Below are 55,000 nucleotides of genomic sequence, written 5' to 3' on the forward strand. Positions count from 1 at the left end.
AGTTCAAATCCTGCCGACGCCAGCTTTACCTTTCACTATTTCGGTGTCGATAAGATAAGTATCAATCAAGAATGGTGGATTGATGAAGAACTCCTTTGATCATTGGTCAGCAAGATAGAAGTTAACTTAGAGCAAAACAACAACAATAACAACATCATCTCCTAATTCTTCTTCCCAGAAATATCCACCCAGAATTCATTTTCTGTTCAGGTTTTTCATACCGTCATCAACCAGCAGAAGTTCAGTTTGAACATAACTGCATCGACACCCACCCTCTGACTAAACAAAAACAGCAATAATTATGATGATTTCTAACATATGTGCAACACTTTCATTGGAATATAACCACGTATGTATATGATACATATATAATACAAAACCATATTAAAAATCAATTGCAGCGTGGAAGGTGTTTATAAGCCATTTAAAAACACACAAAAACCGTTAGATTCACTTCAACATTTAAATTTAATTAGTCAAATTTAAATGAAGTGAATCTAACGGTTTTTGTGTGTCCTTCAATGGCTTTTAGAAGTATAGGTTGTGGAGCCATCTAATGTGACTCTACTCAGAAGATTGTAATCTCATTTGACAGGAACATGGTATAAAGAAATGCATGGAACAAGGCGGAAACTCTAAATGCCTTTAATGTGGCCACACGTATATATACAAGCTGAATGATAAATGAAAATGGTTTGATGCGTGGAAGCCTTGGTCTTCTCCTGCGCGTTACCTTCTATCTGCTAGCTAGCGTGTCGTGTGTGTGTGTGTGTGTGTGTGTCTGTGTGTGTGTGAGAAAGAGAGAGAGATAGGTTATGTCTTCAGTCTCGCGTCTCGGTGCAGAAAGAGGAAATGATGAGTCTCTGAACCTTAATATTGCGTAATACCCTCTATTGTTCAACAAATTAGGCAGCCGCCCTCAGGGGAGGTAACTGTGCCTACAGAGCCCCCACCTTAGATAGGAAGCGGTCGATTAAGAGTAGTGTAGGTGGAGTAAGTGTGCACTCGGAGGTCACAGAAGACCGAGCCATGGCAAAACAGTTGCATGAACAATTGAAATTGAAAAAAAAAAAAACAATGCAAATATGTACAAGCAAAACGTTCAGCAAAGAAAAGGTGTCCAATCAAATAGAACAAAGCACATATGTACAATGATACAGGAAGAGGGAACATGTGAATGCGGTGTCTATAGCAACATAAGTCTATTCTCCGGAACAGTCACTGGCGAGGCAAAGTTAAGAAATGTAAATAGTCTGAGACACAGAACGTTGACATGCAAACGTGATAGCAACTGTCCAAGAAACTGGAAATTACAGAATGCAAAATTCAAAGTGCTTAAGATGCAATGTTGACTGCTGAGACATGAGAAGTGCCAAAACTTTTCCTGAAAGGGCAGTGAGTCGCTTGTAGTGGAAAAAAGTGTTGTTTGTCTGCAAGAGCGGTAGGTCACTTGCAGAGGTTATGGTTAGGGTTAGGCTGCAAGGGCGGTGGGTCGCTTTCAGAGGCTGGAGGTGTTAGCATGTAGGAGCAATGAGAAAGCAACTAAAATCCTAGAATGTGGTGCATGTGTGTATGAACATTGAAACAAGTCAACGTATAGTATATACAATATTCAAAAATATGTACATACATCGGTAAGGTCTCAGTTTTAGACGCAGCAAATGATTTTAGCTCAATAGAGGCGATTGATTGGTTAAAATACGATAGATTAAACTACGTTAAACTTACAAATTACAATTTTCTCAAGAAAGCCAAGAGAAAAAAATGTTTTATTTTGACACATTCTACCAGTATACGAAGTTTAAAAGTGTATAGTTAACTAGAAATTGTGTTGAAAACTGCCGTTCAAAAGGAAAAGATCCAAAAGCCACACTACTGCCTTGCATGAAGCTGCTGACTTACCACTGCACAAATGTGCTTGCTCTCCTCTCTGCCTTTTATACTGCCACTGTAGCGGTTTCCGCGCTACGGAGCTGGTTGAAATTAGGCCGCAACCGCTCAGACATCATCCACCTGACTTGTTTCTCTCCCTCCTGTCATTGATATTATGTTTTCCCTTCCCTCTGAGGCTCATATCCCGTACTAATTACTTCGTCCAATTCTTCCTACATCACTCATCTGGAATTTCTTCCCTGTCGCTATCAACATTAATCGCATAGATTTCCCTGAACTACAAGGGTCGGCGAAGGTCATCAGTACGTCCGTACTTTCAGGCTATCTATCTATCTATCTATCTATCTATCTATCTATCTATCTATCTATCTATCTATCTATCTATCTATCTATCTGTCTGTCTGTCTGTCTGTCTGTCTGCTTGCCTGCCTGCCTGCCTGCCTGCCTGTCTGTCTGCCTGTCTGCTCGTCTGTTTGTCTGTTTGTCTATCTGTCTGTCTGTGCACACGTACGTATGTATGTATCGTCTTGTCTATTTCTTAGTTTATAATCCTTACAGAAATCTCACCTGAAGTCTACCATGAACAATAGCGACATAATCTAACCTTCAGTTAAATTGTGTCAATTGAAATAGGTTGCTTCTATAACGTTCTCCAGAAGAATTCTACCACACCTTAAACAGACTAATGCATGATATTCTGAAATAACAAAACAAGATGTAAGATAATTGTATACTCTTGTAGCGTATTTGATATCTTCATTGTTTGAGAGACACATTAGGAATGATCTCGTTTGAGATTACATCCATCTTTGGCTAGTTTGACCCTGTTGCGTCCACTGCACTGATTGGTTGGCATTTGGCGCGGTTTATCTCTCGACTTATTTCGCGCCAGTGTGTAAGCCAACCAATCACGGCCTTCGGATAAAATGCTTCATTTGAGCCTACCCCAGGCTTTAAAAAGGCCAGCATTCACTATTCCGAGTCTTTGGCTCTAGACCTTCTAAGGTCTAGTCACTGACCACAGAGCTACTCAGCCGTGTTCCAGTTCCAGCGACAGTCGACCAGCTAGCTAGCCATGAAGACGCTATTATACACTAGCGACAGACAGGACTTTCTACATCTCCGTCGCCTTCTTCTGAACGTCATCTCCCTCTGCCGCCGCCACTACCATCTTCGTCCTTCACCTCTGCGTCATCTCCATCTCCGTCGACTTCAGCAATATGTACACATCAACACGACCAGGTTTTAAACTCCCGCTGTTTGTGAATATTTCACCGAGGTAAAACAGTTGCAGTCTACCTGAAAGAACTTTCTGTAACAAGAGACTCGACACGGCATTGAGGCCTCAACCGCGGCTTGACATGTGCCCCAACCGGCCTCTGCCTCGTGCCCCCAACATCTTGTTATAGAACTTGCTATCGTGTGCCTCACTTACGAATTGGTAAACAAATTCCATCTTAACTCTCTATGCTGAGATTCATCTTATGCTCTGTATTCTGTTATATGCATACACCATTATTCGTACTTTCTGTCGCACACACAAACACACAAACACAAAACCCTATGCGCACGCATCCAGACACAACACTTTGCTAGCACTCACACACACTATCTTTGTACACCTTGTAAATAAAGTCTTCTTCTTCTCTCTCAAACGGTAGAACGGTTTTGTCGTCCTTCATTCATTCCTTTGGCACTGTATTTTATAGTATGCATTTGGCTTCTTATTTTGTTAGGGGCGACCGTGCGACGTTCAAAAGGAGACATTTGTCACCAACTCTTTACATACGGTCGGATTCCCTACACTCTTGTCGATTTTTCAAGATAAGTGGGTCAGTACGCTTGATCTTTACTGACCCTCGTGAACAGATAAAAATTGATGCTGTTGTTGTTCAGCTTGAACGTCCGTAGATGAAGGCCTGCAGGATAAACGTAAAGAGAAAAAGAGCATGGGGCTTAGTCCGAATGCTTATAAACAAAGTGAACACAGCTTAAAGGCAACCAAGAATCAAATTAAGCAGGGCGAATGTGTTATGTTGGTACCACATTAGTGCACAGTCTATCTGCTAATTTATATTTTAACGTGCAGTTTAACCCTAACCCTAAACCTAATCACAAACCCTAACCTTAATTCTAACCCAAATCCTAACCCAGATCAGGTAATTTCACAGCATAGGCTACGGATTCTGAAGTAGACCGCATGCTAAAGAAGCACCATTATGTCTGACTCTGATCAATATTCATGCACGCCAGTCATAGTCCAGATCGTTGTTGCTGTTTAGCACAAGATTATTTCGCTTGTACAGAAAGTGATCAAAAGTTGTAGTAGACAACTTAAACGACTCGTCTAATGGTTGGGATTTTATCAATAACGCATGCACTATCACTCTGTTGCGTAGGTATCTGTTTTCGCACCATGTTTCAATGGATGAGAAAACAGCTGTGTATTGTGCAATGCATTGTGGAGCAGAGAGCAAGATGTCTTTGCAGTATCATTCTGTTGCATGGTTATTTGTTTTCGCACCATCACTTACTTAATTGTGTGTTCTCCCCATTCACACAGTATGTTCAAGGCGGCCTTTCGCTCTAATATCGATCAATCGAGTACTGTGATTCGTGTGTGTTCGCGCGTTCTCCCTGTCTTTTGCTTATTAGGTAAGACTTTAAACTACATCCGTTAGTGGGATCCTGGTTTGGGAGTTCCAGGGTATTGTGGAGCTTGGAATCACTTGTTTGTCCCAGGTCTACTCTTGTTCCTAGGTCTATTCTGATAGGGAATAGTAGCACCAGTCAAGGTTCCATTATGAGTTAATTAGTATATTAGAGCCTGTCTGCTGATAGTAAAGATTAGATCTTGCAGACTCTGCGGAAGACATCTTCATGTTTCAACGGATGAGAAGACAGTTGTGCATTGTGGAAGAGAGAGCAAGATGAAGCAAATAAGATGTTTTGATTATCCACTGCATCCGCCACCATTCCCAGTCGTTTTGACCTAGTCTTATCACTGGATTGAAGATGGCCACAGGCACGAGAAAGTGGTTCACGGTGCACAACTTTTCTTTATTTTAAATAGTCACTGCACAAGTCATCAGACATCCTTAAGGTTGGCTAGATGGTCCTCGTCCACCCGACAGATGACCATATGAGTAAAAACGATACGGTTTTTCAAATAAAAATTTCCTTTTGCTTTATTAACCCACATCATTTGATATCATAATTCTCCACATGCACTTGAATGCACATACTCATGACAAACTTGCCACACATACGTAATGTTATATATACATTATCAATATAACGCATTTCCACACACACACATACGTGTTCATCCACACTTATTTTCAGTCCCATAACTGTTGTTACAATGAAACGCACTTTGTGAAAAGTGTTTTTCGCTGACACAATCATGACAAACTATTATTTACAGAAAATTCGGATTGAATATCTGAATTGTAATCATTAACTTTATCATATCTGGAACGTGAATCGTATTTCACACTGTTCTCTAATTTCGTTTTTATAGCTGCTGTTTTCTTTATTATATACTGAATTAGGCATAATTAAATCTCAGAATGAGATTGAAACAGTAATCGCTCGATAATGTAAAGTATAGAAGCCATCTTATCATGGCTAACCACATTGGGGAGGGGGTGATACTGTAGCTTTATAGCCCCAAGAGATCTTCGTCTCAAGCTGGCTTTAGACACAATATCAGTGTCCTTGGAGTATTTGCAAAGGGAGGTCATCCCTTCCTCGCAAGCCTGAGTGATACGCTCGAACTAGTTTCGGGATTGTTGTCCCTCGTCAACGGGCGGTAACCACCAGGTAGCGATGAAAGTGAAGGCTTCTTTGCAAATATATATAAGTTTTTCTAATGGCGTCTGCCACTGATGTCGAAAAACGAACAGTACTCATTCTGAGATTTAATTATGCTTACTGTTCGTTTTCGACATCAGTGGCAGACGCCATTAGAAAAACTTATATATATTTGCAAAGAAGCCTTCACTTTCATCGCTACCTGGTGGTTACCGCCCGTTGACGAGGGACAACAGTTCCGAAACTAGTTCGAACGTATCACTCAGGCTTGCAAGGAAGGGATGGCCTCCCTTTGCAAATACTCCAAGGACACTGATATTGTGTCTAAAGCCAGCTTGAGACGAAGATCTCTTGGAGCTATAAAGCTACAGTAACACCCCCTCCCCAATGTGGTTAGCCATGATAAGATGGCTTCTATACTTTACATACTGAATTAGGTTTTACTGAAAATTTTCATTGCACACGTTCTATTAAGCAAAGGTACAATGAATAACTTTACGTGTGTTTGCTTAGGTAAACTTATTTATATTTGAAAGAATAAATTTACTGTCTTGAACCACGGTAGCATCTTCATGTCGGTCTTTTTCTTGTTCTTGATAACGCAACGTATTTCTGGTCTCTTATATGTCTTTCCTAGTCACGGAGTCAATCCATCTTATCCTTCGTGACCACTTCCTTGTTGTTTAAAGCAGAACTTCTTAAACTTTTTTTAACATCCTTTCTTTTACTAACACTTTTTCAACATCCCCTTGCAAAATTAAATACACAAAAAAATGCTACCGACAGGTTGGTCACTATTAAAAGAATTCTTGGAATCTTAAAATAACTTTTCAATTACATATACGACCAGACGATCTGCACACAGAATAAAAGTTTTAAAAATTGAGGGAATTAACAAAGAAATATCGCCTACAACGCCCCACTCCACCATCCCGGGGCAGTGTCGCTTACTTTGAGAAGCACTGGTTTAAAGCATGAAATCAAAACTACATTATCTGTCTGATTCCCTTTTAAAATGTCAGGGTGTGATTTGATGAAGTTTCAGTAGCGTTAAACACGCACAAACCTTCAGTCGCAGTGCTCAGGCGACAATCTTTGAGAGAAACATCCAACCTCCTCTTGGATGGTATATTTATTAGATGTTAGGTTTCTTTAAAAAATGCGGTCTATAACGAGTTATTGTAACAATACGACTTAATGTCGCACAGTAGTTCACGGATGCTAATTATTTCGGTGTTTACTATTTTTTCTTTCTCCTGTAGCGTGTGGTATGATAAGATATAGTGGCAGTTTATACATATATAAATGTATAGTTTAATTATAACATCTTCATTTATGTTGTAAATTTATTTTATGTTATTAAGACCTGAAGAGTGGCTATGTATCGTTGGATCGAAGGAATATTAATTTTAGAGATTATCGATTTTGATATTGTCGATTTGAATACATCGTCACGAAACGCGCGTCGTCGCTTTAATGTGTATTATTTAGTATAGACATTTTTAGTACAATATTAATAATAATATATTTAAATTTATACTTTATTATAGATAATATCTTTCATTATTAACTGAATTACTTAATATATATATATATATATATATATATATAGAGAGAGAGAGATAGATAGATAGATAGATAGATAGATAGATAGATAGATAGATAGATAGATAGATAGATAGATAGATAGATAGATAGATAGATAGGGACAAAATAATGGAAATACCTTAAAATTTCAAATAAATTTATTTCAGTATGGAGTAGGACTCCCTTTGGCAGTAATTACAGCTTGAATTCTATGAGGTATGGACTCGTACAAAGTTTGAATTGTTTTCAAAGGAAATTTTGTCCATTCTTCAGCTAAAACAGTCTCCAGTTCTTGTGATGATGGTGGAGGATATCGACTCCTTACTTGTTTTTCTAAAATGCACCATAAATATTCAATAATATTAAGATCTGGGGACTGTGGTAGCCAGATAAGCTGTTCAACTTCACTAGAATATTCCTCGTGCCATTCAGTAACAACTTTAGCAGTGTGAATTGGGGCATTATCATCCTGAAAGATTGCGTTTCCCTTCGGAAACAGTTCCGCAACAATAGGCTGAATTTGATCAGATAAAAATGCTTAGTCTTGACTATTAAATCTGCCATGAAAGGAAACTATTGGGCCGGTGGATTTCCAAGATATAGCCCTCCCGCCGATCATCACAGATCCTCCTCCATGTTTAACAGCTGGAAGAAGGCACTCTAGGTCAAATGCTTCTTTTGGCTGTCTCTACACGTATACTAGGCCGGTGGTCGGAAATAAGGTAAAGGATGACTTGTCCAAATAAATAACATTCTTCCACTGTTCTAGGGACCAATTCTGTAGATTTTTACTCCACTCTAAACGTTTTGCAGCATTTGATTTGAAAGTAGTGGTTTTCTGATTGCAGCCCTCCCGTGAAATTCGGTTTTGTGCAGCTGCTGGCGAATAGTTTTTGTGGAAACTGAGTTCTCGAGGTGGTCATTAAGCTCTGCAGTAATTTTGGGATCTGTACTTTTGTGATCCTTTCTAACAATTTGCGTGAGAGTCCGATGGTCCCTACCTGAAAGTTTTGGTTTTCTTCCGAAGTTTTGTTTCGACGAGAAGGTTTTTCCGTCTTTTTCAAAGGCTGTCATTATTTTCGAGACAGTACTTCTTGACACACCAAATATTTCGGCTGTTTTCGTTACACTAGCGCCTGCCATACAAGCACCAACAATTTGACTTCTTTGAACGTCCGATAGATCTGTCATTTTAATGCATTTTAATTACTTTTTCTGATGATATCTGAAAAGAAACAGCAATTTTAGCAAAACATATTAAACACAAGTAATAATAAATAAAAAAAACATTAAAATAAACAAGCTTTTGACGGTTTTATAGATATTTCAAAATTATGATTCTTTGATGCTATGGTGTTTCCATTATTTTGTCCAACATCTATATATATATTTATTGCTACAATTTGTACAAGGCTTCATGAATATATATATATATATATATATATATATTATATATATAATATATATATATATATATATATATATATATATATATATATATATGTATATATATATATATATATATATTATATATATATATACATTTATTTATTTATTGCTACAATTTGTACTAAGCTTCATGAAATATAGACAGTGTCAAATTATCAGAACATCGTATTTACAGGAGTTGAAATCTTCATTATTAAACTGATCTGCATATAGCTGCAAAAATATATGGCGTTGATTCTTCATCATTTCCGAGTTGTTATATAGCTGTGAAAATAGCTATTTGGACAATCGCGCTAGTTTGTGTATGTAGATGTAAAAATAGCTGAAGAGGAGAATTTGTCTAGGGCTGAAACGAAGGAAATCCGAATTCGCACCAAAAGAGGCTGCTTATAACGCCGTTGCTGAAGGAATTTTCTAGAATTACTACGTGAATACTTAACCATCATTGGTTGAAAATGGGATCTGCATATATGATACACGTGAAATCCGTATGCGATCGAGCATGAAAATGAAAATGAAATCAACCGCGATACTCATATAGGTGTAGCGGACGCTTAATGAAATTCTCTCCCTCTCTCTCTCTCTGTTATATATAACATAAATACGGACGTAGCAGATAACAGCTAACCTTCGGCCGCTTGGATCCTGTTGTGTCCACAACTCTGATTGGTTGGTATTGGCACAATTTGTCTCTTGCTCTATTACGCGCCAATAGGGAACCCAACCAATCGCAGCCTTCTGATAAGGTCCCGCGACACAGTCTTCTAAAGCTCAGTTGGAGCCTCCTAGCCCCTATAAAAGGCTAGTTTTCAACACCGTATTTCGTCTTTGGTTCTAGACCTTCTAATGTCTAACCACTGACCACAGAGCACACAGCCAGTTCCAGCGACAGACAACACCAGCAGTTCACATTGGAGACTCAACTTCGTCCAGCAGCATTCAGGACCACCATCTCCATCGTCTTCATCTTAACAACGCCAACGACATCTCCACGTATCCCATTCTGTCAACGTCCTTGTATCCCGCTCTGTCAACTCCAGGTGATGCACTGTAATCTCCTATGGCAAACAAGGTATCCCTGTTGGAGATACTTTCCACGACAGATCACAACTGAGTGTAGAATGTCTCCTTCACAGACCTGTCACTCATGGTAGTCGGAGCATACACTGCAACCAAGGAAAGGACACTCAAACAATATGCAATCCTCTGTCACATAATACACTTGTTGACAGCCGGCACACATAATACCATTGAAACCAGCCAGTCGGTCGCTGCAATTGCTACCTCACCGGTATGCCAACCATCAGAGTTCTCAGATCAGTAGTAGGTATAACCCCCGGTTGAGGCGTCGCTTCTCTCTGGTCAACACACTTCTGATAGGGTCGTCACAGCAACTCGCGCACAGTTGAGCTCCTTAGACATCAAAGGCAGACGGGAATCGTCACTCAGTGAGAAAACATTCCAGATTCCCATCCGAATAGACCTCCCCAGGTTGAACCGAGATTTCCTACACTTGGCGGATGACACCGTTGCACCACTAAAGTGACATCCCTCCAGAATACTGTCGGCGGATGGTCCCGACGGCTTTACCCCAGTCACTTCATGCTTTATAGACAGTTGAGGAGAGAACTTTTTGGGTTTGTACAAGAGGTTGTTGTTGGTAAGGGTTTTATGAGGTTGGAGTGCAGATCCTGCATCAACTTCTTTTAGTCGCTTTTACGACACGCAGAGGAAAAGTTGGGTCTATTTTTTGGCATGCCGGTCTCCACACGGCATAATTTCCGCTAAGAATGTAAATTAATTTTGTGAAATTATCTCCCCTTTTCTTTGAGAGTCGCTAACAATTACTGTTAGGTTTTTGCTTTCTTTCTTCAACTAAAAAGGAAATTTCAATTGGAAATTTTTTCCGCGTTTCATTCAAAACATTAACTAATAACTTATTTATCCAAATGCATGACATAGACCTACTTGAGTCTTTTGCCCGGCGGAGTTTCGGAATAGCTAATAATACCTCAAGAAGAAGGAAAAGGGCAAGCAACTGGGAAAACTTATTTCTTTTTGATTTGTTGTGTTCTTGTATTTCGTACAACGGATATTACAATTACGAAGGAATTTTACCCTCTTAGGTGCCCTTTCCCTTTTCCGTGAGGTACTGATTGCTATTCCGAAAGTCCATCATTTCCATTATCTCATTTTAATGTCTGATTAAAAACAAGTTTCGCAAGAAGGCGCTTTATCTTGAAATTTGGTGCGGATTATCTTAAGTAAACCCCTGTAATGTAAACCGATCCAGTCACCTGACAACTGAGATTAAAGAAAAAATGGAAATGGTATCGTTGCTCATCCCAGGTTCATCAGAGCCATAATTTTCGGTGAATTAAAAAAAAGAAAAACCTTCTTTTTTCGGAAAGTATTTTACTTAGAACTTAGAGTTAAGCTATTGAATTAGATACTTATCCTTCGTCTTAAAGGTTGTTTGTACTAAGGGAATTTAAAAAAAATGTTAAAAGTATAAATAAATGAAAGTAGCAGCTGGTTGAATCAACTGAACGTTGATGATGGCACCAGTTCCCGGCCTTGTGTTGTATGTCAAGCAAAAGGCACTTGTTATAGCACATCGCGATTAGCAACAGAACTTTTTTTTAAAATTGATTAATTTTTTTTCGGTTGTTAGCAATGCTGGAATCACGTTTTTCTTTGTTCAAAACCAACTGAATAACTGTTTCCTAGACGCTTAACGAGTCAAATTTTTCTTTTTCTTTTTTATGTAAGAGCTTTCTCGGTAATACAGTAAATAGAGAGAGCGAAAAAATACTCGCAAAATACGCTAAAATAGAACCTGGAGAATTTATCCCGAAGTATTAGAAACAATGGAATTCATCATCCAATCATTTAAAAAGCGGTAAATTTATCTGAAAACATTATCATGGTTCCTTAAAATTCATAAAGTTTACTTTCAGTAAATAATTCAAATACAAGCATTTTGCTTATTAATTCATGATAAGATTGTATCGTTATAAAATTAATAATCTCTAGAGAAAGAAAGAATTCACAACCGAAAAATTCAAGACAAAAACGAGAACTGCAAATGGAATGAATTTACACTGAGGATATTTTCAGCTTGCACCGGTTAGAACGGAAATAGGCATTGTAGGCTTTTTGGAGGGTTGTAAACATACATACTTCACCTTTTTTAAAAATTAAATATTTTCCTAAAGCTTCTTATTAAAATTTGGTGTATATATTTCCATCATGATTGGTAAGTTTTAATATGATTTTCTTTAAATTTCTAATACGTATCTATTTAAGGAATTCTATAACAAAGATGTGTTACTTACCTAATATATATATAATTTCGGCGATCTCTTTATTGTCTGCCTTTTTTCTTCGTTTCGAGAACCTGTTGTGAACCTTTTATTCATTTCTCTCGTTACAATTAAACCAATTAATTATACTTAGAATATATTTTCATCCAGCATTGCTTTTCATTTCATTCCCAAGAATTTCTATATTCGGCAAATCTTAGATTTGCTTATGTTTCCATATCATTATCTCTTTTTATTTATTTATTTTTTATTTTTGCAATTTAGTCTGAGAAAGAGGATCGATGCCCATTTCCTTTTTAGACCCTTTTCGACTAGACTATAGAGATAGTTCGATTAAGTTTAATACTTTAATCGTATTTTTATTTATCCATATAATTACCCTACAACTTCACTCTAATATTAAACAACAATTTCAAAGAACATACCTGAGTTATGAGTGTATTCCAGTGATGAAGAAATATAATTCTTTCGTCTGTTATCTCCGATTTGAATCCATGTTTAGATCTGTATTTTTTCTTCTTAATTCAATATTTTCATATCTATCAGAATTTCAGGTTTATTATTGAACCAATTCAGTAGAAATTTCAGAGCGATTATAAGCTTTATTCTTGTACAGATTCTAAACTCTGAGTTTGTTTAAATAGAATTAGCTGATAGTTCTAGCTGATTAAGTGACCGAATACAGGTTCCTTTGTTAGCTCATTCGGGCTTGCTGTGATTTATGAAACATAGACGGGGTGCCCAGAGGGTAGCATAATCCATAATAGATCTACTATATTGTTTATCTATTGTTATTGTTTCAAAGTGAGTGCACTTTGAGTGTTTATGCATCATATTGCCCTTTACTCCGTCTTTTGTGTGTGACGAGAACGTTGTAGAGTTGTTGTAAGCAATTTCTAGTCATCATCATCATTGTTTAACGTCCGCTTTCCATGCTAGCATGGGTTGGACGATTTGACTGAGGTCTGGCGAACCAGATGGCTGCACTAGACTCCAATCTGATCTGGCAGAGTTTCTACAGTTGGATGCCCTTCCTAACGACAAACACTCCAAGAGTGTAGTGGGTGCTTTTACGTGCCCCCAGCACGAGGGCCAGTCAGGCGGTACTGGCAACGGCCACGCTCAAATAGTGTTTTTCATGTGCCACCTGCACAGGAGCCAGTCCAGCGGCACTGGCAACGACCTCGCTCAAATGTATTTTCACGTGCCACCATGCAATTATGCATATGTTGTTCACTGTACTTCTTGGTTGCATTTGATATTCTTTGATGTTTCTGGATTGAAGAGAGATGGGAATGTATAACGTCTTAGCTTTACTCTGTTTCGAATTAAGTTTCTAACGGGTTGATGTAGGGTGTGACTTGGTAGATAGAGGTAACTGTGATGCCTGCATTATGGAGCCGTGTTTTTGGAAGTTTGGGCTGGTTGTGGAAGTATAAGTTAAAAAGTATGTTTAATCTGCAGTATTCTTTTTGGAAAAGCACATATTTTAGACCTAAGCGTAAGTTTAATAATCCAAGAGAAAACTTACCAGTTACTATGTGGTGTTTGTTTTTTTGTATGGCTAAGAGGAGGAACTCTAATGGCCATGACTCTTTTCAGGGACTCCAAGACTGGTGGAAGAAGAGGAGGAATTTGTCCTGTGAATGGAGACATAGCCTGAATGTTTGCAAGAGTGAATCTGACAAAAGCATTCAAAGGAGAGGTAGAGGTGCTGAACTGGGCAATAGATTAAGCCTTCAACTAGAAAAGGAATGGTACCTCTGACTGGCTTCCACACAATTTCTGTCTATTCCACTAACAATACTTTGATCAACCCAGTGCTGTGCAGTGGGATTGAACTGTCCTGTATTCTTTATGTGAGGTTTGTGATAGTTGAGTCTAGTGGTTTGAATTTATGTTTTGAGTTAGCAAGGGGAATGTGTATGTTAGTGATATCAAGTAATTTCCTGGATATGCATAGATACCAATTTATTGCCACAAGAAGCCCCATCCCCCACAGTCACTATCACTGCACCTTTAAGCATCCTGATACATTTGTAGCATCATAAAAAACAACTATCTCTCCTAACAGAGATAAAGGGGACATATATGTTGTTATAACAGTGAGATCGTTTACTTTATTGTTTGTTGGTTGCACATTACTAGAGATTTGTACAAAAACACAGCTACTGACTTGTACTGATTGATTCCACCATGCCTGCTTCTGGTTTGGTTACCTCCAAATATACACAGATTAAAAAACAACCTGGAGTAGGAAGTCACAAAACGTACCCAGACTGATATACTGCATTCATACAGTTGACATCTCCATGATAATGTGCACTTTCTGGCCTTGTATTAGAGTTATGGTATATTTGTGGATTGCACCTTGTTATTTTTACTAACTACTTTGTGCTGTAGGTTTGCTTGATCAGGGTTGGGTAGAGATATGCAATAATAACAACTGTAATTTGATTAAGTTGTTAAAGAACTCCACTAATAGCAGCCAAATCTCCCTCAGATTACACACTACTATCTTAAAAGGGAGAGGGACACATTGGATAATGTGGTCCTGGTTACACTACTTGGTAAAAAGACAGGATCAAGGTTTGAGTTCCTTTGATCATAAGTCCACTGGATGAGAGCTGAACTGGAGTTAAACAACAACTACAGGATTTGTATTTTTTTTTAATGGGAGGGTTCTTGTTCAGAAGTGTTTATATCATTACTTGGAATATAGACACATTAATTCTCTTTAATCCTGCTCTGCTATTGATGAGATATGTGTTTATCTGGTCATCATTATCATCATCATCATCATTTAATATCTGTTGTCCTTGCTGGCATGAGTTGGACGGTTTGACCAGGGCTGGCAAGCTGGAAGGGCTGCACCAGATACCAGTCCGATTTGGCATGGTTTCTACAGCTGGATGCCCTTCTTAGTGCCAACCATTTTGAGAGGGTAATGGGTGCTTTCACATGCCACCGGCAGAGGTGCCATTTGTGTGATACCAGTATCTGCCACAATTGTGATTTTACTTGGCTTGATGGCTCTTCTTCTGAAGTATGACATAATGCCAAAGGTCTTGGTCATTCATCATTGCCTCCATGAGGCTTGACATTTGAAAGGTGCTTTTCACGTGCCACTGGCATTGGCCACCTTGTGTTTAAAAAAATGAAAACAACATAAAGAAAGCATATTACATACACTCATGCATGCACAAATATATAAACAAGGAAACAGAATGAAGGTATGAGCCATGGAAATAGTTAATAATGATGTTAGCAGTGAATTTCAGGTATAGTCAAATACAGTGAAAGAAATTATTTATTTTTTCTCATCTTCATCTTCATTTTCCATGTGAGCATGGGTTTGATAGATTTTGTCCAGCACAGCATCTCACCACATGTTACAATCCCATGTTAACCTCTTTGTGAAATTCAGCATCCTGAGATCAACCTCACTACTTCTTTTCATGTCTTCCTCTTATGAAAGGTTTCTTCCATTTGGATTATCAGGTAACAACTTAGAGAAGAAAGGTATGGAATAAGGAGAATGTAGAGGGGAAAGAGGAGCTATCCCAAGTTGACACTAGAAATAGCAGCCAAATTTCCCTTAAATCACACCTATACCTCCTAAAATAATGAAGGACTCACTGGACAGTGTAATCCTAAATACACAATATCTGAAAAAAGAGATGAGATCTTTGATCAAAGCTCTGCTTGATCAGAGCTAACCTAGAGCTTGGCATGTTTTATCCCAAGTAAATGTGAGCCTTTATGTGATTCCCCAACCAGACAGAAATAGAAACAAAATCTTCCACAAAATATTATCTTAAAAAGAGGAAGGATACATTTAATAATGCAGTTATAGATACATGTCAGAAGAAAGATGAAAGGGTCACAGCTAGAATACTTTGACCATAAGTTTGCTCAATCAGATCTGTGTTGGTTCTCATTATAAAAAGTAAATCTTCTTAATTCAAAGTTTCACTAATTCTGGAATCTAAAACCCCTTTCTGATGAAAAAAAAATGGTTGAAAACCATTGTGCTACACAATCACTTAACCCACTAGAAATAGCAGCTAAATTTTCCTTAAATAAAATCCTACCATCTTAAAAAAGGACACACTGAATATTATAGTCCAAGATATTCTACCAGATAAAAAAAAAGACTAAGTGGCCATCGCTGGAATGAACAATTGACATGGAGGTAAATGACAACAACCCCATTCTATTCACTTGACCCTCATGTTTGTCACATATCCATGTAAAATACTGTTATTTAATACATTTTTCTTAGCTCTGCATCATTCAGAAGCTGACTCTGCATTTAGCTATGTCCTTTTTCTACTTCTTACTACTGTAAAAGGCTCTGCTCTTCTGTTTATCTCTCAGCAAAAATCCTTCCTCTTCATATTTCCTCCAGCAAACAAAAACCTGCGATAGTTCAAACTGAACAAAAGCACATCATGCTTACTTAGCTACTCTAATTTCAAATTTCAAAATGTAGCAAGGATGCTCTGCCGGATGTGTAAAGTTAGCACAAATGAGAGTATAAGAGGAATCAATTGTGGTGATTGAAATAGACTGTGATGGGACAGATATAAAGAGGATTGCAGTTACATAAAGAAGTCCTTAACTAAGGACTTCCCAAAATATATATCAACTGGTACTTCTTTGAATCTACATACATCCAACAGAGGGATCTTTTAGCTTCCATACCTTTCTTCTTTAAGTTATGTTGTGCCTTTGAGTTTGTCTAGCTCTTATTCTGAGGCTGTTGAGCTCTTGTCTTTGCTGAGTATTACAAATTTTCACAGAAGCAGGAATTAATATTCACAACCAGTTACCTATCTCATTTCCTGCTGTAGCTGACTTCCATTTTTGCCTGATTGTTAGGTAATTAGGTAACTGATAAGTTTTATAAAGTTAGTATTGCAATACATGTCACCTGCCAAAATTAGGTCATGTGCATCTCAGATCTTCTTTCTTCATATCTATAACCTCTAAATACTTTGGAGTAAGCATCATAATGTTGTCAAAACATGTCTGTGTAAGTCACCACCCCTAATTACAAGTTCAGTGTTATTCATTGTAGTGATAATCTGTAAAAGGTTCTCATAGAAATGGCTTTTTTGCTTATTTTGCTAGTCCTGATAGGGGTGCATATTCAAAGATAACCATTACTGTGTGTTACCAATGACAAGTTTTAGCTTGATTATTCTGTTAGATATTCTAATTCAGTTAATTCATTCATTTCTCTGCCAATAATGTCTGCTTCACCTACCACAGCAGTGTACTTAAATTTGTACTTTTGTTCCTTGCTTGTGAAGTGTCTGGCTGAGGCTCCTTTCTATCTTACCTCTTGTACCCAGCACACATTTAAGTTCTTTTACTTTTAGCCAACTGGTGAAAGTAACAAACGTGTTTCTTGTTTATATCAGTCAACTCAAAGACTAGATCAGATCCCATGCTACACTTTCTAAAGTTTCAATTAATTGATTTTATTTGGTGGTGTTATCTTGTTAGTTCTGTTTAGATATTAAACTTCTTGAGAGGGAGTTTTTGTTTATTACTTTCTTCAATAATCCCTGTTAATCAGTTTTGCAACTCACTATATTATATATGTGAGACCCTGTTGTATTTTGACTTGGTATTTTTTATGCTGTCTATTCAGATTAGCTGCTCTTCTAGTCAGATTGTCTTTACTATGACTCTCAGAGTTTACACCTTTTCTATGCAGAATTTTGTTCAGAGTTAGTGCTCTCTCAATCATGTGATCTTTATGATGCTTGAGGAGCTGCTTCTCTCCATATTGCTGCTATAGGTGCTCACAGTGCAGTGATAGAAAGTTAGGAGCTTACAGTGGATTGGTAAGTTTGTTTTGAGTGTTCAAATACTTAAACTAGTTGCATTTCGAGTAGTAATGCGTATGTACTGTTGTGTTGGCAGGCTAGTGTATTTAACAACCAGCTGGTTGAGAATCTCTTGGTACTGTTGCAGTTACACATCTGGGGCAGATTGCTATGAATAAGCACAGGTGTTTAATAGAGGGAATCCCTATGGCAGTAGGTAAAGGGTAGGGATTTAGCTAAGGTTGAGTGAATGACAATTGTTGTTGTCTAACTCCAAGTGAACTTTGATTGAATGGATCCAAGATCAAAGGCATCCACTTAAGACTACTCACGTAAACATGTAGAAGCTCCCTCTATGTCTTATGTTCTCAGGATAGTTGGAGTAATCATGACAGGTCATATTTGTCATGATGGGGGTAGGGCAGGAAATTGGGGAGCCACATATTTTCTGAGCAAGGATATTTTAAGAAAAGTCCGTTAGAGCAGATATTAATTCACAAATAGACTTCAAAACCTTTTCAGTGAAAAAGTTCAAGAAAGAAAATCTTTATTAAAGCAGTATAATTTTGAGATAGTGAGAGAAAAAAAAAGAGAGAGAATTTGGTGGATTTTATAGTGATAGTTTTAAAATCATCATCATAAATAAATAATTATCTTCTCAGCTTAATTTCTCTTTAGTATTGTTGTGGTGAGAGTCATTGACACCTCTGTGGGTTTAGAAGAATGGACTAGCCAGACTCTTATAAAAAGTAGCACATTAGTTGAGATGAGAGAAGTTGTAGGCATCATTGAAAGTTTGTGGAAGTCATAGGAAGTCATTGAGATCATTGAGAGTTTGTATTTATTGGGGTATTGTGTTTAGTGAAATAATTTGAAGTATGTCATGTGAAGACAGTTGTGTCTGTCCTCGCATTGTGAAATATGTATATCCAATGTATAGAAGGATATAAAAGGTATTTGGTCCATAAATTCTCCGAAGTTGCTGTTGCCAGTGTTTGTTTGGCATATTTAGACATCATCATCATCATCTAACATCCGTTTTCCATGCTAGCATGGGTTGGACGGTTCGACTGGTGTTTGGGAAGCCAGGTGGCTGCATTAGGCTCCAGTCTGATCTGGCAGTGTTCGTACAGCTGGATGCCCTTCCTAATGCCAACCACCCTGTGAGTGTAGTGGGTGCTTTTTACGTGCCACTTGCACAGGGGCCAGAGGACACTGGTAACAGCCATAGTCGGTTGCTGCTTTTTACGTGCCACTGGCACGGAAGCCAGTCAAGGCGGTGCTGGCTTTTATGTATTGAGTATTCTTTTTCTCTTTTGCAGCTCTAAACACACATACACAGACAACCCCACCATACATATATACACACACACAGAATAAAACCAGTATAGTACTGAAAAGGCCATAGTTCAAGTGAGTAGTCAATATGTATATGTTAGGTAAAGGAATATATTTATCAGCTAACAATTTTTTGCTGAAATAGAGTGAGCTATCCATATGACTATTTGCTAATAAATATACATACATACAACATCATCATCATTGTTTTAATATCCACTTTTCCATGATTGCATGGGTCAGATGAGAGAGTACATTGGGGTAAAGTTTTCTATGGTCTGATATTCTTTCAGTTGCCAAACCCCTGGTGTGTGTTTAAAAAGTTCACTTCCCCAACCTTCTGTTTTTTGCTACTGATTTGCTCCTCATCCGGCAGCAACTGCAGCAGACTTAAATATAATCCCTTTTTGTTGTTTATCCTCCATCTCAATTCTGTTTGAGCAGATCTAGGGCCAGAAGATCTAGGGCAAGGCGGCGAGCTGGCAGAAACATTAGTTAGCATGCTGGGCGAAATGCTTAGCGGTATTTCATCTGCCGTTACGTTCTGAGTTCAAATTCTGCCGAGGTCGACTTTGCCTTTCATCCTTTCGGGGTCGATAAATTAAGTACCAGTTACGCACTGGGGTTGATGTAATTGACTTAATCCCTTTGTCTGTCTTTGTTTGTCCCCTCAATGTTTAGCCCCTTGTGGGCAATAAAGAAATAAAGAGTGTTTGAGTTGTGACAACTTTGTCATTTTTATAGTTACCTAGGTCTATTGAATGTTTTAGTTTATTTTTAAAACATGGAAGTATGAGGTATGTTTAGTTGTTATTACTAGCATGTTAAGTGACTGTAGCAGTGCTTTTATTTTTGTGTTTTTGATTGGAGAATGAAGTAGAATGGGAACTAACAAAAATAAACGACTTTGTTGTTATATGGCAGTCATGATTGTGGAAAGATCCAATTTCTTTGAAAAGATTCTATTTCACTGGTTCCTTTGAAGACCAAAACAACTAATTCCCACCTCTGGTTTTGCTTACAGCATAATTACTATTTCAAAATATTGTATCCTTTATAAGGAGCAGCCATGGTTATGTGGTTGCAAAGTTCACTTCACAACCACACAGTTATTGCTTTAGATTCCTCACCTTGTGTGGCTTCTTGTGCAAGTGTCTCATTCTCCTTGATGTAAACAGGTACTGCAGAATTACTAACAACTTCCTACTCTAAGCATGCAGCATTGTAAGACTGACAACTTAATCTGACGTGCTGAGATCAAATTCTTTTGTGAGCCTAAAGAAGACAATGAGTAACCACTTCAGTGTAATTTTTACTCTAGAATCACCACATAAAGACTAGTTCTTTATTGATGCTCCACCGAGCAAATGGAAGATGCATGTATGTGTGTGTATGTATGTATATATTTATGTCTAATAAAAGTATAAACAAGCAAACAGCTGGTATGAGGTCAAATTATGACATATATATATATATAAACATAAGGGTGAAATTGTTACAGGAGTATAGATTACAAGAAGTCGTTAAGGGATTAATTGATTAAAGTTCATAATCATTATGGTATATGCCAGTGCTCTCCCAGAATGCTTACATGGTAAGTCTGAATTATTAGTATTAGGTCAGATGGAATGTACTGAGGCAGATTTTCTATGGCTGGATGCATTTCTTCTCTCACAAACCCTCATCTGTTTTCAAGCGTAGTAATATTCCCCTATAGTTTGATAAGGTTTTTATTGAAGATTAGAAACAAACAAAATTGCTTGTATGACTGATACTTGTTTGCAGTCATCACATAATGTCAAGACAAGGGTACACAAACATACATGCTCATGCACATTCATACACACACATCCATGCATACATGCATGCTTCTTTTAGTTTCCATCTACCAAATAACACTCATAAAGCTTTAATTGGCCTGTGACTATAATAGAAGACACTTGCCAAAGGTGTTGTGCAGTTTGATTGAACTCTAGGCTATATGGTTGGGAAGCAAGCTTCTTAACCACACTTGTGCCTAGTCACACCAGCATTCCTCCTTGACTGAGTGAGGGTGCATTTTAGAGAGGAAGTGGTGGCTTTATTTATACATCATCATCATCATTGTTTAGCGTTTGCTTTCCATGCTGGCATGGGTTGGACGGTTCAACTGGGGTCTGGGAAGCCAGAAGGCTGCACCAGGCCCAGTCTGATCTGGCAATGTTTCTACGGCTGGATGCCCTTCCTAACGCCAACCACTCTGAGTGTAGTGGGTGCTTTTTACGTGCCACTGGCACAGGTGCCAGACGAGGAGGCTGGCAAATGGCCACGATCGGATGGTGCTTTTTACGTGCCACCAGCACGGTTTACGTGCCACTTGGCTTAGTCTGAGGAAGAAGGCAGTACTGTGACCATTTTCGAGGCCCTTATAGCTGATTAGGAGAAGGAAGTTATCCTTAGATGAAAGACCTAGTTCAAATGATTTCAACAGAGTTGACCCTACTAGAGGTATGCAAGTACCAAGTGGTGTGTTGAACTGACATTGCATCCCAGGCACTCATCTGCTTTGCCTGCTGATAGCCTTTCCAAAAAGCTGAAGCACTACAAAGTGCAGAGTTCCTAGCATCCCAGCATGCATAATATGTACATTGTTGTCTGGTCTTGCCTGCAATACTGTCATCATCATCTTCATCATCATTTAATGTCTGTTGTCCATGCTGGCATTGGTTGTGTGGTTTACTATTTGATCCCTCTGTGTGGTATCTTCTATTATAACCTAGAGCTGATCAATATCTCATCATCATCATCATCATCCTTTAATGCCTGTTTTCCATGTTGGCACGGATTGGACAGTTTGACTGAAGATGCCAAGCTGGAGAGCTGCACCAGGTACCAGTCGGATTTTAGTTTCTGTGGCTGGATGTCCTTCGTAATGCCAAAGTGCATGCTGGATGCTTTTAAGATGGTATCGCATGAACACTTTTATGTGGCACTGGCACAAGTGCTTTTTACATGGCATCTACTAAATGAAATCTGTTAAATGGAAATTGTGCGGAAGCTCAGTAAAAGGTGTACACATTATCGCTCACATTTTTGTAAATGCAATGCTTCTCAGCTATATGGTTCTGGATTCAGTGCCATTACATGGCACCTTGGGCATGTGTCTTCTACTATAACCTCTGGCCATCCAAAACCTTGTGAGTGAATTTGGTAGAGAGAAACTGAAAGAAGTTCATTGAATATATATATATATATATATATATATATATATATATACACACACACACATATATATATATATATATATATATATATATATATATAAATTTATAAATGAGGGTGAAAAATTGATATTAATTTAATAATACCATTAATTTAACACCGAGTGGCTTAGCACAAAAAAACTAGGGAGAAAATACAAATTTATACATAAATTATTAGAGAGTTACCACTATGTGGATAGCTCTAGTGCAATGTGTGTGTTTGTGTTTGCCCCCCCCCCACTGCTTGGTGTGTTTACATCCCCATAACCTAATAGTTTGGCAAAAGAGACTGATACAATAAGTACCACGTTTTAAAAAGATAAGTACTGAGGTCAGTTCATTTGACAAAAAATTCTTCACGGCTGCACTAAAACAAGTAAAAGATAAAAGATCTGATCCTCTGCCCCTATCCCCCTCACCTGTTCCCCCCCCGTATCCATCATATTCACCTCTTGTATCTTGAGGTAATGTCCTGACAAAATATCACCACCACCATCTTCTCTCCTTTTCCATCTTGGTCGCCATAGATCTCCTCTACAGCAAGACACCTGATCCTATCCCTTTGTCAGACTGTTGCCTCTCAACACTTGGTGTAAGCCACCTCCCTCAATAATACACCCTACTTCATTCAAGGAATCTTGTTTTGTGAGCTGCTTGGTGATGTTGCAAATGTCAATGACATGAAAAAGCACGCAAACCCACTGTAAAGTGGTTAGCTTTAGGAAAGGCATCCAACTGTAGAAATCATGTGAAAACAGACATTGAAGCCCAATACAGTCCTCTGACCTGTTGGATCCTGTCAAACCATCCTACTCATGCCAGCATGGAATATGGACACTAAATGATGATAATCATGATAAAGGCAGAATTTACTTAGGAATAATTTAGACTTTAGAGGGACAATATTGAATTGTTTAAAACTTGTATATTAATTAAATATATTTGCCAACTTACAAGTTTGGTATCAGTAATATATTAAAGTAATCATTCAGCTGGTTAAAATCCCTCTCTCTTCAAAAGATGGTCTTGATATCAAACAGAAGAACTAATTATTATGTGGGGTTATTCGTTTTCTGTTAAACATCTGAAGTATTTCTATGCCAGTGGGTGATGGTGGTTGATGGTAGTGCTTGTGGTATTGGGGTCAAATTCCTCTTTTGACAAAACTATGGACTCCTCCCTTCTTTGTTGAATATGTACAAAGATTTGACTATAATCTCTTTTCTTTCTTATATGCAAATTTGATACCAGTTTTCTTTTTTTGCTTGTTTCCTTAGCAATTAAAAATAATAAAGAAATAACAAGAACAACAATTTTGTTTAACAAGATTGTTAAAGATATGTTAAAGATATTTATCAGGGTCTTTATATGTCTGGAGCACATCCCTATCAAAAAATCTACTGGTCATTATGCAAACAAGGCTAAAATAAAATAAAATCAACACAAAACACTACTCCCCCATCGACCACCACACATCAACTTATTATTTATGATATTAATTGTTATATTTCCTTTCTGTTTCTATTTGTTTATTTCTTTACATGTGTGTTCATTTTTTCGTTTCCTTCAGTTTCCCTTCCATCTCATTTGTTCTTTTTCCGGTAAAACTCTTTTTCGAATTTTGTTTCTTCATTTCTCACAGATATATATGACTATTTCACTCTGTTTTTCTCAGGACCCTTATAACATTTTCCTATTCTCCCCTCACCCCTTCCTTTTTAATACTCCCAGAAATATAAATAACAAAAAAAAAAAGCCCCCAAAATTGTCTAAAGTGTAATTTATTCCCAGATTAGAAAAGAAAGAAAAAAGATATTTTTCTTCTTTTAAATACAATTAAAATGAAAAATAAAACCCACACTCATCTCAAATTAAATTATAAAATAAAAATCTGATTATCAGTAACAACAATAACAACAAACAGTGTAGTGAAAAAGTGGCCAGAAACCAGGGCTCCCAAAATGTACTGCTACCCTGTTTTTCTTCTTTTCCAAATGTAGGTCAGAGATGGAAGTTGTCATAATGCTTAGCTCATGTGGCCCCTTGGGAGTTTTTTGTGGGTTGCCAAGTCTTATACACTAGCCCCTTTTAGCACTATCAATAAGATTCTCTGTGATTTTATCCCCCACTTTCTCATTCCCAGTTTTAACTACTTCTGTGCTATTTCAGGGTGGCTGGATGGCAAATTAAATAAATAAAATAGGACTGGCAAAAATGGGCCCATTGAGGTGATTGAGTTGGTTGACACCTCACACTTGCAATGTCTTCTTTAAGTCTCTTTGATAAAGAAAAAAAAAAGAAAAAGAAAAAACAACAACAAACCTTTGCTTTTACTCTATAGTTCTCAACTATATTTTTAAACAAAGTCTCTCGATTAAATAACGAACCTTATTGCTATCATTATAGTACCAGCAAATCTAAATATACTGAAGACCAAATCTTGTTTTGCAAAAATCAAATCTGAGCCACTACTACTGCTGCAGTTGCTGCTGCTGCTGCTAATAATAATAATAATAATAATAATAATAATTATGGTTTCAAGTTTTGGCACAAAGCCAGCAATTTTGGAAGAGGGGTTAAGTTGATAACATTGATCCCATTGATAACATTGATCCATTGATTCACTGATACTTAATTTATTGACCCCAAAAGGATGAAAGGCATAGGTGGGATTTGAACTCACAAGATGGATGAAATGCCATTATGCATTTTGCTTGTCATGGTAACAATTCTGTCAGCTGCTGCTGCTGCTGCTGCTGCTGCTTCTTCTTCTTCTTCTTCTTCTTCTTCTTCTTCTTCTTCTTCTTCTTCTCTTCTTCTTCTCCTCCTCCTCCTCCTCCTCCTCCTCCTCCAATAATAATAATAATGATAATAATAATGGTTTCCAAAGAAGGCATAAGGCCAGCAGTTTTGTGAGGAGGGTGATTGTTGATTATATCAACCCTAGTACTTGACAGGCAATTTATTTTATGAATTCCCGAGTGGTGAAACACTAAGTTGATCTCAGTGTGGTTTGAACCATGAATGCAAAGAGCTGGAGGGAATACCACAAGGCATTTTTCTGGTACTCTAATGGGTTCTACTGATTCTCTACCTTAATAACCATAATTATTGCTTGTTATGTAGGCACACGGCTAGACATTTGGGGGAAGGGCTTAGTCGATTACCCCAATTTTTGACTGGTATTATAATTCACTGAACCTGGTGGGATTTGAACTCAGAATGTAAAACTGGAAGAAATGCCGCTGAGCATTTTGTCCAGCATACTAATGCAAAAAGAGAAAATATTTATTCTAATTGTTTCTAGCATAGACATAAGGCTTGAAATTTCTTGCAAATGTTTGAATTTGCAAAGCTAAATGAGATGTGCTAATGTCTGTACATGTATGTATGCAGGCACATATGTATGGGTGTGGGTGTGTGTGTGTGTGTGTGTGTGTGTTTGTGCATGCACAGGCCTGTATATGTAGATGTGTGAGTACATGCATGCATGTATGTATATGTATGTATATCCAGAAACAATTTTTTTCTCTGTTTTCTTTCTTCATTTCTTTCTGTCGAAGAACAGGCTTGAGATGTCAAAGAGTTTTCCATTTTTCCTTAGTGTCAAATTAATATACTTTGTTTGTTTTTCCTTCACTTGTCTCTGTCTTTTCTTTTTTGTACATTTGAACCGTATGTATATATGTGTGTGTGTATATATATATATATATATATATGTGGAGGCACAATGGCCCAGTGGTTAGGGTAGCGGACTCGCGGTCGGCGGATCGCGGTTTCGATTCCCAGACCGGGCGTTGTGTGTGTTTATTGAGCGAAAACACCTAAAAAGCTCCATGAGGCTCCGGCAGTGGGTGGTGATCCCTGCTGTACTCTTTCACCACTGTTTCTCCCACTCTTTCCTCTGTTAGCCTGCTTGCTTAGCCAGCGGGGTGGCGTCATTCAAAGGCTAAAACAATGCGAACGCATTGTGACCAGCGATGTGTAACAACATCTGATGGTCTGGTCGGTCACATAATCACGTGATATATATATATATGGAGTAGATAAGATCCAGGCTACATATGTTTCATAGCAAGCAGAATCTTGCAAGTGGTAAATATCCAGGTGATGTGTATACCACAGACTACTCATCAGGTCAAGGATATCTTGATTAAATGAAAGTTTACATTGTCACAAGAAGGTACATGTTAAAACATAGAAAATTTAAATTATACCGTGAAATATAAAAAGAACGTTTTTAAGTTTATCGTACTGCAATAGGAAAAAGTCCACAACCTTCCATCTCAATAAACCATTATTGTCCCTGAAAGTTGTTTTTTTATATTTACTATGGATTGCTTGAAGCTAACTTTCTTCCCACACCTTGATCCTTTCAGGGACAATAATGGTTTATTGAGATGGAAGGTTGTGGACTTTTCCTATTGCAGTACGATAAACTGAAAAACGCTCTTTTTATATTTCACGGTATAATTTGAATCTTCTATGTTTTAACTTGTACCTTCTTGTGACAATGTAAACTTTCATTTAATCAAGATATCCTTGACCTGATGAGTAGCCTGTGGTATACACATCACCTGGATATTTACCACTTGCAAGATTCTGCTTGCTATGAAACATATGTAGCCTGGATCTTATCTACTCCATTCTGTAACTCTTGTGTGTGTATGTGTGTATATATACATATATAAATTTTATTTCGTAATGAGATAAAAAACCAAGGCTGTGTAGATTTTAGGACATTTATATATAGAAGGTCTTACAGCTGTTTCCAGGATATTTATTATATCCCTTCATCGGAGATGATGTGAGAGAATAGTTAAGAAATAGCTAATTTAGATAAGATATAAAATAGAGGGTGAGGTGGAGGAAATAAAAGAAAATAGGTGTGAGATATGTAAGGATATTGCATTTGTAGATCCATTTTTTTAGGCAGAATGGTATACATATAATATTCCAGTACCTTATGAGTAAAATCCAATAGAATTTAAAATTGGTCATTGCAATACGTGATTGTAATTAACTGCAGATGATAAGATTTTTAGTATAATTAATCTACAGAGGTTAGAAAAAAATGAAAAAAAAAATGTTAAAACTCTTCAAAAAGAGAAAATTCATTTATTATGCATTTGCTATACCAAAGTTTTTTTTTATTCTCTTTCAGGTTCCCATGTTGGTTATGGCAATGGATTTTATCATTTGATGTTTGGAGAATTTCTTAAAGAATCAGTTCCCCTCTGAAGTCCTGATGATAAAACAGGTGTATATGTACTCGTATGTATATGTGGTCTCTACAGTTCCCATGGAGTTACAATGGTCACTTGAATCTCTTACTCTTTTTCGCGACTCGTTTTTTCTCAACAAAAAATATTGTTGAGATTGTTGCTGGCAACATATTACCATAGAAATTTGAGATTATATTTGTCAGCTAGTAGCACAAAAAAAAAGAAAAAAAGAAAGAAAGAGAGAGAGAGAGAGAGAGAGAAGAAAAATAACAAAAAACAAAACAAAAATAAAAAAAAAGCATTTATTTATTTATTTATATATTGATCCTAAATCACCAATTTTTATGTTACTCCTATTTATTTATTTATTGATGTGATCAACAATGGTTGTAGTTTAAGAGTTATTCCTGTGAAATGCTCACGACAACTTGCTAAAGAAAAAAATTATTTATTTATTTATGATTCTTTTTCTCCAAAATATATTTTGGAACTAGATGTTTCTCTTTATAATTTAAATTGTTTTAAATGAATGAAATGAAATGGTATAAAAATGGCATCTTCTCCCAAGAAAAAGGTCTCCTTCAGAGCAGGTGAATCTCCTCGTTTGTACAAATGTACGTTTTGTACCAAGACGTTTAATGTCCATGGAAATTTGATTAAACACACACGTACACATACTGGTGAAAGACCATTCAGGTGCTATATCTGTGAAAAAGCTTTTGCTAATCCTAGCAACCTCACACGTCATAAACGCTTACACACAGGGGACAGGCCATATATATGTACGTTTTGCCAGAAGACTTTTCGTGCATCATCAAATCTAAGGGAACACCTGAAAAGCCATCTTGGGGATTCAACTTTTACCTGCCAACATTGTGAAAGCTCGTTTACTGTTTTTGCTGAGTATAGTTTACACATGGAGGAACATTTTGAAACAGCTTCTCGTCTGCTCTTTGGTAGCTCTACAATGGCACTATCTTCTGCAGTATCTCAGAACACTTTTGAGAAAAAAGAGAAGAGAAATAAGACATTGAAAGAGTCTTCCTCATTAAGTTACGTTTCCCCTGAGGGTGTCCAAGAAAAGAGTTCATCAAATTTGAAGAGTAATCATGTGGAAAGGAACTTGGAAAAAGGTGATTGCAAGATGCAATTAGATTTAGTTATTCCAGAAGATTCCAACTTACTGAATTCTCAAAAAGATTTACTTTTTAGTGTTGAAAGTAGCCAGAACAACACCAGTTGTTCTGATGTGTCTCTTCTTTCATCTTCTAGTTATCAAGATATGGAGGTAAAAACTAATGCAAATCTTCAATATTCAGAAGAAAAAGATCTCATCACTAAAGTGCCTGTTTCCAAAGAAGGCATGGAAATGGTAAACTATCTCTCAGAAAGCTTTAATGAATACAAGGCTGGTACTTGTATTGATATTGTAGATCTTAATAAAGAACCTCAGATTCGACAGCCACCTACATTGTCTGAGATAGATTATCAGACTGTTGGTTCCAGTAAAACTAACTTGTTGACTGGTAGATCAAAAGGAAAACAGTGGAATTTTTGCTCAACTGAAGAGGATCAGTCAGCTTTGGATATTTCTAAGAAAGATCTGGAAAATCTGTCAGAAAATGTAAATTCTGGATATTGCCTTGATTTCAGGGATGAATCAACATGTACATTAGATGAGCTTTCACACAAATTAACACAGTGTTTCTACTGCCAGAGAATATTCAGTTCTGATGATCAAGTTAAAGACTGTGATGATTCCTCTAAAGATCATCCATGTTGTGGAACATGTAATAAGACTCAAACAGGCAGTGCTTGGTTGTTGTCAAATTCTACCAGTGTCAAGAAATCATTCAAATGTTTGTTTTGTCAGAATGAATTTACTGATTCAATTGAACTTAATCAGCACTCTTGTATCATGGATGTTAATGATAAAAGATACAATCAATATTTCAAGAATTCAAAATCAACAACAGATTGTTTTGCAAAAGACAGTATAAAAACTTCAACTAGTTTTATTGATTCTTGTTTTGAAAAGGTTTTGCTTGAAAATCAAATGGATAATGCTCTAAGTTCAAAGGATATCCAGTTAGATAATGTACTGAACATCAGTACAGTTCAGATGGATAACATTCACGGTGGCAAGAACAGCCAGTTAGGAATTGTTCAGAACTGTAAAAACAGCCAGTTGGATAGTACTGATGGCTCAAATGATATCCAATTAGATAGCATACAAAGCTCAATTTTGGATAACTTTAGGGATATCCAACATTTGAATGCACTGAGTGAGTCAAATAAGCACTCAGAATCATCTGTTAAAGATTTGTCTGCATCAGAGAACTTCTATAGTTTGATTAAAAAAGGTAACATGCTTGAGGAAAGACTTCACAGTACTGCCACAAAATATTTGAAAGAAACAGTAAATTCTCCAAAATCAGGTGAGGATAGTGATAAAGATTCTGATGATGTAATCATTGTTAATGACATGTTGCAAACATTATCAAACAATGAAAAGATTATTCAAGACAAGGATAACAGTAGTGGTTTTATTTTTGATAGGGTACACTCCCCGGCTCAGAATCTTAACTATGACAGCATACTTTTATACAAATCTTCCAAAAATTTAAATTCCCATGCTGAAATTCAGGGTAGTGAAAATAATTTAACTAATTTTACCTCAACTCAAATCTCTGGCAAGAAACAGAAAGAAACATTAAATAAGAAAAATAAATTGAGTATTACTAGTTTAGTAAAGAATGTTAGCACTAAACATGACAAGAAATTAAAAACAGAATCTGTATCACACCCAAAAATTCACAAGTGCCGCTATTGTGATAAAGTCTTTACTGTTCATGGGAACTTGATCAAACACATACGTATCCATACAGGAGAAAAACCATTCCAATGTGCACTTTGTACTGCGGCCTTCGCTAACCCAAGTAATTTAACTCGTCATGTACGAATACATACAGGAGAAAAACCTTACAAGTGTACTTATTGTGACAGGAGTTTCCGAGACTCCTCAAGCTTAATGAGCCATCATCAAACCCATCTAAAATATCCACTGAAAAATTTTTCTCGCAATAAGAAACCTTCCAAAAATGCTTCTGCAAAACCTAGCCCGAAAATTAATCATAAACAGAAAAAAAATGTTGATGAGAAAATTGAAAAGACTCTTTCATCTTCAAAAGTTAATTTTGATAGCAATAATGCCAAATTATTCTGGCCTCAAGAATTGTCTTCGATGCATACGAAAGGAAATGATGGTTTGAACAAGCGGAGGAAAAACAACCAGTTAGAAACTGTTGATTTAGATTCTTTTAGTGATGCTGAAAGTAATGAAAGAGAAGTAGCTGCTGGTTCTGATAAACTAATACCAGATAAAATTAAAATGTACAAAAGTAATAATAGTAGTAGTAGTACTACTACTACTATTACTACAAATGTAACAACTGCTACTGCTGGTGGTAATGAAAATTCAGTAAAGCTTAATGGGTCCCAAAGACCAGGTGGTCTTAGTACGAGACTTAATAATTATTCTCCTATTTTAATTGAATGTCACTCAGAAACTACTGAAGATTTGAAGAATGGAAATGGTAACAATTCAAATGGCTTCAAAGCTGATGAAATTCTTAAGCAGTCAGACTTCAATGGTTCTACCAAAATTATCAATTCAACTAGTTTAGATGCTGCAGACAAGAAAAAATGTTCGAGAGCTCAAAATAATAGTGTGGTTCTAAAATCCACAGATCTCAATGGTGATAAAAATGTAAAATCTAAAGGACGTCGGTTACACACTTGTATTTACTGTAGCAAAAGCTTCACAGTCCATAGTAATCTTATCAAGCATATACGCATACATACTGGTGAGAAACCATTTAAATGCCAGCTCTGCGAAAAGGCTTTTGCAAATCCAAGCAACATGACTCGTCATCTCCGAGTTCATACAATAGAACCTTCTTATAAATGTACAGCATGTCCTCGTACATTCCGTGCACCAAACAATTTGAAAGTACATATGAGTCTTCATACACAATCAAGTACTGTACAGAAAGTTTGTTTCATTTGTCAAGCAGTGTATGCTCGGAAAAAAGAACTGGTAAATCATTTAAAAATTCATACTACAATGGAAAACACAGACTATTCTAATGATTATAATTCTGATTCAAACGAATGCCTGAGTATATCCTTACCATCTCCACAAACCTCAAATCCTCAGAGCATTCAATTTCCTTTTATTAAACAAGGATTCATGCAGAAAACTCAGTCAGGTTGTAATTCTTCCCAGCATGATGGTGTCGTTGAGGTTTCTAAAGTTAATGTGGCTTCAAATAGCCTTGATTTAGCCAGTCTAAACCTAAAAAATATACCAAGTAATAAATCAAGCTCTAAATTATCAGGTCCCTCTGTGAAACTACATAATTCTGATTCTTTAGAGGTAAATCCAATGGTTAAGAAGGTCTTTTCTGAAGGTTTTCCCCAAAGCGATGAATTCTGTGAGCTTCCTGAAAATTTAAATGAATCAGATGCTGAAAATGAACATTTTCTCTCTCAAAGTCCCAGACCAGGTTTGACAGTGATGGATTCAAATGATAATTCTAAAGCAAGCTATTCTGATGTTTGTGTTGAAAATGTTGATGATGAGGAATCTAAACTATATAATGAGAGCCCTGTAAAGCTGTCCAAATCTGAGCAGGTTATACTGATTGAAGAGAGATTTTCCAAGGAAGATTTCTTAACTTTACCTTATGGAAATTCTCATATTGAAGTTGAAAATGTAAGTAGCAATTGCAATTCACCTTATAAAAGTGAAGAAATCAATGTAAACATTCAATCACTATCTTCAGAGAATGAAATGCATAATAGTTCCGACTTTGAGATGAAATCCACAAAACGTAAAGCTACTAAACGAAAGACTCATCGTAAACAGCATAGTTGTAAATTTTGTGGCAGAGGTTTCCCTTCTCGATGCAACTTAATTAAACACATACGAACACATACCGGAGAAAAACCTTTTAGATGCAAGTGCTGTCGAGCTTCCTTTGCTAATCCCAGCAATTTAACCAGACATGTTAGAACACATACGGGGGAAAAACCTTACCCATGTCCTCATTGTCCTAAATCATTTCGAGCATCATCAACACTTAAACATCATATATATACACATGCTAAATGTAATTCATACAAATGTCGCTTTTGTTCAAAAGTATATTCCATTTTTAGTAAATTCAAACTGCATCTTTTAACTCACTCTAAATCTTCTGCCAAATCCAAATGTATTGTTGAAGATCATTCCATACCTTCTCAAGCATTTCTACCTCCAGTTTCAAAATCTGTAGATAAAAAAATACCAAAAAAAATACCAGAAAATGCCTCGGATCCTTCTGAAAGCTCTCACCATATCAATAGATATCTGCTTGATCAAGAACTGCAACCATCTCAAGCTAGTTTTATCAAGAATGAAGAAGTATTAGGGTTTAAAAATAGTAAAGAGATAGCTTTCTCTGATGAAGTTGAAATCAGTGCAGCTCACAATGATTTATCAAAAAACAGCTTAGATCATTATTCTTTCTTCTCAGAAAATGCAGTTTCTTCTTATGCAGGCAAAAGAACTGGGGCCAAAAAACAGAAGCGCAGAGCAAAAACAAATAGCATTGAACTCAATGAAGCTGAGAATCGAAGTTCTTTCTGGTCTCAGTTTCCAAGTGAAACTTCTACACCTCGTAAAAGGAAAGCAATTCACAAGTGTAATTATTGTGAGAAAGCCTTCACAGTGTCTAGTAATTTACGGAAACATGTACGCACTCACACAGGAGAAAAGCCATTCATGTGTAGGTTTTGTTCCAGACCTTTTGCTAATCCTAGTAATCTTATTCGACATGAACGCATCCATACAGGTGAAAAACCCTACATATGCAATTTTTGTCCACAACATTTTGCTGCATCTAGCAGTCTAAAAGAACATATAAAGAGACACACAGCAGTATCAGGAAATGACGATTCTCTCCTTTTAGCTGACATTGACATACCAACTTCTTATGGCAGGAAACAGAGTGCTGTAAGTGTTGTAACAGAAAATGATCTGCTCCATGACAAGACTGCTGAACTCAGTGCCAATATTAAATATGAAAACGATTATTCTGAATCAGAGCAAGAGATTATAGATGATTGTTTAAATGTAAACACATGTGCTTTAGAGTCGACAGAATGTTCTTCAGCCGAAACAGAGAAGAATAAGGAAAGCCCTAATATTATACATAGCGTACTCAATCCTTTGACTGTTGTCAGTGACAATAATTTAGCTATAGAAAATATTAAACAGGTGAGATATAAAGATGGACAGATTAATGGAGAAAACCTTGCCGGAGATGTGTCATCAGTGTCTTTGACTCTTCACCAGGGATTAAAAGACACTGAGAAAAGCATAAAATTTGAGGAAGAGCAGGAAAACTCTTCTTGCCATCCTGATAAGGGATCTAAGAATTTGTCCAATGTTAATGACAATTCAGATATTTCCAATTCTGATTGCATTATTACATCTATGGATGCTTATAGTGATGGTCCATCTGGAATGGCTGACAGGAATTTTGCAGACAGCTTTCATAATAATAGTAATACTAATAATAACAATCGTAATAAGACTGTTCCACTTCAAAACTCATCATCACAAAAATCCTGTTCAGAAGAATTATACATTTGTAAATATGGATGCAAGACATTTGGTACTTTTAAAGAACTTATTTCACATTTACAATCCCATTGTGAAATGAAAGATACACAGGCTGATTTTGGTGAAGAAGAAGACATGAATCGTGTAGATTCATTAGAAGAGAATACAGAAAACTCTAAGGGGGATAGTCAAGTGTTGAAGTTGTTTTTATGTGAATATGGGTGTGGTACATATTTTACAGTTGATGAGCTACGGCGTCACTCACTTGAAGTTCATAACAAACCTGCAACAATAAAGAACCAGGAAGATAGATTTGATTCAGAATCATGTGGCAGCAACAATTCAATCTTGAAAGTTAAAAGCCCTTATAAATGTTCATATTGTACAAAAGTATTCTCAATACGAAGCCAGCTAACAAAACATATTCGAATTCATACAGGAGAAACCCCCCACTGTTGCCACTATTGTGGTGCTGGCTTTGCTAATCCAAGCAATCTGACACGTCACATTAGAACTCATACTGGAGAGAAACCATATAGTTGTCCATCATGTAAAAAGGCTTTTGGAAGTTCAAGTAACATGAAGGAACACATGAAAACACATTCCAAACTTTCTTTATATAATTGTAAATTTTGTCCTCAGAAATTTTCTTTGTTTCAGAGCTTTCAACAGCATATGAAATGCCATAGTAATGTCAATGAATTAACTGATGATGATGACAATGATGCAGATAATAATAATAATAATGATGATGATGATGATGATGATGACGGTGGCAATGGCGGCGACGATGACGATGATGATGAGAAGCACCTTAACACACAGACTGTTATCTATGTAGAAGAACTAGATAATATAAACGAACAGTTAGCTGATGAGTCTGCTATTGTTGCTTCTAATATTTTGAATTTAGAGCAGCAAAAGGAAAGTACTGAGGGGAATTATCAAGTGCCAACCGCAGAAAATATGAATCTTCAATCAAAAGAAATATGTTACTTTGGAGACCTTGAAGACGAACTTAAAAATCTTGATGCTCCCATTTACACACATAAAAAACCTAACAGTTCCCGGCATCGTAAAAGGTCAAATAAATCGGAAGACCATATAATAAATCTAGTAGACTTTTCTTTGTCAGATTATGCAGATGGCAGCAAAGAATCTCCAACATCCAGCAAGAGTCAGTCTCACCAAGACAGAAAATATACTCGCAACGCTCCCCCAAAACGGACCCACATTACAAAAGCACGTTCCTTACCTCCTTATGTATGTAAATACTGTCAAAAACTGTTCACCATTCGCAGTAATTTGATAAAACATATACGTACACATACAGGTGAGAGGCCCTTCAAATGCCACTTGTGTGAAGCAGCTTTTGCTAACCCAAGCAATTTGACTCGACATGTTCGTACACACACAGGTGAGAAGCCTTACCTTTGTCTATGCTGTTCAAAAACCTTTAGAGCTTCATCTAATCTCAAAGTTCATCTTAGAGTTCATTGTAGTTAAATGTTAAGCCTCACTCATCTTTATGGTTCTGTTACCATATAAAATAATGTTAGAAGCTTCAAACCTTTTATATTTAAAAAGATCTTTTTCATGTCATGTTTAAGCTAATTTAATGGAAATCACACACGCACACACATATATATATGAAGGGGTACTGAAAAGTTCCTTTAAGGGTCTTGCAAAAGGCCTAGTTGGAGGCCCAGCCTTCTGAGTTCTTTCGTAGGACTTAGAAAAACTGAAGGATCACTGCAATAAGTGTGTGAATCTGAGAGGGGAATATGTTGAATAAAAGCATAATTAACTGATCCTCCTGTATTTCTTTTTACCCAAAGCCAGGAACATTTTAGCACCCATTATATATATATATATATATATGAAAATGAAATGTAGCTATGAGTATAAGGGACTAGACTACAGACTACATAGTTTTGTGTTCAAACCTTGTAGCCTTTGAGTTGTGCCAACAGGCAAAGCATCTGACACAACTTTCCTATTCTACAGTTGAGTTGATAGTTAGCTAGGGTATGCAGCTGGATGAGCAAGTGCTCTAACTGTATTGAAAAATGTCCATATTTGTCTTTTTTAAAAAATAATAACAAACTATTTATGGTAATTGGTTGGAAATGTTAAAAATGTATATATTTATGTACTGTTCTTAAGAAAAAAAAAAAAGAAGTGGAAAATTTGTAAATACAATTTTGTGAAAATTCTTCAGTCGTATTCATGTCAACAAAACATAAAATGTATGATATTTTTGGTGGACATGATTTTTACACTAGGATTTTTAAAAATGCAAAAGAGAAAAGGAAAAAAAAATGAACTCCAAAGAAAATAGAGAGAAGGAGAGAGATAGAAAGGGAAAGAGAGAGAACTGATATAGTGTGTGATTATTTTAAATCTGGCATATTTGTCACTTTGTAAAGTTCCAATTAAACATGTAACTTTTGAAGAAAAATTCCATTTCATTACTTAGAGTTTGTATTATGTTTCTCTCATGTGAAATTAACTGTAATTTGATGATTTAATACCATCATTTAACATGAACTTATTTAACTGTTCGTCTGATAGGACTGGATGAATGACAAGTATTTGGAGGAAGTTAGTATAATAATGCAACACTGTCTTGATTTTTTAATGACAGATAACGTGAATATATATAAATCATCATCATTACCATAGTTGTTCTGATATGTCCATTTTTATCATGCTGGCATGGGTTGACTAAGTCTGTTCCAGCACAGCTTCTAGCCACTATTTTTTTTATCATCTGATAATACAGTCAACAACAGAACTCTTCTCTAATTTTTGTTGTTGTGGATATTATGTTGACATTATTTTTATAGCTGGATACACTTCCTGTCAGCAGTTATATATATGCACACACACACATTTATATATATATATATGCATATATTTATATATATGCATATATATACATATGCATGTATATAAATACACATATGCATATGCATCCATATATATATCCATATATATCCATATATATATGCATATATATCTATATCTATATATATATATATATATATATATATATATGCATATATATATATATAGTAATACAAAATAATATATTTTTGTACAGATCTTTTTAAAGCAAAGATATTTGTGTGGAAACATTAATGTTACATTGAAAAGTTTTCAATGCTTGGCAGATGTGTCCAGTGTAGATTGTGTTTCAAAAACATCTGTTTATTATATTATTTTTATAGTTACATGGATAATACTTCAGGGCTGATAGTTCACTAGCAATTTCGCATAAAGATGAGCTAATTTTCAAAATTAGGAGATAACAGCTACTTAACTCGAAAATAATAAGGAAGCAAAAATAATCTGTACCATAGTGCTGAATGTATAATTTTTAAAGCTGTTATCAGAAGAGGAAGGGCAGTCTTCATAACTACTTTTTCAGTGGCCCTAAAATTGATGAAAGGAAAGGAACAAGTTATCTTAAATTATTATGTTACCATATTTCCACTGAAATATATTGTTTTCCAATTAATTTTGAAAACATTGAAGAATTAGTATAATTACTTTGCCTTTATTAAGCTGGTATTTGGAATGAAAATTTAGGTGGGATTTTGATGAAGGTTTTTAAATTGGATCCCTTTTAAACAGAAAGTTTATATCATAGAATTAGGGATGGACTTAGGTAGGTTGATATCAAAAGGGTTAAATGCGGACCTAGCCCATATCCTTTGAAAAGAATGGCCTTCACTAAAGGCACACAAAAGCTAGGTGATGGTGTTAAACCAAGTGATGGAGTAAGCCTACCACCCAATGTTAGGGATCTTTATAGTTAAATGATAAGGTAGTGGCCATACTTAATTTATTAGAAAGGAATATACTGGGGAATCTATGTTTTTGTAAGTGTGAACAGTACTTTGCATAAAATGTGATGTGAAATTTTATGATGACTGAAAATGAGACAAAAAAAAAAAATTGAAGTTTCATAATACGATAGGCAGGTGCAACAAAGTTTTGCTGAAAAACTTCTGTAAAGTGTAGTGAGTCAAGAGTTGGCTGTTTAGCTCCAAGTTAGCCCTGATCAAGCAGTCCTGTGATCAAAGTTATTCCAAGTGTGAGCATCACACTTATTTAGAGGTATGTAGGACAACATTTCTAATGTGTCCTTCCCTAATTCATAATAGTATAATGTGATTTGAGGGAGATTTGGCTGCTAATTTTAGCAGGTTGAGTGATCATGTAAAAACTCTCTTGTTGGTTCATATGCCAAACATAATTTACCTCATAGAGCGGTTAGAGTATGAATAGAGGGACAGAAATAGGTGTCTTGCATAAAGGAGATACATGGCTACCTCAGTAAGAGAGTGAGAGAGAGAGAGAGAGAGAAAGAGAGGGGAGAGAAGATATTTTCTATTACTGATTTTTTTTGACACCCTCTCTGATTCAATGCCTCTCCCCCATTTTTAATGTACATATACATGGTATCAAAAAGTTTCTGGAGTAGTTCTGTAGAGCACCAACTCGATGGCAGCACATGGTTGTGTGTGCAGTGAGAGCTAACTGTGACCTTCATGAAGCAGTGTGCCAGGTGACATTGCTATGTTTACTTTGCAAGTTGTGAAATTTACGTTTTCATGATTTTGTCATGGACACGAACAAAGAGCCAACATGAAATTTTATGCTAAACTTTGGAAGTCTGCTACAGAGACATTGAACATGCTATAGCAACAAGGCAATGGGTTATGTGCAATGTTTTGAGTGGCACAGTTGCTTCTAAAGCAGAAGAACTAACCTAGAAGACGGTGAGTGATTTGGAAGACTTGTCATGAGTGTCAGTCCTGGAAATGTATTGTGTATCAAGAATTCATCTCCCAGGGCCAGACTGTCAATTGAGCATTCTATGTGATGTTTTGAAGTGTTTGATATTTGGCAAAAGTGATCGGGTTTGTGGAGCATGAAGTATTGGATTCTTCATGACGACAATGTACCCTATCACTGAGCTCGCTCCACTTGTGAGTTTCTTGTCAAAGACAATTTGGTATTGCTTCAACACCCATCCTATTTGCCAGAGTTAGCACCTGTGGACTTCCGTCTCTTTGCCAAGATGAAAATGTAGTTCAAAGGTCACCGTTTTTACACCATTGTCAAGACCCAGTGCGAATTGCCGAAGGTCGTCGACTCGCTCACAGAAAACAACTTCCCGGCTGGATTTCAAAAGTGGTAGAAATGCTGGGACCGGTGTATTGTTGAGCAAGGTGACTATTCCAAAGGAGATGATGCTAAAACTTAGGTAAATAAGCTATTTTTGATTAAACATAACTAGTCCGGGAAATTTTTGATACCATCTTGTAATATCAGGCCAGAATAATTTAGTTCTGAGCACTAGCTTGCCATGGATGACTAACTAGAGCACTACCCAACTATAAGTAGATATTTGATGCATCACTGCTTGTTCTTAGTTATTGACCCAACATGTGGGTTTGACCTTAAACTCAGGTACTTATTCTTTGTCTTTCATATAAGTCCCTGTAGTCCCCTTCACCCTCAATATCTGTCTTTCCCACCCATATCATAGTACTGACAGCTTTCAGAAGCACTGATCTGCATTATCTGATGTCTTTCCTTTTTTTTTCCAATGGTGGTAAGGTGTTATTTTACAGGATATTCGATTGTGTTTTAAGATAGTAACCTGATCTGGATATTTCAGTATGCAGATGCAGTAAAGCTTTGTGGACTGAAAGTAGAAGGGTTTTTTTTTTGTGTCAGCCAGAATACAAATGAAGTCATTGTGAGTGACAAATTTACTGATGTTGCCCTACCACTAGCCCAAATCTGAATGAATCAAGATACCCCATCCATAATTCATACACACACAAATATTTTTTCTTTATTATTTATTTGTAACTTTCTGCCATTTTAAACCCCACTTATAACAAGCAACTCTCTCTTCACAAATGGTTTCTCCCTTGATAAAAACAGCCTTGAAAATGTGTGTGATTGCAGGTTTTTAAAAATATTTGTATTTTATTCATGAGAGCTTGGGTCTATAAGTCGACGGTTATCTATATAATGTAGCTTGTTGTGGTAAATACTTATAAATATTTATTGAGAAAAGGGGTACTTTGATTGACAATGATCTACAATGTCCAGTGATGGACTAAAACTAGATGCATAACAATATTTAATTTTGTCCTTTGTTATATGTTCAAATCCTCTTGTGGTCAACTTTGTTTTTCATCCTCCCAGGTGTCAATAAAACAACTACGAAGTACAACTGAAGTCGATTCCATCAAGTATTCATCAACTCAGCAAATATTTTTCTGCCGAATAAATGACAAACAACTACTCACAAAAAAAAAGAAAAATAAAGAAAAAAATGTAAATCGTAACAAGGGTAATAACTCTATAAAACCGAAAAAAAAAAAATACACACTCGCAAATTGAAATAAGGGAATTTGAGTAGTCTCCCTTTGAACGGTAATTTTTGTTTGTTTCTTCGTGGTGGTAATTTATAGTCTTCAATAGAAAAAAAAATGATATTTTTTACATTTAATAAATATTAAATATGATGAGGATGAAAATGTGAGAGAACCTGGAGGGACACTTTCTTTGTCCTGTTTTATATGTACTCTTTATATTTGCACGTTTCGCTTTGTTTCAATGTAAACATGTATTTGCAGTTGAGTCCTTGGCTAGCCAACAATAAATTTAATTTAAGAAAATATTTTATGTCAATATAAACCAGATGTGTCTGTCTTTAGTCATTGCTACATAAGCGTATTAATGTATTTTATGTTGGGAAATCATAATTGTCAAAAGATTTCGAATATGAAACACTGAAATTGTAAGGCAATTGCTGTTGTTGTTCTTGTCATTGTTTACTCATATTGTGAGCTCTGAATGACCAGTTCTATGATTTTAAGACGTTCCAGTCATGACTATCCTGTCTTATTTTTCAGTCAATGTATCTAGGGCCCTATTGAATATGTCCTTCTTGCAGGCCTGGAGAGTGAGATTTGTGGATATTTGGTTATTGTTTCTTGCATGTTGCTCAACCATGTAGTGGCTCCCCTGTTCAAGCAATGAAGTAATTGAGGTATGTTAGGGTTTCATAAAGAAAAGGAACATCTACTTTCTAGAGACAACTTTCAAGCAGTTCTTTGAATTTCAATGCTGGGCTCGATCAGCAGAATATCTGCCATTCTTGTGCTCACCATCCCATCATCATCATCATCATCATCATTTAACGTCCGCTTTCCATGCTAGCATGGGTTGGATGGTTCAACTGGGGTCTGGGAAGCCAGATGGCTGCACCAGGCCCAGTCTGATCTGGCAGTGTTTCTACAGCTGGATGCCCTTCCTAACGCCAACCACTCCATGAGTGTAGTGGTGCTTTTTACGTGCCCCATCTGTTTATATTTCAGATACTGTGTATCCTATATCTCCTCCAGTTTTTTTAAAAGGGCAGGTTGTAATCAAAAGGATTTTGTTATTTTTGGTAAGATTTGACACTGCATTTTCTGTTCATGCACATGTATTAAAGTTTGATTTGAGGAAGATTTGATAGCTAATTCTAGCTTTGTGATCACTCACAGAGTGGCTCCCTTTTTTGGCTAGTGAGTTAAGCTGTAGATATTTCTTCTCTTGAAGCACTTAAAATTTCTACTTTTAAACAAACGATGTACACTTGGCAGCAGTGAGTACCCTCACTATGATGACTTGGCCTAGAAACATACACTCCTTGTATAGAAATATATCTTTCTAAATCTTCATACACAACTGGTTGATGATGTTGTTTAGCATTCTCCTCCTAACTAGCTAGGATCCAATAAAGCTAAAATCAAAGTCAAAGGTATAACAGCAGCTGTGACTCTATTGGATTATGTTATTCAACATGTTCTTCCTCTTTTTTTTTAAGATGATAGGATGTGATTTGAAGGAGAATTGTCTGCTATTTCTTGGAGGGTGAGTGACTTCAGAGAGGCTTCTTCACATACTTGATCAGTTTAAGTTTGTTGACTCCTCTTATTTGTAATATCCTTTTATTTCTTTTCTTCCCCAAGGAAAATATCTGGTCAAATATTTTTTTCCCTGAATGAGATCTTACTTCAAAGGAAGGCTTGAAGGAAATTATCGAATGTTATTGCTTAGAATGCAGTACAAGAAAAATCCCAAAGTTTTTGTGCTAAAGTATTTTTAGCAATAGTAATTATTAGGGCAGAAATTTGATGGAAGGACACACTCGAATGTACCTGACCGGTTTTTTAGTTTACCAACCCTGAAAGTTTGAACAACAAAGTTGACCTTAGTAAAATCAGAATTCAGAATATAAAGATAAATTAAAATAGTAATAATGATAATAATAATAATGATTGTTTCTAACATAGTTACTAGGTCTCAAATTAGGTGAGAAGATATCGGTCAATTATATTGATCTCAGTATTTGATTGATATTTTATTTTATCAACATCAAAGGGATGAAAGGCAAAGTTGATCTCAAAAAGCAGGACTTGAACTCAGAATGTCAAGAGCCAAAATAAATACAGCAAGACATTTTCTCTGATACTCTAGTGATCAACCACCTAATAATAATAATAATAATAATTTCTACTATTGGCACAAGGCCTGAAGTTTTGGGGATGGGACTAGTCAATCACATTGACTCCAGAATTTCACTGGTACTTATTTTATTGATCCTGAAAGTATGAAAGGCAAAGTCGACCTCGGCAGTGTTTGAACTCGGATTGTAGCAACGGGTGAAATACCGCTAAGCATTTCATCCAGTGAGCTAACAACTCTGCCAGCTTGCCGCCATAATAATAATAATAATAATAATAATAATGTAATAACTAGCTGGACCCATGAAAAATTTATGGAAACATAAAAAATGTAAGCATCAGTAAACAGTGTACTGGTGCCATGAGAAATGTTTGCATATTATGACTGTCTGTCATTCTGAGTTCAAATTCTGCTGAGGTCAACTTTACTTTTTTCCTTTTGGGGTCAATAAATTAAGTACCAGTTGTGTACTGGGGTCGATCTAATCAACTGGCCCCCTCCTCACAAAAATTTCAGGCCTTGAAAAGTATATTGTGACTGTTACAGAATATAGAAAGTAAAGTAACACCAATGACTATATAATCCAACCAAAATATCTGTTACACAAACATAAACGGAATTACTATTTAACCTTAAAATACATCGTAGATATTCAAAGAACCTTCTTGGTTTAGTGGTACAGAACGTTATTTTGGTATTCTTTTATTTTTTTACTTGTTTCAGTCATTTAACGGTGGCCATACTGGAGCACTACCCTTTAGTCGAAGAAATTGACCCCTGGTCTTATTCCCTGTAAGCCTGGTGGTTATTCTATCAGTCTCTTCTGCTGAACAGCTAAATTACAGGGATGCAAACGCACCAACATCGGTTGTCAAGCAATGGTGGTGGTGGGACAAACACAGACACAAGCATACATACATACATACATACATACATACATACATACATATGATGGGCTTGGAGGTAGTGGTGATGCTGGCTGGTGCAATTTTGTGGTTGGCTAATATGCCGAGAGAGCTCCAGTGGGCCCCTAACTGGTTCTCCAATCTTAAAGGTGTAATGTGGTTGTGTAATGATGGAGTAGCTGGTGTGGTGGTGATGCTAGCTGGTGTGGTGGTCTTCCTCACAGTACTTCATGGTACACAATATTTTGTATGTCACACCACGTTTTTGGCCTTGTCTGTTTTCCCATTTGAGTGTCATAACTCTTTGATATTGTTCATAACTTGTGCTCTTGAAAATGCAACATATAATTGGCCATGAGAAAATACTGGTTGAGGCAAATGAATTCCAACATTTTTTCAAATGTTTGCCCTTGAGCCTTATTAATTGTCATTGAACATACAAGTTGAAGTGGAAACTGAAGTCTGTTTAGTGTGAATGGAATATTTGCATCACTTGAGCTTAGTTTAATTCTGGGAATTAGAACTGTACGACCTCTGTTGGAGCCTGTTACCAATGATTCCTCTACACAATGTGAATGAAGTCTTTGCACTTTCATGAAAATTCCATTACATGATCCTTGACTGATCGAAAGATTTCTTAGCAGCATTACAATAACCCCTACTTTTAAGTTGAGGTGATGAGGAGGCATACCGGATGGAGGGAGTGAGTTTATGAATTCAAATGGATAGTTCTGAACCTCATCTTCATCATTGCAGGACACTGAATCTGTGCTTAAGTACATTTTAAGTGCCTCTGATATAATATTAAGAACTTTTTCATTTATTGCAAGACAGTCAGGATTTTTAGGAGATAAAATTACTTGTTTTTCCATTTCTTCTGATGTGCAGTTGATGAAAATTTCTAGGTACAAATGTACAAATTGAAATGCAAAAGAACGAAATAATAAATGGATTTATGAATGAAAGTTTGATAATTGTGTTTATTTTCACCATGTGACACTTATTATTGCAAACATGTTTTAACTAACCTATACTATACACACACACACACACACAAATGCATTCATATATATATGTCTTGCATTGTAGCTGTAATTCAAAGGGGCCAGCCTTATCACATTCTGTGTGAGGCTGAATTTCCCTGAGAACTGCATGTTACACATGTCAGTGGAGCACTCGGCCATTTGTGAGTTAATTTTATCCTTGTGTGGTAATGAAAAGTGAAATTGACATCTGGTGTTTGCTGTGTGTATGTATCTATGTAAGAACTTTTCTTTGGATTTATGTATCTACTGTCTCTCTCACTTTCTTTCCCTTTCACTTCCATTGTGTCCCTCTTCTGTCCTGCTTTTGATTTAACAATGTGTATATGTATCTATGTATCTACTGCTCTTGCTATGTGATAAACATTTTAAAACACAAAATGAATGCTGTTACCACTCAATGTCTCTTTCACTCTCACTTTCTCTCACTCTCTTTCTTTCTCTTACATCCTCTCTGAAACTTTTAAAAACAAAACAAACTCTGTTGCCACTCATTGTCTCTTTCACTCTCTTTCTCTCTCACTCTCACTTTCTCTCTCTCTCTCTCTTACTTCCTCTCTGTCCTCCTCTCTCTTGCTTTGCCACTTCTTTGAAGTAAGTGTGACGCACACAACAGGTACGTACAAAAACAAAAAGTTAGCATATTAATATTATTGATAGTAGGTTGATAAATATGGAGACCTGTGAATTGAGATCGCTAAGATGTGGCAGCTATAAGAGTTAAACATAAAGGTTATCCCTATTGTCATCGGAGCATTAGGCCGAATACCACGCAATCTGAAAAAAAATCTGAAAACTTTAGTAATACTATTTAGGTATATTGCAAAACTCAGCATTACTTGGAACTGCATGCATTTTGTGTAAAGTACTGTCTGTTTGGGGTCCTTGTGACTTGACAAACAGTACAAACCCCCGGTAGGCACTATATCTTCAATCAACAACCTCATGATATTGTATACTGTGCAGCATCTATAATAATAATAATAATAATAATAATAATAATAGTCCTTTCTACTCTAGGCACAAAGCCTAAAAATTCGGGGAGTGGATAGTTGATCACTACTTACTTTATTAACCCTAAAAGGATGGAAAGCAAATTTTGGTACAAGGCTAGCAATTTCTGGGGAGTGGGTAAGATGATTTCATTGAGCCCCGTGATCAACTGATACTTATCTTATTGATCCCCTAAAAGATAAAAGGCAAAGTTGAGCTCGACAGATTTTTGAACTCAGAAAATAAAAGCAGGAGAAATGCTACCAAGTATTTTGTCTGGTGAATTAACAAATTCAGAATTTAAAGACAGGCAAAATACTAATATTCTTTTACTTGTTTCAGTCATTTGACTGTGGCCATGTTGGAGCACCACCTTTAGTCGAGCAAATTGACCCCAGGACTTATTCCTTGTAAGCCTAGTACTTATTCTATCGGTCTCTTTTGCTGAACCACTAAGTTATGCGGATGTAAACACACCAGCATCAGTTGTCAAGCGATGTTGGGGTGGGTGGGGGGAGACAAACACAGACACAAACATATACACACACACATATACACATATATATATATATATATACATATATATGACGGGCTTCCTTCAGTTTCTGTCTACCAAATCCACTCACAAGGCTTTGGTCGGCCCAAGGCTATAGTAGAAGACACTTGCCCAAGGTGCCACGCAGTGGGACTGAACCCGGAACCATGTGGTTTGTAAACAAGCTACTTACCACACAGCCACACCCACTACTTTATTTACATTATTTACATTTGATGGATATTTGTCCTCATCTTGTTTGTTGTTAACACAACGTTTCGGCTGATATACCCTCCATCCTTCATCAGGTGTCTGAGGGAAATTTCGAACCTGGGCTCTCGTCCCTAAGGTATTTTTCGATATCATCATCATCATCATCATCATTATTGAGTGAGAGAACAGTGCATGCCATCAAAGTGACACTGGGGTAAAATATACAAAGCTCTCTATACCCATCATGACTGCCTGTCTGATAAGGGTACACCAGGCACATGCATCACAACCATATGTGTGCGACATGGTGATCTCATATCAAGATAAACAGCACATGACCTTGCAGCTGGGGCCCAATTAGAATTTTCCTCAGGTCGAGTAACCCATCCTGCTCAAAAGGTCCCTGAATAAGGGTTGTTTAAGGATGTTGAACAAAACACCCATGTTTCCAGAGGTGAATTATTCAAACCCCAAAGAATCCCTCTCAACACATGGCTATGATGCTCCCCCACTACTTCTGCTCATGATCAGAGATGCACATATCGTCAGCCACCAAGGGACATGCTCAATTGGTTAAGGTCAAACAACTGACAAGCAAATCTGTGGTACTGAGCAGAATATTTGGTGTATCCCATCTTTTATACCAAAACAAAACAATGTACATGATAACACTTCCAATCAGTTAAGATCAGAAGCCATGAGAGCCACTGCCTGGTACTGTATCAGGGCATTTATTATTATTATTATTGCCAGCCTCGCCTGGCCTCCGTGCTGGTGGCATGTAAAAAGCACCATCCGATCATGGCCATTTGCCAGCCTCGTCTGGCACTTGTGCCAGTGGCACGTAAAAAGCACCCACTACACTCATGGAGTGGTTAGCGTTAGGAAGGGCATCCAGCCGTAGAAACAATGCCAGATCAGACTGGACCTGGTGCAGCCTTCTGGCTTCCCAGACCCCAGTTGAACCGTCCAACCCATGCCAGCATGGAAAGCGGACGCTAAACGATGATGATGATGATGATGATGATATTATTATTATTATTATTCAGGTCACTGTCTGGAATCAAACTCGGAATCTTGGGGTTAGTAGCCCATACTCTTAACCACTACGCCATATGCCCATGGGCATAGTGGTTAAGAGCGCGGGCTCCTAACCCCATGATTCCGAGTTCAATTCCAGGTAGTGACCTGAATAATAATAATAATGATAATAATAATATTTTGTTTGATTTTCTAATGATCCTTCCATTCATCTTCTTAGTAGTAGTATTAGTAGTAGTAGTTGTAGTAATGATTTGTAATATAGGCATGAGAACAAATATTTCATGAGAGGGAAATAGTTGATGGTATTGATTAGTATTTGTTTTATTATCAGCACTGTATAGATGGAAGTCAAACTTGATCTTTAGTGAGATACAAACTCAGAACATTATATATATATATATATATATATATATATATATATATATATATATACTAGTATTATAACCTGATTTCATTTGGGTCTACTTGGACCATATTTTAAAGATGAGAAATTTTGCCCTAGAGGCCAGGACTTTCAGTTGAGCAAACTCAAAGTTGTCATGCAAACTCCCCAGCACTTTTAACATAGGTATTCAAATTTTCTGGTCAATCCGACCACATTTACCAACACTTTTGCCTGCACAACTGCTTGTGAGACAACGTCCAGCCTTTTCACAAATATATAGTATATATATATATTGAAGGTTTGTAGTAGTTGTAGGGAAAAATTAAAATAATCTTCCTATCTCAATAACAAGTAAGGGTATATCTTATTTGTTTTTTATTTTTTAAAATTTATTTTTAGGTGTTAAACAGAGAAGGAATAACAGTACCAAGATTTCTGGGGAAAGCAAATGAAGAAATTTCATGCTCATCAGATGGTAGACTTGGTTTGAATTCTTGCTCCAGAGTTGACTCTGCTAAAAGTGATTCAAGGCCAAGTGGTTGTATCAAAGTTGGCAGTGGATTAGTCTATCACCCAAGGATATAAAAAGAAATAGTTGTATGCTTGCAGGACCAAACAATTGTTAGAGTAAGGAGCCAATAATTTTGGATGATGTAAGTCCACTGTATTTTAGTTTACATTTGCAGAGGAATTGAACTGATGCTGAAGCAATCCTGAATTTTGTCTGTAGAAGGATCTGATTGAAGACCAATGTAAGATATAAAAAAAAAGGGAAATATCAAGTACTTATGTAAAAAAATTAGGGATTTGAATGATGGAAAACACAAGAGAACTGGCCACCTCAGTCTAAACTTTGTAGATCTTAACTGGACATCCTTTGTTGTGAGAGCTCTTTAATGCTTTCAGATTTGGTTTATTTAAATCATTCTTTTACTGGTTCCAGTCAAGGATTTTTGTAATTATCTCAACTCAATTACATAGTTTGGTACTCATTTTATTGGTCAATGTTTATCAAATGGTTGAATTTACATTAATTTACATCTCTTTTTGTGGATGATGTGGTTTTTACATGCTGAATCTGTTGGAGAAATTCCAAACATGGAAGCAAAGCCTAGCATCAAGAGGCCTTAAAAAAACCTAGCTAAGACAAAAGTCTTAGTCAGCAGGAAAGACATCTGAACTGTACAACCATCAGGGAAGTGGCCATGTGCTATATGCAAAAAGAAGATTAAGTAGTAATTAAGTACTTTGTATCAAATGTGAACTATGGGTGCACGAAAGATGGAGTGGAATTACATGCAGTTTGAGAGAAAAGAAAATTCATATGTTGCAAATGTATCAGAGTACCCATGAAGTACATTCTTTCAAATGTTTGGAAGGCTTCTTAGATCTTGTTGATAGCTTCTGTTACCAGGGTGACCTAATTAACTGAGGTAAGAATGGGGTGAACAAAGTTCAAAGATCTAATACCTCTATAACAAGGGGATTAAGTAAATTATATGATGCTTACATATAAAGTACTATGCTGCATCATAGCAAAACATGGGTACTGAATGCAAAGGCTATGTGAAGGCTGGCAAAAAACGAAATGGTCATGCTCTGTAGGAGAGGTAATGTTTATGTGCATGAATGATGGAGTTGAAATGGGCTGAGGAAAAATCTAGGTGATGTGAAAAGGAAAAGAGGTAGTGAACAAGAGAGAAGTCTCTGCAGGTATAAACATGTGATGCATATGAAGGATAACAAATGGATAAAAAATGCCAGGTGATCAAAATGGAAGGAATAAAACGCAAGATAAAACTGAGAAAGTGGTGAAAGCTGATCACAAGAGGTTGAACCTTAGAAAAGAAATCACGAGAGGTTGAACCTTAGAAGGTAGATCACGAGGGATTTGAACAAATGATGCAGTACTTGTAGCGAGACATCCAGTCCACAAAAGCAAAGGAAAATAAACATACAAATGTTGATGGTGATGATGGTATGGAGTGATTTGGGAGATTTGGTTGTAGGGAGTATCAGGACTGGATTATATATATCAGGTATAGTAGATACATTGGGCCTACAACAATTTTGAATTCAAAAATCTACTGCTTCATACATATTTTCTTTAAAAGCCTAATGGACCAAAACTGTAAGTATGAAAGCATGAATTTATTATTTTTTGTTAAAATTTTTATATCATTAATTTATTAATATCATTGTGTATGCTTTTGAAGGTGTTGATTTCCCTTGTCTTCAATTTCTTATGTGTAAGTATTTGTTCAGGAAAACGCTGAATAACAACCAATGACTCCTTCAATTCAAATGAATAAAGAAATAAACTCTTCTGCATACAATGAGCATTCCTTCTCCTGCCTTTACATTCAGTCTGTCATAAACTTGTATATAGAAACACTCACATGTGCGCACATACACACACACACACACACACACACATACTTCTGAATTTGAGAACTTTAGAACAAAAGGTTGCTGGCTCTCGTAGAATAGCGTCTGCGATGCAGTTTCAGCTATTGATTGGATCTAATTCACTTCTTTTCCTTGTAATAACTTCAAAAAATACTTCCATTTTCTTTCTTGTAATCTTGTAACATATAGATTGTGTGTGTGTATATATTCTGTAGGGAATGCTCAACTGGTGTTTTCAGGTGATTGCAGTCCCTATCAGTACATATGTATTCAATTAGCTTTCTAGCTCTTATTTCTAGCAATGCAGGTGTTCTAACACCCTAGTCATATTTAGTGACAATTATAGTTTTCCTTTTTGGTAAAACATTGCATACAGCTGTGTGTGTGAGTCTCTCTCTCTCTCTCTCCCCACTCTCTCTCTATATATATGTGTGGTTGGCGTTAAGAAGGGCATCCAGCCGTAGAAACATTGCCAGATCAGATTGGGCCTGGTGCAGCCTTCTGGCTTCCCAGACCCCAGTTGAACCGTCCAACCCATGCTAGCATGGAAAGCGGATGCTAAACGATGATGATGATACTCATACATGGTGTCCAAAAGTAGGTATACAATTTCGAAAAAAAAACGTGCAATACTAAAAAAAATTAAAAGTTACGATAAAAGTATTATTATAGTTATTACAAATATATTATGATTAACGACACCGAAAATATCAAAAACAAGGCTAATTAATTTAATGTGCTAATAATTTTTATGAATTAAGTATTATAAAACATTGATGTGAATCTTACTGTATGGTATTTTTTCTGCCTCTTTACATTCCAATTTCAATTTCCACCAATGTTGACTTTGCCCTTCATTCTTTCAGGTTTGTAAAATAAGTATCAGTTGTACACTGGGGTCGATGTCCCTTAAAACCTGCTGTTCTTGTGCCAAAATTTGAAACCATATACATATGCATTATTTACATTATTTAAATTTGATGGATGTTTGTCCTCATCTTTGTTGTTAACATAACGTTTCGGTTGATATACCCTCCAGCCTTCATTAGGTGTCTTGGGGAAATTTCAAACCTGGATTCTCATTCATTTTCGATGTTGTTGTTGTTATTATTATTATTATTATTAATTATTATTATTATTATTATTATTATTATTATTGTTATTATTATTATTCAAGTTACTGCCTGGACTCCAACTCGGCTACTAACCCCAAGATTCCGAGTTTGATTTCAGGTAGTGACCTGAATACTACTACTACTACTACTACTACTACTACTACTGATACTGCTGCTGCTGCTGCTGCTGCTAATAATAATAATAATAATAATAATAATAACAACAACATCAAAAAATCTCTTAGGAATGAGAACCCAGGTTCGAAATTTCCTCAAGACACCTGATGAAGACTAGAGAGTATATAATCTTGTTTTGTTCAACTTCCTTTATGTCTTAAGAACATTTCTCTGGTCAGTTGTGTTTTAACTTTGGCATTTTAATTTATAAGTTTCACCTATACTCTTTTGACTCAACATTCTCAATACCATACACTTTGTTGGTATTTTCTTTCCTAATTCTTTTCCAAACTGTTGTGGCCATTGTATCATGCTTCATGGGAAAGTAATATCTAGAATTTCTTCATGAGAAAATAATATCTAGAATTTCTTTTTCTTGAATTGTATGGAGATAGCCTTCAAAGTGGGATGTCATAAATTTATTGGTACTCCCTGTCAGGCTTCTGATATAATTTATTCCTTCTGTGCCTTGAGTCTTTGGTGTCAAATATCCATGCACTACCTTCCATGGAAAACATATTAAATGATGATGATGATGATGATGATGATGATGGTGATGGTTATAAAATAGACATTACTAATGCTCCTTGGGGAGAAGTCTTTGTTAGCTCTTATTTCATGCCTCAAAGTTCATTAGCTATATTAATGATGTTATTGTTTCTGTGTTCACAAACTGGAGTAAGGTAGTTACTGACTTCTTTCCACTGCTGCAAATTGTTGCTTCAGTGTCTCAACATGTGCTTTGCATGATATCAATACTGATTTAAGACCATGGCCACCATCACTGCATAGGAAATATAGCCTATTTACCTTTTTATTGATGTTGAAGTTTCTAGTAACACTGTGTAGCTTGTAAGTTCAGAAATTGTTTAGAAGGCCACATGTAAGCATGAGGATAAGCACTGCAATGGTGTAGGCAATAAGCTTGTTGTAAGCTGAGAGTTCAACACATATGTATGTATTAATGTCAAAAGTAATATTGATACCTAGTTAATATTTATCCCCTTTTAAATTTGGATGATCTATTAGAACAAACTCATTGTCCATCATTGACAAGACCAAGGAAGGTTGAAATCACATGATCTGGTCACAATCACATGATCTGGTCAAAATTACATGATCTGGTCAAAATCACATGATCTGGTTGAAATCACTTGATCTGCTACAACCAGCTGTATCCAGCCCAAATATTCTACCTGTTTTACATTCAAACTGGCCATATCTAGCCTTTCACACCTAACCTACACTGACATTCTAAAAATAAACAATCTCACTGCCAAAACCTCAAAGCTATAACATAATGTATTATTCAAAACAATTTGTATAAAATAGCATATTTAACAGAGTAATATGAATTCTTGAGGGTTAAGCTAATTCTCTTAATAATCAGTTGTTTTATAGCTCTATTCCTGTAATAATGTGGTCCATAAATTTGCTGCCTTTGTAGTTGCTTCTTTTTGCAGGATCTCTGCTGGTGTAGTTGTTGTCAATGATACTTCTATGCCAGTTATGGAAATGACAACTTCTTGTGTTACCAAATTGAATGTGTGAATTACTAGCCCATGTCCTACTTTGTTGCATATTTTGAACATCTCAACAATTATCCTTGATAATCCAACTGCTTTCCCTGCCTCCATAACTTTAATCATACGTTCAACTATATAACTATTAACAACTGGTCCCTCAGTTAGGCCTATATGAATAGACCCTCTCCTGTGTATTCTGCTCATTCAACAACCTCTTGTAGTAATATGTCCAAGCCTCTTGCTTCTTGGCATCAGTGAAATCAAGAATATTGTTAACATTCCATACACATTCTTCTTTACTGTCTTGATTCACACTAATACACTGCTTTGCAATTCAGAACACATCATACACCTGAATAAGTTTTTCTTTAGTCTACTTGATATTATTCCTACTCTCCCTCCCACTTCTCTTCCAGTCTTTCCAAGCTTCTCTTTTAACTTTTGTGGCGTTATCTACCATAGCAATCCACCACTATGTTGTCTTCCATAGCTGAAATCATGTTCTATCCTCTTATCTGGCCTGTGGCTTGCAGTAGGTTATCTCTTAGACACTCTCAGTTACCCTATAAAAATCTATAGATATATTTTGTAATACAGTTTAACACTGAAATGAGAAACTATTAACATGCCAGTAATTCATTAATTGAACTAACTGGTAAGAATGTGTTTAGATGAACATTGATTCATGCAATTTATTTATGCTGTTGGTAATAATGGATTTATAAATTGTGTATCTGTGAACAGTGGAGTAGGGTATTCAGAACTGATGATAACTCAACACAAGGTAGAAACTTTGTCTGGTTGATTCTTTTTTTTTCTGTCTATGATATTGTATATAAAGACCAGGTGTTTACATTTGCCTATTACATACATTGTTTGATAAAATCTATAAATACTGTTGTACAGTATAGCATTAAATCAAAACACTGTGAACATAGTAATTTATTTTATAAGTTTCTAACTCTTTCTTGTCATAGGTGCCATCCAATACTTCTTGGAGCCTATGTATGGCTTAGAGAGATTTTAGCTTTTTTATCTTCTCTCTTCCTATGACCACCACATTGAAGCATGTAGTCTACAAAAAAAAAAAAAAAAAGAAAAGTAAGATAACTGGAATGGTCATGGCTGGAATGATTTTGATCATAACTCTATATATGTAGGCTTTGCAACAACTAAATCAGCTACACATTTTCCCTAGTCAAGCTTCATTTGGAGCTAATTGACAGCTACCTCTGATTAAAATTTAACTATATATTGAACGGAAGATTCCAAATATTTTTTTTTCCTGTAAAAGTTTTACATTATTTTTATGTAATCAATATAATGATTATGTGACAACTGCTTGAAACAAATTTTTCAAAATATATTGTTGACAGTATGGTTCATTCTGTTTTTGTGCATGCACTAAAAATTTGAGCCATGCACAAAGAAATTTCAATGCAACTGCAATTTTCTAGTAGTGAACATCCAGACCCTTACTTCCCAACCCTTGAAGTGTTCACTTTAAATCCTAACTCTAACTCCCAACTCTATAACCTAATCCTAAACTTAAACCTAAATTCTGTTCATTGACTTTAAAACCGAACCCTGAACCTAATTCTAATCTAAATCCTAAATCCTAAGCCTTAACTCTGACTATAAATCCTAACCATAGGCCCTAATTCTAAACTTCACCCTAATCCTAACTTTTAATCCTACTCCTAACACCTAAACATATTTCTG

At 36.3% G+C, this 55,000-nt stretch overlaps 2 protein-coding genes across 2 annotated transcripts; one reads left to right on the forward strand and one right to left on the reverse strand.

The window, feature by feature from the left end:
- Nucleotides 1–11,871: 11,871 nt before the first annotated feature.
- Nucleotides 11,872–40,908, forward strand: LOC115208765. The gene is made up of 3 exons (XM_029777083.2): nucleotides 11,872–12,004; nucleotides 27,656–35,803; nucleotides 40,621–40,908. The coding sequence occupies exons 2-3, from the start codon at nucleotides 28,267–28,269 to the stop codon at nucleotides 40,650–40,652; spliced, it is 7,569 nt and encodes a 2,522-aa protein (XP_029632943.1). The 5' UTR covers nucleotides 11,872–12,004; nucleotides 27,656–28,266; the 3' UTR covers nucleotides 40,653–40,908.
- Nucleotides 40,909–44,152: 3,244 nt separating this feature from the next.
- On the reverse strand, nucleotides 44,153–44,710 carry LOC115225495. Its single transcript, XM_029796453.1, has one exon. It carries the CDS (start codon nucleotides 44,708–44,710, stop codon nucleotides 44,153–44,155), a length of 558 nt encoding a protein of 185 aa, XP_029652313.1.
- Between the last annotated feature and the right edge of the window lie 10,290 nt (nucleotides 44,711–55,000).

Source organism: Octopus sinensis, linkage group LG2 (assembly GCF_006345805.1).
Source record: "Octopus sinensis linkage group LG2, ASM634580v1, whole genome shotgun sequence".
NCBI classification, from domain to species: Eukaryota; Metazoa; Mollusca; class Cephalopoda; order Octopoda; family Octopodidae; genus Octopus; species Octopus sinensis.

What these genes read in the sequence shown, in the direction of transcription:
- LOC115208765 (XM_029777083.2), top strand. Translation starts at nt 28,267, where the DNA reads ATGGCATCTTCTCCCAAGAAAAAGGTCTCCTTCAGAGCAGGTGAATCT. An exon ending in ACATGTTCGTACACACACAG is followed by an intron (nt 35,804 to 40,620) that starts GTGAGAAGCCTT and finishes TCATCCTCCCAG; the next exon opens with GTGTCAATAAAACAACTACG.
- LOC115225495 (XM_029796453.1), bottom strand. Translation starts at nt 44,710, where the DNA reads ATGGAAAAACAAGTAATTTTATCTCCTAAAAATCCTGACTGTCTTGCA.